This window comes from Hordeum vulgare, chromosome 5H (assembly GCF_904849725.1).
Source record: "Hordeum vulgare subsp. vulgare chromosome 5H, MorexV3_pseudomolecules_assembly, whole genome shotgun sequence".
NCBI lineage: Eukaryota > Viridiplantae > Streptophyta > Magnoliopsida > Poales > Poaceae > Hordeum > Hordeum vulgare.
This window is the reverse complement of record NC_058522.1, coordinates 172,604,671-172,676,759: the sequence shown is the minus strand read 5'-3', so window position 1 is coordinate 172,676,759 and position 72,089 is coordinate 172,604,671.

Sequence of the window (72,089 nt, the reverse complement as noted above, 5' to 3'; positions counted from 1 at the left end):
CTGTAGACAGTTGTTTGTGGCTACCCCAACAACCATCGAGTAAGTTAACCCTTTTGTGTACAGTCCGAATAGTTTATTTAGTGCCTGCAATATTTTTGCTATCAATTTATGCTGCTGAGTCTGTTTGAAACTCCTGATGGACTTCTAATAATGCTACACTTGGTGGGCGATGCAGTATGGTAAACAGAAAAAGTGATGTAGGAAGCTTATGACTCTTTGCGTGATTCATGTTATGTTGTCCAATAAATTCTAAAGACCATTTTACAATCGTTAAGTTGTATTGTAATATTATTTACATCCAATGACATAGAAAGTGGAAGTGGCAATGCTAGGATATTGAAAAGCCAGCTACTTATATATTATTTCCGTTTAATTTTTAATTTAAAGTGTTATTATTTTGAATTTTCTCGCGGGCAAAATGGATTTCTGGTCTACGTAGATTTTTTCCAGCAAATGGTGTTTTCATGCTTTGACAGCACTCCTGGCCCTAAAAAATGGTTTGCTAGCACATGGGACATCTTTATATCTCTTGAATTTTTGAACAATATTTTGCAGGTGCGTTTTTGTTGATGCTAGAGTTGCTGCCATTGATATTGAGACAAAAAAGATGAAAGAAGAAATGAAAGCAAGATAAGCTCACGGTCGAGTAGTTGCAGACCATGGAGATTTGGATCTTATCACAGTTGAAGGTCCCCAGGTCACAACAAGTGAAAGTATCACTATGACCTCCTATGTTGCAGGTCCGTATTTGCGTATGGTGAATCGTGTTAGTAATTGTTTTTTTACTCTATTACCTTGTTTCCTTCCGTGTTCACTAAGGGTGTGTTTGGTAGCCTGCATGACCCTAGCATGCTATACTTAATTCAGAACTTTGCATGGTAGTAACTGAGTTTCAGTTATTAATCATATATAGCTGCATCGGCTCATATATATAATATATTTGGTGTCTATGTAGCACCTAATATATATGAGATATGCACTCAAGTATCAGCATTTTAACTTTTTATTTGGCATCTAGCACCTAATATCTCAAGCCAGTTTCCGCATTTGTGAATCTGACTTTGGTTTATTTTGAAAAGAAGGTGCCTCTTACTTATCACCTCATGATTTCTACATCTTAGGTAACAAGGGGAGAGCAGTCGCGCATGGAGCCTTTGGTCTTCCCCTTGTATGCCTATGGAAAACAAAGTCGAGGACTGGACACGGGATGCCTCTGTCATCATCATTTCCCAGCAAAAAGACAAGGAAGGTAAATATATTGGGTTTCGAGCAGCCCCTCTTGTGGAAATTATGAGGTCCCTCACTGTTTATTTCTCCATTGGTATAACTACATTTGGTTTAGTGAAGGAAATGCTTACCTATTGGTGCAGTGTTTGTTGTGATGTGTATAGGTAGAACAAGTGATAATTAGTTGTAGATATTTTCCATGAGGGGTCCTGGCTGTGAAACTATTTCTTTTTCCCCATCAGTCTTGAATAAATCCAAATTGTTGTACGTATCAACGCAGATTACTTTTTTGTTGTTGTATGAATTGCCAGCCTTCATTTGATTGATGCAATTGACGTGATAGCTTCTTTGACTTTTGTTTTAAGTAAATAATAGATAGCCATCATGTGATTAATATTAGAAATATTCATTTTGAGTTTTAGCATAATCTTTATGAAGATTATTTAAGGAACATCAAGTAAGGTTCTGTCTATCAGTTTAAATAATATGCTTGCTTTCATGACCATAAATTGTTATCCATGTATGTACTCCATGATAATATGATTAATAACATATTAACTTTCAACTTTATGTACCCTTACTATTTACCCTTGGAATAGAATTTAATATGTTTAGATGCATCATATATGTTAGTATTCTTTTCTTCTTCTTCTAAATTCCTTAATTACTCCCAATTTTGCAGATTTAATTCATTTCATGGAACCTGGCATTGATGGACTGTTAGAGTTTAGTTTTTATTCATTTATATTGACGAACAATGTAAAATTTATGTATGTATATATGGATGAACTATGTGAAACTATGTATTGTGCTAGCCTTGGTGTTCTCTAGCTTGTTAAATATTTCATGATGATATTGGAAATATATATGATGTGAAATATGTGTTGAAGATGTCTCAAACTATATATATGTGTCTGTTTGTGTGTGTGCGCGCTATGCAAATGCATGGAAATAAAAGAAAACAGATAAAAAGGGAGAAAATAAAAGAAAACAGATAAAAAAGGAGCAATACGAGCAAATGCATGGAAATAAAAGAAAATAGATAAAAAAGGAGCAAATAAAAGAAAACAGATAAAAAAGGAGCAATATGGGCTCTTTTCCATCTGCCAGCAGATGGCAAAGCTCTTTGCCATCAGCGAACAGACGGCAAAGGGTCATCACCCTTTGCCATCAGACAGCAGACGGCAAAGAAGAGGGGGAGGCAGACGACAAAGAAGGGGGGGGGGGGGCAGACGACAAAGAAGAGGGGGGAGGCAGATGGCAAAGCCTCCGTTAGCCCCTAATGGAGGCAACACCAGCGGGCTGCTGTCTCGACATATTTGCCGACTGCTCTTATGAAAAGCTGACGGCAAAGCTCTTTGCCGTCCGCTTCGGTGAGGCAGACGGCAAAGAAGCTACAATGCCGTCATTGCCTGACGCAGAAATTTTGCCGACAGTGGGATTCTTTGCCGTCTGTGATATACTCTTTGCTGTCTGTGATGGTAGACGGCAAAGAAGCTAATTCCTGTAGTGAAGGGCTGACTAAACATTGTAATTCATAGCAATGAAGATCCAGTCATAGTCATACTCAATATCAATCAAAAGCAAAGCATAAAAATGACAGAGGTGCTCTCTAATTGGTGCTTATATAAGAGGAGGATGACTCAACATGAAAATAATTAGACATGCCCTTCGCAGAGGAAAACATTGATTTGCAGAGGTGCCAGAGCTCAAGCTTTGAAAACAGAGATAATAATTTTGGGTGGCATGCTTTCATTGTCAATGCAATGACCAACAGTTCTCAATATCTTCCATGCTACTCATGCTATAGGCGGTTCCCAAACAAAAAAGTAAAGTTTTAACTCCCCCACCACCAATCAATCACACTCCACGGCTAGCCGAATCCTCGGTTACCGTCCATACTAACATCAGTCCGGGGGGAGTCTTGTTTTACAGTTATGTTTTCGATTTAAGTGTGGAACTGGGCATTCCAGTTACTGGCCCCTTTCTCTTGAATGACAGTGAATAAACACATGTCGAGGATAACACTCCTACATGGAAGATACCAATAGCCCTCTGTCACCACATGAGCGGTTCGGGCATGCAAAATATATTATTTCTTGAAGGTTTAGAGAATGGCACATGCAAATTTACTTGGAACGGCAGGAAGATACGGCAAATAGGTAGGTATGGTGGACTCTCATGGAATTTTTTTTGAGTTTATGGAAGTGGATGCACAAGCAGTATTCCACTTAGTAAAAGTGAAGGCTAGCAAAAGAGTGGGAAGCGACCAACTGGAGAGCGACAACAGTCATCAAGATGCAATGAGTTTGACTAACATTGAATGCAAGCATGAACAGGATATAAATCACCATGAACACGAACATCATAGAGGCTACGTTGATTTTGTTTCAACTACATGCATGAACATGCGCCAAGTCAAGCCACTTGAAACATTCAAAGGAGAATACCATCCTATCATAATACATCATAGTCATCTTAAAATCTATGTTGGCATTCAAGACAAACCATTATAAGCTCTCAGCTAAATAAGCATGGCATCAGAAACTATGATCTCTAAGTTGTCATTGCAAACATGGTTCTCTCACAACAAAGCTAAATCTGGGTCGACAAGCTAGTCATATTTACAAAAACAAAATAGATAGAGTTCATACCACCTTTCCAGTCTCAGTCACTTCATCATATATCATCATTGTTGCCTTTCATTTGCACGATCGAACGATGAAAACGATAATAAGCGCATTGGACTAAGCTGAATCTGCAGGCAAACACAAAGGAGAAGACAAAATAATATGGCTCTTCGAAAGCTAAACATGTAAGCATGCAAGAACTAATAAACATTGTAACCAATATCTTCTACCTTGACACAAAGAAAAAGTAAACTATTTACATGGGAAAGCTCCCAACAAGCAAAAGAAGAAAGAAAAATCTTTTTGGGTTTTGTCAAAAGGACACAAAACAAGAAAACAAGAAAACAAAAAGAAACTAGCATGGACAATACAGTGGCAAAGTGTAAACACCGGCTAACAAAGTGAAAGCATAAGCATGAATGTAAAGTCGGTGAGAACACATACTCCCCCAAGCTTAGGCTTTTGCCCTAGCTTGATCTACTCCCATGGATGATCCTGGCGAAACCCAAAGTCATAATGGGTGTTATAGGGAGTGCTGCAGCCACTGCCTGAATAGCTGCCTCACGAAGTCGAGCAGCCGTCGCCTCCCTCTCATACTCCTCTGGCTCTCCTATGGTTATGTAGTATCTTCGTTTTACCTGAAAGTCAAAGAAAGCAGGAGCAGGAAGGGTAATATGGAAAACACGCTGCCAGTTAAATATCAAGCGGTAGAGGAGGGATCCATGATATCTCTCAAGGAACTGGTAGCGTGTCAGAGCGACACGATCAAGGTAGGCTGTAAGGAGAGGAGGGTCTTCTGGACGGATGCATACTCCAAGAAAATTTGCTAAGTGTGTAGCATAAACTCCACCAAAGAAATCCCCCTCGCTAGCATTTTTATTCAGCCTCCTTGCTATTATAGCTCCCATATTGAAGCTCCTGTCGCCTGTTACAGCGCTCTTAAGGATACTAAGGTCGGAAGCGCATAGGTGACAATGTGCACCCTTACCGTTAATGCACCTACCTATGAAGAGGGCAAGGTAGTGCAAGGTAGGGAAATATATGCTTCCTATGGTGGCTTGCGTGATATCTCTGGTTTCTCCAACCGTTATACTGGAGACAAAGTCTCTGACCGAGGAATTAGGAGGGTCATTAAAATCTACGGTATATGATTTATCATACAGATCAAACATTATGGATGAGTCACGACCAACTGAGAATTTAAATCTACGCACGAAAGAGGCAGTGAGCAAAGCATACTGTTCACATTTATCTGAGAGGAATTCTTCTAACCTGACATTGCGGACAAGTGCATCAAACTCATCCTTGAAACCTGCTTCGATCATGAACTCATCGGAAGGCACATGGTTGCGCCGGTGCGTCCCTTAGTTGAAAAGGTTCGGGCTCCCGAAAGGAGAGACGAGGACCCTTCTTACTTGAGGAACCACCATGAAACTTCCTCCTAAATATAATTTCCTTTTGCTGAATAAAGACCCACCACACCTTGTAGCAACTACTGCTACTAGTGCCTAGAGACCGTATCATGCGCTAAAACTACTTGGAACCAGCTAAAATCAACATTTCTAGCTCAAGAACAGGGTCACCAAGGTAGCAAGAATACGCGAAGGATAAAGCACTAGAGCAAAAACTAATTGGACCAATGGAGGAGTACCTTACCAAGGAGTAATTTCCCCAAAATAGTTCGGAGAATGGTGCTTTGAGCAAGGAGATCGAAAATCTCAGCCAAATGAGCAAGAACACGGGTTTGAGCTGCGAAACAATTTTTTCTGGAGGTGGAAGAAGAGGCTCGGAGCTGGAATGAGTGGAGGGGTGCCTGTGGGCCCCACAAGCTTGCACCCCGCCACCAGGGGGGTTGGTGGCGGTGGCAGGGCTTGTTGCCCACTAGTGTGGCCCCCAAGCCAGCTCTGAGGCCGAGAAATTTTAAAAAAATCCAGAAAAAATCATACTAAATTTTCAGGACCATCGGAGAACTTTTATTTTCGAGGTATTTTTCTCCGGGACGCTAAAACAGAAATACGGAAAAACTATACTAATTTTATCATTTTTCTTCTAAGCAAAAGAAAATGCAAGATCAAAACAGAGGTATGTGACTCCTTGATTCATCCGTTTCATGGTCATCGAAAGAAATCCGTCAATGGGATTGATCAAGTCCTTATGACAAAACCTTCTCCAATCGCAAGAGAGAATGGAGAATTTTCAAATAGCCACTAAGTAACATCAATGGGGATACGTATCTCCCCAACAAGCAAATCATACTTCATCTTGACACGAGGAATAGGGCATTCAAAGATCCCAATAAGAATCGATGAAGTCTTTTCGATAGCATTGATGCAATGTACTTGATATCGTTTCTTTGGAAAGTGCACTGTGTGCTCATTACCGTTGACATGGAAAGTAACATTGCCTTTGTTACAATCTATAACAGCCCCTGCCGTGTTTAAAAAGGGTCTTCCGAGGATGATAGCCATGACATCATCCTCGGGAATATCCAAGATAACAAAGTCTGTTAAGATAGTGGTATTAGCAACCACAACACGCACATCCTCCAAACGCCGATAGGGAAAGAAGTTGATTTGTCGGCCATTTGCAGAGAAATATCAGTGGGTGTCAACTTATCCAATTCAAGTCTACGTTAAAGAGAAAGCGGCATAACACTAAGACCGGCTCCAAGGTCACATAAGGTAGTTCTTACGTAGTTTCCTTTAATTGAGCAAGGTATAGTGGGCACTCCGGGATGACCAAGTTTCTTAGGAGTTCCACCTTTAAAAGTGTAGTTGGCAAGCATGGTGGAGATCTCAAGATCTGGTATCTTCCATTTATTAGTCACGATATCTTTCATGTACTTGGCATACAGAGACATCTTGAGCATATCAGTTAACCTCATCTGTAGAAAGACGGGTCTTATCATATCAACGAAGCGCTCAAAACCCTCATCATCCTTTTTCTTGGATGGCTTAGTTGGAAAGGGCATAGGTCTCTGAACCCATGGCTCTCTTTCTTTACCATGCTTCCTAGCAGTGAAGTCATTCTTGTCGTATCTCTTAGGTTGTGGATTATCAGGATTAACCGTAGGTTCAATCTCCACATCCTCGTCATGGCTAGGTTGAGCATTATTACGAACATCACTGTCCATATTGTCACCAGGTTCATGTTCATCACCTGATTGTGTTTCTGCATCAGACGCGGAAATATAATTAGGTTCTTCAGGTGTGACAATATTTGGTGAACTGGCATGCAGGTTTCTATCATCCTTCTTCTTCTCCTTAGGATGACTGGGTGTATCAGCATTGATTCCTTGAGAATCTTGATCAATTCTCTTAGGATGACCTTCAGGATACAAAGGTTCCTGAGTCATTTTGCCTCCTATAGTAATGACTCTGACAAAGTTGTCATTTAATTCATTGAGCAGGTCATTCTGAGCTTTAAGTACTTGTTCTACCTGAGTAGTAATCATAGAAGCATGTTTACTCAGAAGCTTCAGATCATTGACATTTCTGTCTACACAAGCACTTAAATGGCTAAGCATATGAGTACTTAAGTGCATCTAGTGCCCCTTAGTGATTTTGGTGGTTTGAAGACTTATAGGTTAAGTATCTAATGTGTTTATGAGTGTACACAGGATCTATAAGTCATTGAGGAGTTTGAGATATTTGAAGAATATCGACCCCTAAAAATGTATGTCTTGAGTTGAAGAAATTGGTGTGAAGCTGAAGAAATGAATCGCGAGGAATCTGCGATGAAATTAATATTCCTCATGAAGATACTGATATTGAGAAGTCCGGTGGTTCTTGAAGAAATTCATTCTGAAGAATTTGAAGCGTGAAGATTTACACTTTCTGTTTTACTTTCTTCGCATTTGAGTAATAGGAACACCGTACTGTTAAAGGGGGTCGAAGTTACACTATGGAATGGATTTCCTCATGATGCTCAACCCAAGCCTAATCCTACCAAAAGCCTCAAGTGAGGAATATGAGTGACATGCAGACTCTCAAAGTTGAGGGTTCCGACCATTTCGATAAACACGCCAAGTCACTGGTCTTATCCACTCCAACGGTCATATTATTTAAGGGCATTAGGGTCAAATCATGTCAGGATGCTCCTAGGCTATAAATAGCCACCACCACAACCACTAGCTGGTTGGCTGCTCCCTTAGAAACTGACACTTGTCATAAGAGCAACTTAAATTCCTCAGAGTCTTCAAGAGTAATTCATCAGTGAGGAAATACACCACCCACCGAAACCACAAACCAAACCTAGTGATTGAGCATCACTGAAGAAGTTGTTCCTGTGTGGGGCTGAAGCCTTTTACCTTTGAGGATTGTGCGTCCTCCAGACAGTTAGGCGTCATGATCTAGAACATTCCAGCAGTTAATTGTGGATCCTCGAGTGACCAAGTTTGTGAGGGTTTGGAAGTCTGCCCTGAAGACTTACCACGAGTGTTGGGCGAGGATTGTGTGTCCTTAGCTCAAGGAGAATACGGTAGGGACTGTGTGTCCCGGGACTGGGTGTCCTTTGGCTTCAATACCAAGCTGCTCCAAACCAGATGTACAACTATCGCAGCAGTTGGAACTGGGTCATCAACGAATGTCTTCACTGAGAAACGGGTTCTAATTCCTCAACACTTTACTTTCCCTGTATTATGTGTTGATGACTTCCACTGTGACTGTTTAAAGAATTTGCTGAAGACTTTCTCTGAATTTCCTCAACCCCAAATTCTTCACAATAGTTAATCATCATCTGTATTCTTTGTGCCTGCTTACTGTGCAATCTGTTTTCACATTCTTCACCCTGAAATACTGCTGGTGTGAACTCTTGCACGTTTGATCCTTTACTATTTCCGCTGTAAGTTAGTCATCAGTGAGGAATTTCCTCAAAAGGAATTTCCTCAGTGATGAAATTCTAAAAATTCCTATTCACCCCCCTCTAGTCGATATAACGCACTTTTAATTGGTATCAGAGCAAGGTACTCCCTTGTTCTGTGTGATTTTGGTTTAACCACCTGGAGATTTAGTTATGTCGACTGCAGGCATGTTTAAGGTGACTGGAGCATGTCCTACCTACGAAGGAAAGAACTTTCCCTTCTGGAAGAACAAAATGCAAATGCATCTACAAGCTATTGATAATGATCTCTGGTATATTGTGGAAAATGGCGTCCCCATCATCTCTGCCAGTGCCACTGCAGCTGATGTGAAGAAATTCAAGCAACTCGATTTTCAAGCGAAGAACATCATCTGTGGCCATCTGAGCCCTGGCCAGTTTGGAAGAGTAAGTGCTTTGGGATCTGCAACACTGATCTGGGAGAGACTGTGCAAGGTAAATGAAGGAGTATCAACCCAACGTGACTCTCGTGTTGATATTCTTTGCAATCTCTTCAATCGCTTCAAGAGACATGACAATGAAAGCTGCCAAGACACCTTTGATCGCGTCACTGACATATCAAATGAACTGCAAGCACTGGGAGCTCGAGACATCACTGATCACGAAGTTGTAAAGAAACTGCTGAGATCTTTGGATTCTTCATTTGACACTTTAGTTCTGATGATTCAAGAAAGACCAGACTACAAGATGCTGGATCCAGCTGATATACTTGAAAGGCTAAATACTCATGAATTCCAGCTAGAAGAAAAGAGAGATCTATATGGACAAAGCTATTCCATACCACGTGCACTGCAGGCTAGAGCAATTTCCTCATCTGAAGAAGAAGACACAGATGACAGCATTTGTGACCCTGAAGAATTTGGACAGGAGCTTGCAATGCTTGTGAGGAAATTCTATAGATTTACACGACGTGGCCAGTTCGATAAATCTTCAAGAAGAGACATGAAGAAATCAGAATCTGCATCTGAGGACTACAAGAAACGAACCTGTCACAAGTGCAAGAAATCAGGTCATTACATTGTTGATTGTCCCCGTTGGGGAAAGGAATCAAAGAAGAAGAAATACAAGGATGACAGTTCTGATGACTCGAAGAAGAAGAAGAAATCTTCAAAATCCTCATCTTCAAAGCCCTCATCACACAAGAAGACTAGTTTCAGAAAGGCTCGGGCACTTATTGGCAAGGAAATGGACTCCGAGGCAGAATCTGAGGAATGTGATGAAGAAGAGGGTTCTGGAGAAGACTCAGAATCTGGACAGGCTAGTCTTGCACTAGCAACCACTTTCGTCAGCAAGTCAATCTTCAATCTTGAAGAAAATGATTGCACCATCCAGACTGATGACTATGCTGATGACTTCGCTCCAACCTATTGCTTCATGGCAAAAGGATCAAAGGTATCAAGTAATGCCTCCTCCTCTGATTCAAGTGACTGTGAATCTAATGATTATAAGAAACCCAGTTTTAGTAAACTTGCTATCATTGCCACTAAACAACAAACTGCTCTTGAAAAGCTTCAGAAACTGCTAGACAAAAGTGATGATCTGTTGAATGATGAAATGAACCTTACCCAAATCCTCACTGATGACACGAAAAGTCTTCATTCTAGATTTGATAATCTTCAGGATCGTTATGATACACTCCTCACTGATCATGAGAAGCTTTCCTATGAATTTCTTCAAAGGAAGCTTGATCTTGAAAAGCTGAGGATGTCTCATGATGATCTTCGTATGGAAAATGATTCATTACTAGCTCAACAGATCAACGCTAGTCAAGTTGAATTTATTCCTCCATATCTTAAATGCATTGAACGCGAAACTGCTAATTGCTCACCAGAATCATCAACTGCTACCATTGCTACAAATTCTTCAACTGCTCCTGTTGTGTCTATTTCCTCTCTTGAGGAAAACACAAATGTTACTGATGAAAATGCAGGGTTGAAGGAATTGTACGTGACAGGCATGTACAAAAGCCTCAAATGACATCAAACCCTTTGTGATGTGCTCAAAAAGCAGATCTTGAACAGGAACCCGAGGAAAGAAGGAATTGCCTTTGAGAGGAAATTAAATGCTGATGGATCTTATTGGAAACCCGAGCAGTATCCCAGAACCTCATGTGTTGCTGCTACTGGGCCTCCTTTTGATCCATCTAATCTAACTGGCTTTTCTTGTGAATTATCCTATTCCTCGGATGAGTCATTTGATTCCAACTATAAACTGTTCAAAAATCAATCTGGTGAAGTATTTGCTCGATATGTTGGAACTAACTGCAGGAATGGCCCTCCTGTGAGGAAAATCTGGGTTCCCAAAAGTTGTCTTGAAAATCTTCATGTGAATGTCCTCATGACAACACCACTGAAGAATCTGAACCCCAGATCAAATTCCTCAGGAGGACCAAAGTCTTCAAGAGGATCAAAATCCTCAACTGGTCAAAACTATGCTCGTACCCGTGCTTATGCGTCTAACATGCAGGGAAACTACAAGGAATATGAATATGAGCGTTACTCCTCAAATTATTATGTTCATAAATCCTCAAACCAGTTCTCTGCATATTCATATGAGTACTTTAATCCCCCTACTGTTAAGAGAAGTGCATTAGCTTCAATGCCACCTTTTTCATATGGTGCTCGCAAGATGATGAACGCTTTGCCACCCCTTCAGATGTGGGTGGTGAAGAAATCAAACTAATCACTTCTGCAGGTCAGGTCTCCAGATGAAAACCATCATCTGAAGAATTTGCTGGAGACCTGAGGAAATGCTTGATAGGACGCAAGCTAATGATTGATGAAATAGAAATATTTCACACGTCCTTACTCTTCTGTTATGATGAAATTACTGAATTGATGAAATTAGTATCATATTCTTCAAATCTGAAGCATACGAGATGGTAAGCTGTACTAATTCATCTGCAGGATGACAAACCCAAAAATACTGAGTGGGTTCTCGATAGTGGCTGCACACATCACATGACTGGTGATAAAAGCTTACTGATGAATATGCCACTAACTCCATCACCTCTGAAGCAAATCACATATGCTGACAAAGGTAAAAGCAAGGTATTGGGACTTGGCAAAGTAGCTATTTCCAAGGATAAGCATATGGACAAAGTGATGCTTGTTGAATCCCTTGGTTTTAACCTTATGTCAGTCTCGATGCTTTGTGATCTTGATATGATTGTTATCTTTGGTAGATATAGATGTGTAGTCATCATGGAATCTGACAGATCCAAAGTCTCCGAAGGTGTAAGAAGAGGGGATTTGTACATTGTTGATTTCTCTAGAGGTCCTCAACCAGCCACTTGCTTACTAGCAAAAACCTCAAAAGGATAGCTGTGGCACCGAAGACTAGGTCATGCAAGCATAAGGAATTTGCATACGCTTGCAAAGAAGAAGCATGTCATCGGCATCGAATTAGTCAAATTCCTCAAGGATCATCTCTGCGGTGCTTGTGAATCTGGGAAAATGACCAGATCCAAGCATCCCTCTAAAACCATCATGACCACTACACGTCCATTTGAATTGCTTCATATGGATTTATTTGGACCTACTCACTATGCCACACTAACCAATGCAGCATCCTTATATGGCTTCGTCATAGTTGATGATTATTCCAGATATACTTGGGTGCATGTCATAGTGTATAAAACTGAATTGCAGGAAATCTTCAAATGATTTTCTTCAAGGGCCTCGATGAACTTTGGCATCAAGATCAAACACATCAGGAGTGATAATGGAACCGAGTTCAAAAACACTGGTCTTGATGATTATCTTGATGAACTTGGTATTACTCACGAATTGTCTGCTCCTTATACTCCTGAGCAGAATGGTGTCGTCGAAAGGAAGAACAGGACTCTGGTTGAAATGGCTAGAACTATGCTTGAAGAATATCAGACTCCTCGTCGCTTTTGGCCTGAAGCAATCAACACTGCATGTCATATCATCAATAGGGTATATCTTCACAAATTCCTCAAGAAAACCTCATATGAACTCCTCACTGACAAGAAACCCAATCTAAGTTATTTCAAAGTCTTCGGTGCAAAATGTTGGATTAGAGATCCTCACCATAGCTCAAAATTTGCACCTAAGGCACATGAAGGTTTTATGCTCGGTTAAGGAAAGGACTCGCACACTTACAGAGTCTTCAACAACTATCACAACAATGTTGTTGAGACTGTAGATGTGCGGTTCGATGAAACTAATGGCTCGCAAAGAGAGCAGTTGCCTTCTGATCCAGATAAGCTGTCTCCTGAGGAAGCAATAAAGCTTAAGACTACTGAAGACATTGTTCCCACTGAGGAAATTGGTGAAGAAACGATCCCCATCGCTGATAAAAACCAAGAAGATGCTCCTGAGGAAATTGCGACAGCACCACTTCCTCAGCCCAGACAAAATCCTCAACCAGCTCATCCGAGGATTGCAAACGAAGTAGAAGTTGACAAAATCCTCAACGACATCAACGCGCCAGGTCTTCTCACTCGCTCAAAAGCTTCACACTTAGTTAACTTTTGTGGGCACTTTTCTTTTGTATCCACCACAGAACTCTCAAAAATTGCTGAGACTTTTCTGGAACCGGAGTGGATCCAAGCTATGCGAGACGAACTTCTTCAATTCAAGCTGAAGGACGTATGGGAGCTCATCAAATGACTAGATCCTCGCAAGCACAACATCATCGGCACCATGTGGATTTTCCGAAACAAGCAAGATGACGACGGTCAAGTGGTGAGGAACAAGGCACGACTTGTAGCCCAAGGCTACACCCAGGTTGAAGGAATAGATTTCGATGAAACTTTTGCACCTGTTGATAGACTTGAAGCTATTCGAATACTACTTGTTTATGCTAACCATCATAACATCACCTTATATCAAATGGATGTGAAAAGTGCATTCCTCAATGGTAAGCTTGAGGAAGAAGTATATGTTGCTCAGCCTCCAGGTTTTGAGGATCCAAAGAATCCAGACAAAGTCTTCAGACTCAAAAAGTGTCTGTATGGCCTCAAGAAAGCCCCTCGGGCATGGTATGATACATTGAAGGAATTCCTCATGAAGAAAGGCTTCAAACCTGGTTCACTCGATCCAACTCTTTTCACAAAATCCTATGATAATGAGATGTTTGTATGTCAAATATATGTTGATGATATCATATTTGGCTGTACTGACGAAAGATACAGTGATGAATTTGCCTACATGATGAGTGAAGAATATCAGATGTCCATGATGGGGGACCTGAAATTCTTCTTAGGTCTCCAAATTCGTCAACAAAGCAATGGAATCTTCATATCACAGGAGAAATACCTCAAGGATGTTCTGAGGAAATTCGACATGCACGAATGCAAAGGTGCCAAGACTCCGATGCCTACCAACGGCCACCTTGGCACTGATGAAAATGGTAAAGATTTCGATCAGCGGGTATACCATTCTATGATTGGCTCCTTATTGTATCTATGTGCATAGAGGCGAGATATAATGCTTAGTGTTTGCATGTGTGCATGTTTTCAAGCAAAACCGAAGGTATCACACCATAAGGCTGTGAAACATATTCTTCGATACTTAGCTCACACACCAACACTAGGATTATGGTATCCCAAGGGATCCAATCTTCATCTGGTAGAGTATTCTGATTCAGACTATGCTGGTGACCGTGTGGACCGCAAGTCAACTTCTGGCACATGCCATTTCCTCGGAAGATCACTAGTTTGCTGGTCCTCAAAGAAGCAGAACTGCGTATCACTCTCCACTGCCGAAGTTGAGTACATTGCTGCTGGTTCTTGCTGTGCTAATTGCTATGGATGAAGCAAACCCTCAAGGACTACGGCATCAACATGAAGAATGTACCTCCCTACTGTGACAATGAGAGTGCTATCAAGATTGCATACAACCCAGTACAGCACTCGAAGACCAAGCACATCCAGATTCGTCATCATTTTCTTCGGGACCATGTCCTCAAGGGCAATATCCTCATCGACCATGTGAAGACTGATGATCAACTGGCCTATATCTTCACTAAGTCCTTGGATGAGAAAAGGTTTTGCAAGTTGCGATGTGAGCTAAATATCTTAGAGTCTTCAAATGTTTTGTAAAAACATGCACACATCCTAACACTTATGCAAAGTTGAAGACTTAGATGTGCAACACATGATGAAACGATTTTCTTCAACTGATGAAGAAAGTCACTCTGAATGTGAAGAATTAACGGAGAAATTGATTCTCAGGGCCCTACGACAATTGTACGCGGAGTCTGTAATCAACATTCTTATATGGTGGGTAACGCCACCGCCCAATGTGAAATTCCTCAAGTTGATTTTCTTCAAATGATCAATTTCCTCACAATGCATTTTTCTTCAAAACAGTTGTTCTTCATTGTGATGATTTATTACAAAATCTTCAAAAACACTTGATGACTTTCATTTGACTAGATAGACTGTGATTTCTGGTCCTCAACAGCATTCACTTATTGCTATTTCTTCAAGTTGATGTTTCTTCTAAGTGAATGTGATCGGACCCTACTTTCCCTCTATGCTATACTTATCCAGTCTATTCAATTCTTCATATGCGTTCTACTTGAAACTTTGTTCAAAATCCTCACTGCATCCTTGTCAGCTGATGATTTTGTAACGAAAATCCTCAAATATTCAAAAATTGTTTTCTTTAACGACACAGTAACTCAACCCCCACTTCCCACGATCGGATAACCACGATCTCCACTATCTCCACCGCATCGTACGGGAGCTACACGTGTCCTGCGGAGACGTAGAGGCTGGGGCTATTTGGTCCGACATTTTCCCGCCAACAGTAACTTTTGGCTATAAATATGTCCTTATCCCCCTCGGCATCCTCTTCTTCGCCTCATCGCTCTCCTGCCACAGCACACTCCACCGAACCCTAGCGCCACCGCTGGTAGTCTCGTCGCTGATGAGGAAGAGCTTCACTGCCTCGACTTCTCCGTCGTCGGAACCACGCCGGAGTCGGACCATCTTCGTCCGCCGCCGCCGTAGACGTCCTCTGTCGCCGAGTTAGGGTGCATTGGACACTCGAACGAAGAGCCTCTCCAACACAACTTTCTGTGTTCTTCGTACGCACCTTCCAGGGTAAATATATTCCATTTTTACAACCGATTAGATCTGAAATTTTACATCTTCTGTGTGAAATCTGTTTTTCCTCAAGATACGATGCGCACATGATTCCTCAAACACTACCTATCACCACAATCATTGATGAACTATGCTAAGCATCTAAGATTTTCACGAGATTCCTCAATTGTGCGAATTTTCGGATCTGTACAACTCTGGAACCCAAGAACAATATGCATAGGCAAATTCCTCAACCACTGGTTATATTCCTCAAACTGTCAAACTTTTTTATTTTCTTCAAATCTGAGAACGCATATGACCTCTCCAAATTCCTCGCAACTATACTCTGTTCACAGGTACACACATGTCAGTTGATGAATCTCTCGGTTCTCATCACATTAACTCATTTGCAGCGTTTCTGGAAGAAACTCTTCAAGGCTCATCAGAATCCTCAAGAGTTCAAAATCATCAGCAAAGTCCTCAACTGAAGAAAATGTTGGAAGAAAGAAGACAGAAGGGAGTTAAGAAACTTGAGCAACACACAACTGCTGATATCCCTGAGGACATTTACTTGGACTATTGTACGCCTGATGAACATGAGACAATGGCCAAGAGAAAGATACGGCTGCAGAAGATTGAATGCCGATGGGCAAATGAATGGAAGGAGTACATGTTTGTGACTCCCAAATATGCGAAGAAATTAGCTTTGAAGCCTCCTGGCAGAAGGGCCCCACTTGAGGATCATCAAGTAGCACATCCCTCAAGTCTCATGACATTTGATGACTACCCAGATGAGACAGAAAAACATTTGGCCAAGCTCAAGGAGCAAGCAGAAGCTGCAGTGAGGAAATTTAATGAATCCTCAGCTGCTGCCTCCGGTGCTGCTAATTCCTCAGCTGCAGAAACCTCAGGCTCAGAAATTCCTCACATGCAGTCTGTGCCATGAAAGCAAAGGGCTCGAAAGCGTCAAGAGAAGTCTGCTCAGGCTTTTGTCACAAAACCCTCAGCACCAAAACCCTCATTACCAAAACCTTCAACACCAAAACCATCAGCGCCAAAACCCTCAGTACCAATCTCCTCAGCACCAAAATCCTCAGCTCCACCTCCAAAGCCTCAAGAGAAACCAGTACAGAAGCATGTCGTGAAACCTACGACCGCCAGCTCCAGCTCCTCACTCCCAACTGCAACTAGCTCGGAGACAAAGTCTTCAACACCTCTTGTGAAGACTTTGGCAACTGCTGAACGTGCACCTCTGCCCAGCCCGAGCAAAATCATCGCAGTCCCGTCTGCATCAGAGGGAAATGATCAATATGATGATGAAACCCTGCAAGCCATCATCAGAAACAAGCAAGAAAGGGTAGCTCAAGCATCAGGCAGTCCTATTCCTGTGGCCATGGACCAAAAGGTATGAGGACCCAAACACTCCCATTGATGATTTGAAACTTCCTCCTGGCATCAGCCACATGGTGGCCACCTTCATAAATGAAGCCAAGTGGAAAGAACAGCAGGCCAGGCAGGCAAAGGTCAAAAAGGAGAAATTCCTCAGGCAGAATCTCCTCAAACTGACTCCTGATGCACTGGTGTCAACACAGGCAGAGCTGCAAATATTGACTGACAAGTACGCCAAGCTGTCAGATCGCAAAAGCATCAAGAGCAATTTCATCAAGCTAGCCACTAGTGATGTTGATGACTACAACAAGAGAACTGCACCCCCAACACCAACTCCTCAGCCCTTGGTTGAGGAGCCAGTAGATGCATCTCCTCATGAGGAAGAAACTCCTCAAGCTGAGGAAGAACACCAAGAGCGCCGTGTTGATGAACCGGCCATTGAAGAAATCATCACGGAAACTGCAACTGATGAAATTGCTGCCACTGATGAGACTGCTCCTGATCCAGCTGCTTCATCAAAGCAGGCTGATGACTCTGTTCCTGCTGGTTCCTCACTACCAGCTGAAGAATCTGAAGAAAGAACACCTTCACCAAAAGCTTCAAAGGTGAAGAAGATAATTCCGTCTGCATCAGATGTGAAGAAAACAAGGCTGCTGAAAAGGAAGCCAAGAAGAGAAAAGCCTCCTCAGCAGTAGAAGAGACAGAGGCAAAGCGCCTCAAAGAAATTGAAGAAACTGCTCCTCTGGACCCAGTGCCTGTCAATGTCGCCCCTTACTATGAGATGGTCGTCATTGATGACCCATCTACAAGGGCAGATGAGGAAATGAAGGATGTCGCCTCTGAGGAACACACTGATGAGGAAATTCAGATTGACGATAATCCTCAACCTCTTATTCCTCAGAGAGAGACTGCTCAAGCGTCAGCTGCACCAGCTGATGAAACTGCTTCTGCCACAAAGCCAACTGAGGAAAAAGAAGCTGAAAATCCTCATGCTGATGAAATTGTACATTCTGAGAAGACTCCTCAAGATGAGGAACAGGCTGACCCAACTCCTCCAAATGAGAAAGAAGCCGAAATTCCTCAGCCTGAAGCTCAGCCAGAGCAAGCATCATCTCCTCAGCATGAAGTACCAGCTGATGAAATTCCTCACCCTGAGGAAAATGCTGAAGAAAATGTACCCGCCCAAAACAATGAATTCATTGTGCTCAACCCAAAGACTGCTATTGTTGTCTCCACCCCTATTCCTTAGCAAAATCTTCAGCCTGTTCAGCGTCAGCCATTCTCCAAGCGTCCACAGTTTCAGAAAGAAAATTTCTTTGAAGAACGCATGTACTTCATCGGAGAGAACCATTATGACAAGCCTCAAATGAGGCATCTGAAGTTTTGGACAAGGACTCAGATGAACTACTATTCCTCTGTGCTCTGTGGACGCAACAAGATATTCGAGCACAGGCATATTCCTCATGTTGAGCTTGAAGCAATACCTTGCCTGGAGCCAGTCCTCAGTGTACTCCATGATGCAGGTTTGCTCCCAATGTGCTCAGACATATCAGACTGGAACAGCGACCTTATTCTTCAGTCCTATGCCACTCTTCACATATCTGGCAACGCTGAAGACATCAACACTTGGGTGTTTGACTGGATGTCCCAAAACACTCACTACAAGGCTCCTCCTTCTGAACTCCTTAGAGAACTGCCCGTACCAATTCCCTCAGATGGGGCAGTGAAGCTTTATGGTGAGTGTGAGCTGCCAAATGGTATGATGGAAGTCTTCATGAAGCCTTTGGCTGCTGGCAAACCCTCAAGAACAACCTTCCTCGTCCACGAGCTCAAGTACACACCCCGGCCTGTCTACAGAATCCTCTGAAGTGTGCTCACGCCAATCAAAGGCCATGACGATGAAGAAGATGTTGTAGGCCTCATGAAGAATATCCTCTTCAACATCATTCATGATATTCCTATCAATATCCATGATTTCTTCTTGAGGACTTTGGCCGACAATGCCATGTGCCCCTATGATCACAAGATATATGCCACGTGGATCATGAGATTCATCAGGACAAGGACAAGCATCAACTTTCACGCTGATTGTCAAAACCATGTTGGTTAAATGCCTCCTATTCGGGTCAATAAGAAGACTTTTGAACCCATTGAAGGAAAAGGAAAATCTGTGATTGAAGAAGGCAACAGGCCCCTTGATGGCCAGTTCAGAGAGCCAGAAGCATATTCTTCATGGGACGATACTGAGACTCGTCCAGCAAGCTCCGTTCCTCCTCGCGTGGTGAACACCAGAGAGCTCCTCCTCAGTCTTCACCAGAAGGTGGATAGCAACCACAAATGGGTCAAACGACAGTTTGGTGCCATTGTGAAAACCCTCACTGAAACACAGAACTCTGCGAAGATTAACCATCACTATCTGCGTGAGGTTTTCGATCGCACCTGGGCTACACTTGCACATTTGAAGACTCAGACTGAGCTTGAAGAAATGGACTTTGAGGGAGACTTTGACTGGTCGTGGCCTCTCAAGAGGAAGTTCAGGCCCATTCCAGTGCCATACCTTGAAGACAGCTCCTTTTCTTCATTCCGCACTGCCGAATCTGATGAGGAACAACTCGACAAAGCAACCGGCCCAAGGAAGAAGACTACTCCCAAGAAGCATCGCGGCTCTTCCTCAACCGCCAAGAAATGAAGGCTTCACGGCCGTTAGTCCTCAGTTTGTCCCTTTTTGTCAACTTGATGACAAAGGGGGAGAAACTCGAGAGTTAGTCTTCAAGCGGGATATTTTTGGGGCTTATAAACTATATTTAAGTTACAAACTCTTGGCTCCTCTGAAGTTTTTATGTAATGAGTGGTAACTTAAGCCCGATGGTACTCTCACGCTTTTGAAAGTTTTTCTGAGTTGTAGCTTATTCCTCAAGTTTTAATGCACGCATGCTGGAATTCGTCAGATACCATTTGCCATCATGCATCTTCAGTTTCTTCATATGATATGTTATACGTATGCATGAGTTACAAGACTTAGGGGGAGATCTCCATGATATAAATCATCAATGTGCATCTGCTATAAAAGAAAAATCCTCAAGGGATGCACATCTTCAGGGGGGGTCTCTCTGAATTTGTTTTCAAAATCCTCAAATGAGTATTTACACTTCATATTTTTGATCCCTATTGAAGACTTAACCTAATTGTCATCAACCACCAAAAAGGGGGAGATTGTAAGTGCATCTAGTGCCCCTCAGTGATTTTGGTGGTTTGAAGACTTATAGGTTAAGTATCTAATGTGTTTATGTCTGTACACAGGATCTATAAGTCATTGAGGAGTTTGGGATATTTGAAGAATATCGACCCCTAAAAATGTATGTCTTCAGTTGAAGAAATTGGTCTGAAGCTGAAGAAATGAATCGCGAGGAATCTGCGATGAAATTAATATTCCTCATGAAGATACTGATATTGAGAAGTCCGGTGGTACGTGAAGAAATTCATTCTGAAGAATTTGAAGCGTGAAGATTTACACTTTCTGTTTTACTTTCTTCGCATTTGAGTAATAGGAACACCATGCTGTTAAAGGGGGTTGAAGTTACACTATGGAATGGATTTCCTCATGTTGCTCAACCCAAGCCTAATCCTACCAAAAGCCTCAAGTGAGGAATATGATTGACATGAGGACTCTCACAGTTGAGGGTTCCGACCGTTTCGATAAACATGCCAAGTCACTGGTCTTATCCACTCCAACGGTCATATTATTTAAGGGCACTAGTGTCAAATCATATCGGGATGCTCCCAGGCTACAAAAAGCCACCCCCACAACCACTAGCTGGTTGGCTGCTCCATTAGAAACTGACACTTGTCATAATAGCAACCCAAATTCCTCAGTCTTTGAGAGTAATTCATCAGTGAGGAAATACACCACCCACCGAAACCACAAACCAAACCTAGTGATTGAGCATCACTGAAGAAGTTGTTCCTGTGTGGGACTGAAGAATTTACCTTTGAGGACTGTGCATCCTCCAGACGGTTAGGCGTCATGGTCTAGAATGTTCTAGCAGTTAATTGTGGATCGTTGAGTGACCAAGTTTGTGAGGGTTTGGAAGTCTGCCTTGAAGACTTACCATGAGTTTTGGGCGAGGACTGTGTGTCCTTAGCTCAAGGAGAATACGGTAGGGACTGTGTGTCCCGAGACTGGGTGTCCTTTGGTTTCAACACCAAGCCGCTCCAAACCAGATGTACAACTGTCACAGCAGTTGGAACTAGGTCATCAACTACTGTCTTCACTGAGAAATGGGTTCTAATTCCTCAACTCTTTACTTTCCCTATATTATGTGTTGATGACTTTCACTGTGACTGTTTGAAGAATTTGCTGAAGACTTTCTCTGAATTTCCTCAACCCCAAATTCTTCACAATAGTTAAACACCATCTGTATTCTGCGTGCCTTCTTACTGTGCAATCTGTTTTCACATTCTTCACCCTGAAATACTGCTGGTGTGAACGCTTGCACGTCTGATCCTTTACTGTTTCCGCTGTAAGTTAGTCATCAGTGAGGAATTTCCTCAAAAGGAATTTCCTCAGTGACGAAATTCAAAAAATCTCCTATTCACCCCCCCTCTAGTCGATATAACGCAATTTCAAGTACTTTGTTCCAATTGTCTGCTAACATAATCATTGAAACTCTGTTGTTTGGCAACAAAGTTGTCAAATTCATCAAAGCATAGGCTAGCAGGTTTATCAAAAGGAATATCACTTCATCAAACCTATGCAGAGAATTCACTTCCACTACCTGTATCGGGTTATCGAGACCATGGATCTCTTCGATAGGTGGTAGATTTTTGACATCTTCAGATCTAATGCCTTTCTCTTCCATAGATTTCTTGGATTCTTCCATATCTTCGAAACTGAGGAATAGAATACCTCTTTTCTTAGGACTTGGCTTAGAAGGTGGTTCGGGAATTGTCCAAGCATTATCGTTGATCAAGAGGTTATTCAGTAGGGTCCCAGCTTGATCTACAGTTCGTTCCCTAAAAACACAACCGGCACAACTATATAGGTGGTCTCTATAAACATCGGTAAGCCGTTATAGAGGATATCATGTATCTCGTTCTCTTAAGAGGGTGATTAGGCAAAGCATTCTGTAGGTTGACGAGCCTCCCCCAAGCCTGTGGAAGACTCTCTTCTTGGAGTTGAGCAAAGTTGTATATTTCCTGCAAGGCAGCTTGCTTCTTCTGGGCAGGGAAATATTTCTCACACAAGTAATAGACCATCTCCTGGGGACTACGCACACATCCAGGAGCAAGAGAGGTGAACCATACTTTAGCGTCATCCTTTAGAGAGAAAGGAAACATCTTAAGGATATAGCAGTGGCGGATCTTCTCCTCATTAGTGAAAAGGTTGGCTATTTCGGATAGTTTGGCAAGATGGACTATGACGGTCTCAGACTCATAACAGTGAAAAGGATCAGATTCGACTAGAGAGATTATCTCAGGGTCGACAGAGAATTCATAATCCTTATCGGTGACAAAGATAGGCGAAGTGGCAAACTTCGGGTCATTTTTCATCCTAGCTTCCCGAGATTTTTCCTTCCACTTGAGAAGTAATTTCTTAGCGTCATAGGCATCCTTACACGCAAGAAAATACTCAGCTATCTCTCCCTCCATAATGTAACCCTCAGGTATATCAGGCAATTCATATCTAGGAGAGCTAGATCTAGCAGGAGCAAAAGCAGGTTCTATCTCAATAGTATCGGCAGTTTCAGAAACATCACGAGCATTGGCAGTAATTCTAGCAATATGAGCATCAAGGAACACTCCTAGTGGAACATCACGCAAAGGAGTATCTCTAGCAGTATCAAGCATAGCATCATCAGGCAAAATAGCATGTCTAGCATCATCAGGCAAAGCAGTATCAAGCATAGCATCTCTAGCAGTATCAGGCATAGTATCAATCATAGTATCAAGCATAGCATCTCTATCAGTATCAGGCATAGTATCAAGCATAGCATCTCTAGCACTAGTATCACAAACATCATCAAGCACACACGACATATCAAGATTTCTAGCAGGAGGTGATGTCGCAAACTTACTCATAACTGAAGGTGAATCAAGTGCAGAGCTAGATGGCAATTCCTTACCTCCCCTCGTAGTTGAGGACAAGACTTTGGTCTTCGGATCCTTCAGATTCTTCATAGTGATCAGCAGATATAAATCCCAAGTGACTCAGAGAATATAGCAATACCTCCCCGGCAACGGCGCCAGAAAAATGCTGATTGCAATCTCTGGCAATGGCTAGACGAATGCTAATGACAACAAACCTTCCCCTGCAACAGCACCAGAAGAATGCTGCTAGCACTCCCCGACAACGGAACTAGAAGAATGTTGTTGATGGCCCACCAGCGCGTGGGTTCGCAGCAGTTTTCAAGGGTAGAGTATTCGACCCAAATTTGTTGGTACGCCAGGCAGGAGGTGAGAGAATACGCTCGAGTATTAGCAGCTGAATTTGTCAGCTTCAACCACACCTGAAAGATTAGTATCTGCAAGCAAAGTAGTATGATAACAACGGTGTCAGAAATGATCTGTTGACGACAGACTATTCCTAACGATTGTATCAATGCCGCCAAGTTGCCTCGTTGACGGAAATTGTCAGTTCCCGTCAAGGATCAGCGAACCAAGATTGTAGCATGTAGCAGCAGTGTAACGAGCAATAGCAGCGGCAAGGAACAACAGTAGTGACAACAGTAGCAAGTAGCAATAGTAGCAAGCGACAGTAGTAGCAACAGTAGCAGCAGCAGCAGAGAAAAACAAGTAACAACAGTAGCAACATTAGTTGCAGCAGCAGCAGAGCAAGACAAGTAACAGCAGTAGGACAAACTCTTCGGAAATGGGTCGGTGATTTGTTTGGATGATATTCTTCATGCAACTGCTACAACATAGAGAGATATGTGGCTAGTTCCCGCTCGTCAATGTGATGTAGGCATGCATTCCGTGTGTCTTCATACATGCTTCGGGAAAAGAACTTGCATGACATCTATTGTCCATCCCTCCCGTGGCAGCGGGGTCCAAAAGGAAACTACGGGATATTAAGGTTCTCCTTTTAATAAAGAGCTGGACCAACCCATTAGCACTTGGTGAACACATGAACTCCTCAAACTATGGCCATCACCGAGAGTGGTTCCTGTTATTGTCACTCCGGGGTTGCCGGATCATAACACATAGTAGGTAACTACAACTTGCAAGATCGGATCTAAAACACACATATATTGGTGACAACATAATAATTTCAGATCTGAAATCATGGCACTCGGGCCCAAGTGACAAGCATTAAGCATGGCAAAGTAGTAGCAACATCAATCTCAGAACATACTGGATACTAGGGATCAATTCCCATCAAAACTAACTCGACTACATGATAGATCTCATCCTACTCATCACCGCCCAGCGAGCCTACGAATAGACTACTCATGAACGACGAAGAGCTTCATCGAATATGAGAGGGAAGAAGGTTGATGATGACGATGACGAGATCTGCCCTCCAGATGAAGAATAGGGGGTGGCGGCGCCTCCGTATCGAAAACTTCTCTTTTTATTTTTTCTGGGACGAAAGGGATCTTATAGAGTTGGAATTGGGGGTGACAGAGCCGTGTGGGCCCCACAAGCCTGCCCTCTGCCACTAGGGGGTGGTGGAGGAGCCAGGGCTTGTGGCCCACTGGCCCACCCCCTGAGGTGGAACTTGGAGCAGATATTTTTCTTATTTTCCAAAACTGCTCCCCGTAAATTTTCAGGACGTTTGGAGAACTTTGATTTCTGCACAAAAATAACACCAAGGAAATTCTGCTGAAAACAGTGTCAGTCCAGGTTAGTTCCATTCAAATCATGCAAACTACAGTCCAAAACAAGGGCAAAAGAGTTTGGAAAAGTAGATACGATGGAGACGTATCAAGGGGCCTCGAGGGCTAGAATACGAAAGCTCGGTAAACACACGAGTCAGCGGAAGCAACAATATCTGAGTACAGACATAACTCATTGGGTGCCTTAGACAAGGCTAGCACAAAAGATACAACGATCGAATGAGGCGAGGCCTCCTGCCTGGGAACCTTCTAACACCGTCGGGGTAGTAGTCGTCGTCGGCGGGAACCTCCATCTCCTGGGCTCCATCATCTGGTCAGAGCAACGTATCAAGGGGACAAAGGGGGAGCAAAGCAACGGTGAGTAATCATCCAAAGTACTCGCAAGTCTTACATCAGAACTACTCTAACTATGCATCAGTATCAAAGAAGGGGGTTGGTTATATGTGGACTAACTGCAGCAATGCAAGAAAAGAGAGAGAAGGCCTAGTCCTATCGAAGACTAGCATCTTGAGGGTCTTGCAGCAAAAGATGAGAGTAGAACAGGTGTAACACATTTAATAGTCATATTGTTGCAGCAGTATAAAAGTGAGGTCACGCCCACAGATCCTCCCTCGACTTCGTGCAAGGAAGCAATCCCGAGGCAACTAATTCCAGCTAAGTAAAAATTGTAGTTGTATAAGATTGGGGCACAACTCCAAGTTGCTCTGTAACCGTGGACACGGCTATTCGAATAGATCAGTTCTTCCCTGCAGGGGTGCACAACATATTCCCCAACACGCTCGATAACACTCTGGCCGGACACACTTTTATGGGTCCTACCCAGCCTCGGAATATCAACACGTCGCAGCCCCACCTAAGCTCAGCACAGAGGGTTCATGGGCCCACTTCCCCTCCGAGCTCCTGCACGATGCGAGTGCGGCCTACGTCAGTCCTAGCACCCCTTAATACAAGAGCGATGCATCTCGGGACCACTCGGGCGCGCGCCACTACATCGCTGACGTCTGAAGAGCTTCGGCTGATACCGCGATGCCGAGTACCCATAATTCTTCCTACGCAGACGGTTCGTGCATAATAAGTCCATCCGACCAACCCAGATCAAATACTCAAGTCCATTATCATTTTAATCAGGCCAATGACACAATCTCGCGGGAATCTACCCGTCTTAACAACTAATCACCAATGATCCCAGTAACATGGTCGAGTAACTGTGTGGTTGTAACATCGAGGGTAATCCATGGTATCTGTTGGAAATATGCCCTAGAGGCAATAATAAATTAGTTATTATTATATTTCTTAGTTCATGATAATCGTTTATTATCCATGTTATAATTGTATTGATTGGAAACACAATACTTGTGTGGATACATAGACAAAACACTGTCCCTAGTAAGCCTCTAGTTGACTAGCTCGTTGATCAAAGATGGTCAAGGTTTCCTGGCCATAGGCACGTGTTGTCACTTGATAACGGGATCACATCATTAGGAGAATCATGTGATGGACTAGACCCAAACTAATAGACGTAGCATGTTGATCGTGTCATTTTGTTGCTACTGTTTTCTGCGTGTCAAGTATTTGTTCCTATGACCATGAGATCATATGACTCACGGACACCGGAGGAATGCTTTGTGTGTATCAAACGTCGCAACATAACTGGGTGACTATAAAGATGCTCTACAGGTATCTCCGAAGGTGTTCGTTGAGTTAGTATGGATCAAGACTGGGATTTCTCACTCCGTGTGACGGAGAGGTATCTCGGGGCCCACTCGGTAATACAACATGAACACTCGAGATTGAAATAGTTATGCGGATACTAACGATCGAATCTCGGGCAAGTAACATACCGAAGGACAAAGGGAATGACATACAGGATTATATGAATCCTTGGCACTGAGGTTCAAACGATAAGATCTTCGTAGAATATGTAGGATCCAATATGGGCATTCAGTTCCCGCTATTGGATACTGACCGAGGAGTCTCTCAGGTCATGTCTACATAGTTCTCGAACCCGCGGGGTCTGCACACTTAAGGTTCGACGTTGTTTTATGCGTATTTGAGTTATATGGTTGGTTACCGAATGTTGTTCAGAGTCCCGGATGAGATCACGGACGTCACGAGGGTTTCCGAAATGGTCCGGAAACGAAGATTGATATATAGGATGACCTCATTTGATTACCGGAAGGTTTTCGGAGTTACCGGGAATGTACGGGGAATGACGAATGGGTTCCGGGAGTTCACCGGGGGGGGGGGGCAACCCACCCCGGGGAAGCCCATAGGCCATGAGGGTGGCGCACCAGCCCTTAGTGGGCTGGTGGGACAGCCCAAAATGGCCCTATGTTCCATACAAAGGAAAATCAAAGAGAAAGAAAAAAAAGGGAGGTGGGAAGGAAGGGAAGGACTCCCACCCACCAAACCAAGTCCAACTCGGTTTGAGGGGGGGAGCCTCCCCCCCCTTGGACTCGGCCGACCCCCTTGGGGCTCCTTGAGCCCCAAGGCAAGGTTCCCTCCCTCCTACCTATATATACGGAGGTATTGGGGCTGATTTGAGACGACTTTTCCACGGCAGCCCGACCACATACCTCCACGGTTTTTCCTCTAGATCGCGTTTCTGCGGAGCTCGGGCGGAGCCCTGCTGAGACAAGGTCATCACCAACCTCCGGAGTGCCATCACACTACCGGAGAACTCTTCTACCTCTCCGTCTCTCTTGCTGGATCAAAAAGGCCGAGAACATCGTCGAGCTGTACGTGTGCTGAACGCGGAGGTGCCGTCCGTTCGGTACTAGATCGTGGGACTGATCGCGGGACTGTTCGCGGGGCGGATCGAGGGACGTGAGCGTTCACTAACGCTTCTGCTGTACGATCTTCAAGGGTACGTAGATCACTCATCCCCTCTCGTAGATGGACATCACCATGATAGGTCTTCGTGCGCGTAGGAAAATTTTTGTTTCCCATGCGACGTTCCCCAACAGTGGCATCATGAGCTAGGTTCATGCGTAGATGTCTTCTTGAGTAGAACACAAAAGTTTTTGTGGGCAGTGATGTGCGTTTTGCTGCCCTCCTTAGTCTTTTCTTGACACCGCGGTATTGTTGGATCGAAGCGGCTCGGACCGACATTACTCGTATGCTTACGAGAGACTGGTTTCATCGCTACGAGTAACTCCGTTCCTCAAAGATGACTGGCGGGTGTCAGTTTCTCCAACTTTAGTTGAATCGGATTTGACCGAGGAGGTCCTGGGATGAGGTTAAATAGCAACTCATATATCTCCGTTGTGGTGCTTGCGTAAGTAAGATGCGATCCTACTAGATACCCATGGTCACCACGTAAAACATGCAACAACAAAATTAGAGGACGTCTAACTTGTTTTTGTAGGGTATGCTTGTGATGTGATATGGCCAACGATGTGATGTGATATATTGGATGTATGAGATGATCATGTTGTAATAGAAAATATCGACTTGCACGTCGATGGTACGGCAACCGGCAGGAGCCATAGGGTTGTCTTTATACTAACGTTTGTGCTTGCAGATGCGTTTACTATTTTGCTAGGATGTAGCTTTAGTAGTAATAGCATGAGTAGCACGACAACCCCGATGGCAAACGTTGATGGAGATACATGGTGTGGCGCCGGTGACAAGAAGATCGTGCCGGTGCTTTGGTGATGGAGATCAAGAAGCACGTGATGATGGCCATATCATGTCACTTATGAATTGCATGTGATGTTAATCCTTTTATGCACCTTATTTTGCTTAGAACGACGGTAGCATTATGAGGTGATCTCTCACTAAAATTTCAAGACGAAATTGTGTTCTCCCCGACTGTGCACCGTTGCTACAGTTCGTCGTTTCGAGATACCACGTGATGATCGGGTGTGATAGACTCAACGTTCACATACAACGGGTGCAAAACAGTTGCGCACACGGAACACTCAGGTTAAGCTTGACGAGCCTAGCATGTGCAGACATGGCCTCGGAACACATGAGACCGAAAGGTCGATCATGAATCATATAGATGATATCATTAGCATAGGGATGCTTACCACTGAAACTATACTCAACTCACGTGATGATCGGACTTGAGCTAGTGTAAGTGGATCATGAACCACTCAAATGACTAGAGAGATGTACTTTTCGAGTGGGAGTTCTTAAGTAATATGATTAATTGAACTAATTGTCATGAACATAGTCAAATGGTCTTTACGAATTACGATGTAGCTTGCGCTATAGCTCTACTGTTTTTATATATGTTCCTAGAGAAAATTTAGTTGAAAGTTGATAGTAGAAAACTTTGCAGACTGAGTCTGTAAAGCCGAGGATTGTCCTCGTTGCTGCGCAGAAGGCTTATGTCCTTAATGCACCACTCGGTGTGCTGCACCTCGAGCGTCGTCTGTAGATGTTGTGAACATCCGACATACACGTTTGTGATGACTACACGATAGTTCAGTACAAAATACTTAATGGCTTAGAAGCAAGGCGCCGAAGACGTTTTGAAACGTCACGGAACATAAGAGATGTTCTAAAGAGATGAAATTGTGATTTCATGCTTGTGCCCTTGTTAATAGGTATGAGACCTCCGACAAGATTCTTTGTCCACGAAGTAAAGGAGAAAAGCTCAATCGTTGAGCGTGTGCTCAGATTGTCTGAGTACGACAATCGCTTGAATCAAGTGGGAGTTAATCTTCCAGATGAGATAGTGATGGTTCTCCAAAGTCACTGCCACCAAGCTGTGTGCGCTTCGTGATGAACTATAACATATGAAGGATAGATACAATGATCCTTGAGCGATTCGCGATGTTTGACACTGCGAAAGTAGAAATCAAGAAGGAGCATCAATAGTTGATGGTTAGTAAAACCACTAAGTTTCCAGAAAGGCAAGGGCTAGAAGGGATACTTCGTGAAACGGCAAAGCAGTTGCTGCACTAATGAAGAGACCCCAGATTAAACCCAAGCCCGGGACTAAGTGCTTCTGTTATGAGGGGAACGATCACTGAGGCGGAGCAACTCTAGATACTTGGTAGATAAGAAGGCTGGCAAAAGTCGAAAGAAGTATATTTGATATAGATGATGTTGATGTGTACTTTACTAGTACTCCTAGTAGCGTGAGGGTATTGGATACCGGTTCGGTTGCTAAGTGATTAGTAACACGAAATGAAAGCTACGGCATAAACGGAGACTAGCTAAAGGCGAGGTGACGATACGTGTTGGAAGTGTTTCCAAGGTTGATATGATCAAAACGTCGCACGCTCCCTCTACCATCGGGATTGGTCTTAAACCTAAATAATTGTTATTTGGTGCTTGAGTTAAGCATGAACATGATTGGATCGTGTTTATTGCAATACGATTATTCATTTAAAGAGAATAATGGTTACTCTATTTGCTTGAATAATCACCTTCAATGGTTTATTGACCTTAAGTGTGCAGACCCTGCGGGTTCGACAACTATGTAGACATGACCCGAGAGACTCCTCGGTCAATATCCAATATCGGGACCTGGATGCCCATATTGGATCCTACATATTCCACGAAGATCTTATCGTTTGAACCTCAGTGCCAAGGATTCATATAATCCCGTATGTGATTCCCTTTGTCCTTCGGTATGTCACTTGCCCGAGATTCGATCGTCAGTATCCGCATACCTATTTCAATCTCGTTTACCGGCAAGTCTCTTTACTCGTTCCGTAATACAAGATCCCGTAACTTACACTAAGTCACATTGCTTGCAAGGCTTGTGTGTGATGTTGTATTACCGAGTGGGCCCTAAGATACCTCTCCGTCACATGGAGTGACAAATCCCAGTCTCGATCCATACTAACTTAACGAACACCTTCGGAGATACCTGTAGAGAATCTTTATAGTCACCAGTTACGTTGCGACGTTTGATACACACAAAGTATTCCTCCGGTGTTAGTAAGTTATATGATCTCATGGTCATAGGAATAAATACTTGACACGCAGAAAACAGTAGCAATCAAATGACACGATCAACATGCTACGTCTATTAGTTTGGGTCTAGTCCATCACGTGATTCTTCTAATGACGTGATCCAGTTATCAAGCAACAACACCTTGTTCATAATCAGACGACACTGACTATCGTTGATCAACTGGCTAGTCAACTAGAGGCTTGCTAGGGACAGTGTTTTGTCTATGTATCCACACATGTAAATGAGTCTTCATTCAATACAATTATAGCATGGATAATAAACGATTATCTTGATACAGGAATTATAATAATAACTATATTTATTATTGCCTCTAGGGCATAATTCCAATAACTCGGGGGTCCCACACTTGAGGGGTTGCACGATAGAGGCATCGTCGCGAATGGTGAAGGAGGAATCACCCTCGATAACCACGACCGACTAGCTGTACTACGGAGATATCATCAGGAGTACATACCAAGGTGTCACCCTCGGTACCCGATAGTATCCCTGTAGCATCGTGCAACTAAGGGGGGTGTATGTGATGTGTCGGGTCTGGCTCGTCGAACAGGGATCGAGATTCGAAAGCAAAGTGGGGCAACTGCACTACGGGGTCAGAGGGGAAGACTGCTCCACCTATACTAAGCAGTTTAAAGTACAACACTGAAAGTACTAGTTCATCAAAAACAGGCTATGCATCAGATATAGGAGCTAACTACAACAGTAGCAAAATACTAATGCAAGCAGAAGGAAGAATGACATAGGCGATATAGGGATGATCAAGGGGGGTTTGCTTGCCTTGCTGCTCTGTGGCAAAAGGCTGGTCGGCAGGGTCATAAATGTACCCGGCAGCAGCGTCAGTCTCGGGGTCTACCGGTAAGAAGAGGGGGAAGAAACAATAAATAATAGCAACGGTGCAACACAATGGCAAGATGAAGGCTAGACATGAGCTAACACAGCAACATCCGTCGTAGACGGGTCGGAAGAATATCTGACGATGTTTTCCGGGTGTGTGGCTACTACCGGTCAGATGGAAAACGATGGAAAAGTTCCGTGTTTGCTATGCTAGGGACGCGTGACACATGAATGGACCGTGTATCCGGGTTCGTGTCGTTCTGCTCATCAACTTTCATGTTGAACATATTTTGACCTCACTTACGGATTATTTTATATTAATTTTTAAAGCTTTATTAATTATTTAGGAATTAAAAACAGATTTAATTAATTTAATTAAATGCTATTATGACATCAGCATGATGCCATGCTGACATCAGCAGTTGACTCGTCAACTGACGAGTGGGTCCCATGCGTCATAGACATGAGTTTTTAATTAGGTTTAATATTAATTAATCATATTAATTTAGTGGGGGACCCGTGTGTCATACTCTAATTATTCTAATTACTTAATTATTCATTTAATTAATTAACTAATTAATTAAATAATATATCTATTTATTTAATAAAAAAATATTTTATTTTTTAAATGTTCATTTTTATTTTTCTTAAAAGCTTGTGGGGCCTCCCTGTAAGTGGGTGTGGAGGTTTGGCCCCACCGGTATGTGGCTTAGGCCACATACACACGAAACACCCATACATATATTCATACAAATAACGTATTCTCATTTCTATTTCTCATACACACATATATACACATATACACCTTTTTTTTCTTTTTCTCACATCTCATCTCCAACCTGTGTGGCATTTCTGTGTTCATCTCTCTGACCTCAACAGAGAGAGAGAGGGGGCTATCTAGCCCTACACCTACTTGATCTCAACGACGCCGGAACGGAGCGCCGATTGCTGGAATGGAACCGGGAGAGGAAGGAGGAGAGAATGGCCGGGCCCCGGGGCTCACCGGCGTTGACGAGAGGGCCCGGTCTAGCCGGAGTTCTCGGCAGGTGCGTAGGAGACGGTGGTGGTGGTGGTGGCGGTCACGCGGTGAAGATGGCGCCGGTGAGGGTTGCCGGAGGGCCTCGGCCGGCGGGGGTGAGGCAGGGCCGCCGATTGGGGAAAGCCGGTGTAGAGGACCCTCGCAACGGGATCCCAGGGGGATCGAGCGCCAGGGGAGGCGCTGGGTCGGGCGTGGCTCTGCGAGGGAGGAAGAGGCGACGGGAGGTGGGGCGCGTGAGGGAGATGGTGAGATGGAGGTTGGGCGAGGTGGTCCTAGGGGCGAGCAACGGTGGGGGTTTCCTGGCGGTACGGGAGTGGGGAGCGGCAGGGAGACCTGGTCGCTCTCCGTGCGGATGGGGTTGCCGGTCTGGGAGGAGGAGGGAGACCGAAAGAGGGGGTTCGGTCTCGGTGGTGTGGTGAGACCGAGAAAGGGGGAGGGAGACGCGGAGCTGGTCGTGCGTGAGGGACGGTGTGGCGGCGGGGAGGGAGCCACGGGAGTGCATGGGCAGATTTAGGCTTGCCCGGTGGGGGGGGGGGTTTATACCCCCACGTGATGGGCTGGATGGGGGGCAGCTGGGCCAATTTTGGCCCAGTTGGGCCAGGGGGTTGTCTGTTTTTTAATATTATTTTAGTATTATCTTTGATTACTTTCTTTCCTTTGTTTATTTTACACAAAGCTTCTCTTTTAAATATATAGGGATTACCTAATAATTTCAAAAGTACCCAATTGACATTTATAATTCGTTAAAGAATTTTTATAACTCCCCCACGTTTTTATTCTAACAACATAAAACCTTTCTCATTCGACTTTAATTTTAAGTTTCAAATTTTGATTCGGTTTGAATTAACACGAGATCATTGATACAATTAACGGTGATGTGGCATCATTAGCGCGGGATCACTGTCGCTTAATGATACGTCCATTTTGCATCATGCTTTCATGTTGATATTTATCGCTTCTTGGGATGTTATTTCACTTCATGGTACAATACTTGTGCCTTTTCTCTCTTATTTTGCAAAGTTTACATGAAGAGGGAGAATGCCGCCAGCTGGAATTCTGGCCTGAAAAAGGAGCAAGTTTGAGATGCCTATTCTGCGCAACTCCAAAAGCCGTGAAAATCAACGTGGATTTTTTTTGGGATTTATAAAAAATACTGGGCCGAAGAAGTGCGAGAGGGGCGCCAGCAGGTGGCCACAAGCCTCATAGGTGCGACCACCCCCTGGCCGCGCTTAGGGGGCTTGTGGGCACCCTGCTGGCCCACAGGCCGCCCTCTTTTGCTACAAGAAGGGTTTTGGTCTGGAAAAAATTAAGAGGAGGCTTTTCACAGGATTCGCCGCCCCCACGAGGCGGAACCTGAGAAGAACCAATCTCGAGCTCCGGCAGGACGATCCTGTCAGGGAAACTTCCCTCCCGGAGGGGGAAATCGTCGCCATCGTCATCGCCAACACTCCTCTCATCGGAGGGGACTCATCACCATCAACATCTTCATCAACACCATCTCATCGCCAAACCCTAGTTCATCTCTTGTAACCAATCTCCGTCTCGCGACTCTGATTGGTACTTGTAAGGTTGCTAGTAGTGTTAATTACTCTTTGTAGTTGATGCTAGTTGGATTACTTGGTGGAAGAGTTTATGTTCAGATCTTTGATGTTACTCTTTACCTCTCTGGTCATGAATATGGTTATGCTTTGTGAGTAGTTACTTTTGTTCCTGAGGACATGGGATAAGTCATGCTATAAATAGTCATGTGAATTTGGTATTCGTTCGGTAATTTGATGTGTTGTATGTTGTTTTTCCTATAGTGACGTTATGTGAACGTCGACTACATAACACTTCACCATTATTTGGGCCTAGAGGAAGGCATTGGGAAGTAGAAAGTAGATGATGGGTTGCTAGAGTCACAGAAGCGTAAACCCTAGTTTATGCATTGCTTCGTAAGGGGCTGATTTGGATCCACTAGGTTAATGCTATGGTTAGACTTTGTCTTAATTCTTCTTTCATAGTTGCGGATGCTTGCAAGAGGGGTTAATCATAAGTGGGATGCTTGTCCAAGTAAGGGCAGTATCCAAGTGCCGGTCCACCCACATATCAAACTATCAAAGTAAAGAACGCGAATCATATGAACATGATGAAAAGTAGTATGACAGAAATTCCCGTGTGTCCTCGGGAGCGTTTTTCCTCCTATAAGACTTTGTCAAGGCTTGTCCCTTGCTACAAAAGGGATTGATCCACTTTTTTGCACCGTTGTTACTTTTGTTACTTGTTTCTCGCTACGAATCATCTCACCACACAACTACTTGTTACCGATAATTTCAGTGCTTGCAAATATTACCTTGCTGGAAACCACTTGTCACATCCTTCTCCTCCTCATTGGGTTCGACACTCTTACTTCTCGAAAGGACTACGATAGATCCCCTATACTTGTGGGTCATCAATTAATTACAATCATCACTGTAGCAAAAGTCGAGGATGTCACATCATAATAACTTCATTTGTTGCTTGAATATCTCCTTCCAGGTTTGAGATACTTTTGAACTTTGAACTAACTAGCGTTGCACTATCTGTTTCTGGAAATAGCTGACTCCAAATATTGGATATTGTCTGTTTGAAATAACTTTGGTATAACAAGAAATTTTCAAATCTAAACGAAGGAGATTTTGGAATGTGCTTGCCAATAGAAATGACATAGAGAACATGATCTGACATAGGCTTGTATAAGGGAGTGAATAGAGTGTTTGGGTAGGTAATGGACCAATTTTGTAATTTGAAAACCAATCAATCATTTCTATTAGTAGGGCTTGTTGCATATTACTCCAGGTCAAGCTTCTCCCTTTTAGAGGGACCTCAACTAAAGCTAGGGAGCTGATTGCTTCATTGAATTGTATCATTGATTGCTAGCAGAGAAAAGTTGTAAGTAATCCACTTGCTAGCAGATAACCAAGGAAGACATATGTTCCAAATGCATAACAAAATTAAGTAGTCCATAGTCCTGTTAATATCATTACAAAAGTAATAAAAGTTCTTTGGTGTAGTGCTACTTTTTTGACCAAAATACTTCTTTACAAGGAGCATATATCCTTTCAATCTTTCCATGATCGTTGTTTCCCTCCTTTCTTGACTTTTTTCTTGAGGAGAAGTCTAACGCCGAAGATGCGATCCTATCCTCAATTACTCAAAAGATGAGATATATGGAATTCGCTTTCCCTCGCCACAAGCTACATAAGAGTCACATCAGTACAATACATAATCACGATGAAGAAGAGCAGGGTCCGACTATGGATGAAAACAAATGACAAAAGAAGAACGACGTCCATCCTTGCTATCCCAGGCTGCCGGCACTATTGGAATTCCTTTATTTTACGTCTGCCAAATCTTTGCCATCAGCCAGCGGACGTCGAAGAACCTCTTTACCGTGTGTTGGCAAAAAACAGACGGTAAAGAGGAGGCTGATGGCAAAATAAATATTTGCCATCAGCCACCTCTTTGCCGTCTGCTGACAGACGGCAAAGGTAGGGATGGCCGACGGCAAAGCTGTCCCACCCCACCCCTCCTCTCTCCCCATCCCACCCCGGCCCCACCCACCCCTTTGCCGTCTGCCTGAGTAGCTTTGCCGTCCGTGGCGGACGGCAAAGGGGATCAATGGCAGACGGCAAAGGAGATGGACCCCCGAAAAGTTAAAGGCACCTACCTCTCTCCTCTCTCCCACGCACTCTCTCTCTCCCACACGCTCTCTCTCTCTCTCCCACGCACGCCCTGCGCCCCACCTGCGGGCCTCCTCCTCCTCCATGCGCCCCCAGCGCCAGCGGCGCCCCACCGCCGCCGCCGCCCCACCGCCGCCGCCTCCCCCCCACCTCCCCACCGCCGCCCTGCGACCCCCCCCTGCGGGCCTCCTCCTCCTCCCTGCGCCCCCAGCGCCACCGTCGCCCTAGCGCCGCCGCCGACGCACCGCCGCCGCCTCCCCCCCCCACCTCCCCATCTACACACCCCACCTCCGCCCTGCGCCCCCCCCTCCTGCGGCCCTCCTCCTCCTCGGTGAGTCCTTTTTTCCTTTTTTCGTTTAATTCATTAATTAGGTTAGTTAGGTTAGTTGTTAATTACCTATTGTTAGTTAGGTTAGTTAGGTTAGTTGTTAGTGGTTACGTACTGTTAATTAGGTTAGTTAGGTTAATTGTTAGTTGTTAGTGGTAATTAGGTTAGTTGTTAGTGGTATTACCCCTCGAGCAAGGTTAGTTGTTAGGTTAGTTGTTAATTACCTACTTTGTGTTAGGTTAGTTGTTAGGTTTGTAGTTGACCGTGTAGAGCCCTCCGGTCGCCGCCTATGCTTGCACTTGCCACAACGTTGAGGATATTACAACAGCTCGCAATAGTAGTTGTCGCACCGACACGACATCTCGACGACACCCCTGACACCCGTCACGATGCCCCGAAACCCCGACACGACGCCCCGACACGACATCTCGACGACACCCCTGACACCCGACACGATGCCCCGAAACCCCGACACGACGCCCCGACACGACATCTCGACTACACCCTGGCATGAAATATTTTTTTATGGAACCTGGAAAGTTTTATAAAGTAGTATAGGTAACCTGGAAAGTTTTATAGGTAACCTAGAAAATTTTATAGGTAACCTAGAAAGTTTTATAGGTAACCTCGACCCCCGACCCCCGACCCCCGACAACACTCACCCTCGACCCCCGACCCCCTACCCCGACCCCCGACGCCTGCGCCGTGGTGGCCGGTAGCGACTGTTGGGGCAGCCCCCCTAGCGGCGCGGTGGTGGCCGGCCACACCGGCCAGGGAGTGCCCGCGGCGTGGTAGTGCTGCAGCAGCAGCTGGGGCGGCAGTGGCGGCGCCCCTCCGTGGAGTGGCTGGAAGGCCGGGGTGGCCCACGGCAGCGACGGCGGCCCGTAGGTAGTGGGGCGACGCTCGGCGGCGGGGGTTGGGTCCCAGCGGGGCGGTGGTGGTGGTTTGCGGCAGTGGGGCGGTGGTGGTGTTGAGCGGCGGCGGTGGTGGAGGGAGCGACATGATCAGCCTGGAATCTCTGGATACCAAATTGGTAGGACTAGGGTTCCTACCGGGCCTCCGGCGTAGGTTGTAAGGGCAGGGAGGAGGGGAGCGAGGGCTGGAGCGGACGCGCCGGTGAGATGGCGCCGTCGCGGCTAGGGTTAGGTGCGGCGGAGGCTAGGGTTCCGACAATCCTTGGAGAGCCGGGCAACAGAAGATAATATCTATATATTTTAATATTTATTATTCATGTACATATTATTATTCATGTCAGTCATTCAATTTTTTTATCTTGTACTAATTTCTTTTAATCTTTCTCATGGCAGGTGTTGAAAGATGGTGGGCGCGGGTCCAGAGCGCTCGACGGGTTCTTCCCAGGCGCCCCGCACGAGGGGTGGTACTTCCCATCCACCCCTATCTCTCCGTAGAGCCTTGGCAGACAGTTTTTCGACACCAGCCGGGGGTTCTTCTTCGTCGGCGGCATTGCCCGCTGGTAGAGGTGCTGGTCGGGTGGGGAAGAAGGGGAAGGGTACAGGGAGAGGTGGTGGCCGCGGAAGATCCAGGAGGACTGTTGAGCCGTCCTCGCCACCACCACCAGCTCATTCACCCGAGCATAGGACTAGTATGGTCGACCCGTTTGCGGAGGAGGCTACGGGGACTCCGGTCCAGGAGCCTGGTGTTCACGGGCATTCGTCCCATGAGACTCCGGTCCAGGAGCAGCCTCGAGTCGAGGTGCATTCGGCCCAGGAGCAGCCGGAGGAGACTACGGTTCCGGAGGCTTCACCCGACGTGGAGAGGTCCGGATGGGAGCCTTGGCCGGATCGTACCGAGTTGCCGGATTGGACCGAGGGCCCGCGTGGCTCAGGGTGCGGGGATGGCGGGGATGAGCTTACGGATAGTGAGGGCGATGTGCAGGTGGACGGGGCCCTGGCTACCGTGTACAAGCGTGGTAGTACACGTCTCCCGGTCGCCCCGGCTACCCGCGAGCAGAGGCCGGTGATAAAACCTGAAGGAGATAGGTAACTACATTTACCCTTTTTTTAGCTTTTGCCTTCAAGTTTGTTCAAATATCTAATGCGCTGACCTTATCATACTGCAGGGGATGGGTACACCCTCTTGGAGTCCGCAGGCCGAACTCCGTCCTTGGTGTGCTTTGCCGGACAAATTTCCCGGGGTTTGTCACGTTGCCTGGTGAGGGTCAGGTTCCTACACTAGGATTTACCTAGGAGCACTACCAGGCTGCGCAGGCCCCGCCGGAGGAGATTATAGATGGTGTCTTGTGCCACACGAGGGCCGAGACGGTGATTAGGAGCTTTTGGGTAAATTATCCTTTTACAGAATGTAAAATTAAGCATATACCTCATTATTGTACTAATCGGTGTTTTCACGTTTGATTGCAGACATTCTATAGGTGTGAGGATGGATATGAGGAGGCGGCGGCCAGGGTTCTCGAGGTCGAGTGTAGGCGGTTACTACAGAACTTGCGCCACGAGGCTCGGCCCCAGGCTATTCGAGATTACTACGCCACGCGTGGTATTAAGAAGTAGAAGAAGGATTGCCGCGGAAAGTTTCTGAAGAAGGAGCAATACATGAAGGTAATTACCTATTCTTAAGTCCTTCTACGTAGTTTTCTTGATTTCATTCATAGGCGTAGCGCTGAAAATTCTTTCTAATAACTTACAGGTGCCCCCGAGATGGTGTGCGGATAAGATGGATTGTTGGGAGGCGTTGGTTGATGAGTGGTGCACAGGCAGCTGGCAAGCCGTCCACGATAATGCGAAGGATCGGCGTAGCCAAATGGTTGGTGTGCCACACCATCAAGGCAGCGCCAACTTACTTCAGTTTGGACGAAACTGGGTATGTGATTTGCTTCATGATTCATGCAATTCATTCTTATGCTAATATTTTGTTCCTCTCTTTTAGGTGCATCACAATGAGACTGAGATGCCACACTTGTACGACGTTTATGGCATGGCCCATACTGCCTCGTACAAGAAGGCGAAGGCATTCTCTGAGTCTGACCTGGATGGTCCCAGTAACTTCACCAACATATCATCCCACCAGAAGCTCGTGGCATACAGGGACGCGGGGAAGGCTACGAAAGGGGATGACTTTAACCCTAGCCAGGAACCTTTGGAACCAGAGCTGGTGATGATATCTGGTGGCGGGAGGCCCCATGGCTCGATAGCCATTGGAGATGGGATAATACGTTGTCCACTAACTCTTCCGGAGATCCAGGCATGCCAGTCGAGCAACTGTCCTGAGATAACGCGTCGTCCACGGCCAGTCGAACTTGCCATCGAGGTTAGTTGTACGGACTAAGAACACTTTCATCCATTTCATTATGTGTGTCACCATAGATCATTACTGTGGTAACGAGGAATGGTTTTTCAGGCTGCTCTTCAGAAAGAGAGAGCGGCAAACCAGGCTGCTCTTGAGAAAGAGAGATTGGCAAGCCAGGCTGCTCTTCAGGCTGCTCTTGATGAGAGGGACCAGAGCACGGCACGATTGCTTGAGGAGGAGAGGGCCCGGAATGAGGCGGGTCAACGGGCCCTGTACGAGCTTTTTGTGGTATGTTTTTTTTTCACATTAGCCAAATCATGTGTGTAATGTCTGTTTCAATACTAACTAATACGACCCACTCTTCAGGGTCTGTGCGAGAAGAGCGGTCAAGTCCCTCCGCCGATGCCCGTCTTCTCTTCGATTGGCACGGTGAGTTTCATTATAAACTAGTATTAATAATTGAGTGTCATCATGCTAACTGAGACATTGCAAAATATCTTTTCTGCAGAATAACTCCCGAGCGGCATCGCACGACCCTTCTCGAGGGCAACCGTCTCCAAACGAAGCCGGCGCGAGCAACCGTGGTGTTTCTCCTCCTTGATGACCACTACGGTAAGTTTCTCCTCCAAACTTAGCTTTCCTTCAACCACTTATTATACTTTTCTCCTGGAAGAGTCAAGCGAAAGCAATTAGTTTAGAAGGAAGAGGAAGACCTAGGGGGCTTACGTCCTCATTTCACTATTATTGCTCCTGCAAGACACGAATCAACTACTTTTTACAATTGACATGGTAGCCCGGAGGTCACTATTATCACAATATCCCTCCTTGTAGGCTTAATGCTATCAATGGTGAATCGATCATTCTCTATCCTTTTTTTGTGAAGAGCTTTTTTGAATGGAAGAAAAGTAATGAAACCCACGATGGCTACTGAATAACCTCCTTTGATTTTTTTATACTAAACCCTTTGACATTTTTCTTCGTTCGCCAAATCTTCTTTAGTTCTATCCAAGCTCGGTTTTGTCTGAATCTTTGTGGAAGAAGACGTGGTTCACCAGCCGCTACATCCAGGGTCCACAAAATCATTAAACATGGCGGCTGCTCGCTCTTTGATAAGTGATTCATTGGCCACTAGATTGATAAAGAACCTCTCATAAATCCGCTTTTTGATGAGTCATTCACCAGCCACTAATTCTTTGATACCACCTTATTCTCAAGCCTGGTGGCTCCCTTGATTGGCACTCATGTAAGCTCATGTTGCATGCAAATTTTTGTAGTACTAGGTCCTGCATCCACCAAGAACATTTCATCCCTTAAGCGTAAGCGTAAAACTGAAGATTGTGAGGTGTTTCAACTACATAATAAGAAACTAGAATTAGATCTTGGAAATGATCGACTCCAATAGATGCTCATCAATAGCTTTTTTTCCTCCTATTCCTATTGAACAAAAGTATCCAGCAGCGCCACGCCAAAGTGACGTCTGAAGTGCTATGGACGGGACGAAATCAGGCCTTACTCACCAAGTGGTGGTATAAGCTTCATTGCGGATGAAAAGAAGTCCTTTTGTGCGGAGCTACAAAAGGAAGTTCAAGCTCAAGAAATCCTCTCAATAGGGATTGGGCAAGCAAGTTGTTTGTTTATTAGATCTTACAAGGTTGTGAGACGGGACGTCAAGTCAACCAAGTACGTGTGTGTTCATAGTGTCCCCGGCACCTTCCTCATAGCTGAGTATGGATGCTGAAGTTAGCTGGAGTGTGGGTCGAGTGCGTGGTAGATGGAACTCCTATTTACCGCATTTCTTCTTACACTTCCAACTTGAAGAGGAAGAAGCATCTCTCTATGCATTTTCAATAGATAGGAAAAAGGATCTTGACCTGAGGCCTTCGACCAAAGAAAGGGAGACTTGGCGAAGTCACAGGTGGTTTTCCATCCCTAGATTCATGGAAGGAATTTTTCAAGTTTGAATGAAGCATGTTAGGGAATATCTAGATTAGTCTTCAACTAGAGAAAGGATAGGAATATCCTTTGCTGAGTTTTCTTCTCCAGCGGATGTAGCGGTAAAAGATTATATTATTTTCACGGTCTAGTTACGTCTTTCCTCTCCCTATCTAAAGAGCACTATTAACATAGACCCTCTCCTGACTCTCTATCATTTTCAGAAAGTAGAAGATCCTTCTCTCTATTCTACTATCCGATCTCGTCTGTTGAATTGATCAGAAATATGTTCATATCTTCGTTATCCCAATAGTAAACCTTCTTACTTCTCTTCGCATATCGAAAGACGCAAAAGATCTATTATTAGCTTATATATAAGTTGTCGAAGGTCCGTAAAAGCCTTGATGAGGAGAAGATGATATTGGAGTTGGATGTTGCCGAGGTGCGTGACGATCACAAGATCAAGATGAATTCAATGCACTTGAAGATTAGAAACATTAGAAAATATGCCATAATAAGCTCCTCCTCTTTCTTCTTGATTTCTTCTTCTTCTCCTCTTCCTCCTCTTTCTTCTTCTTCTCCTCCTCTTTCTTCTTCTTCTTCTACCATAATAAGCTCAAAATGAAAAGAAAGAAGAAGAAGAGATGAAGAAGAAGAGAAGAAGGAGAAGGAGGAGGAGGAGGAGGAGGAGGAGGAGAAGGCCAAGGACCTTCTATCCTTCTCCTCCTCCTCCTTCTCCTTCTCCTCCTCCTTCTTCTTGATTTCTTCTTCTTCTCCTCCTCCTCCTCTTTATTCTCCTCTTTCATATTATCCTTGCTTTAATTAACCCAACAATGACATAGTTAGCCCATTTAGCTCCAAAATACCGTAATAAGCTCAAAATGGCATAAGAACCTTGGTTAGCTCATGAATATTATATACTTAGCTTCTTTTCCTCTAAAAGGACATAATTGGAATATTTAGCTCAAAAAGAAGGAGAAGGAAGAAGAAGAGGAAGAAGAGAAGAAGAATAGAAGGAGAAGGAGAAGGAGAAGGAGGAGGAGGAGAAGAAGAAGGAGGAGGAGAAGAAGAGAAGAAGGAGAAGGAAGGAAGAGAAGAAGAAGGAGAAGGAGAAGGAGAAGGAGCCCTCCTTCTTCTCCTTCTTCTTCTCTCCTTCTTCTCCTCCTTCTTCTCCTTCTTCTTCTCTTATTTTTTCTTCCTCTCCTCCTCCTTCTCCTTCTCCTTCCCCTTCCCCTCCTCCTCCTCCTCCTCCTCCTTCTTGTTTTTCTTCTCCTTGTTCTCTTATTGCTTCTTCTCTTTCTTCTTCAATTTAGCTTATTTGTCATATATGTTGTTGTTCTTCTTGTACTTACTTTCTTATTCCCATTTTGCAGATTGGATGTACTACATGCATGGAAGCTGGCGTTGGAGTGCTTTAGTTTCCTTTTTTATTTGAGTTGATGAACAATGTGTTGGTTCTTTGTATGTGTTGATGAACAATGTGTTGATGAACAATATATGTGGAACTATATGTATATATATATGGATGAAACTTTGTATATGTTGGTTTCTTTCGATATATGGATGTCCATTGATGAACAAATGACATTGGTTAACTTTATATGTATATCATATATGTGTTGTGAACTATATATCATATATGTGCTATGAATTATATATATTATTGCTGTGAAATAACATAAAATAAACAAAACAGTGACAATATGGGATCTTTGCCGTCTGCTGGCTGATGGCAAAGGCCTTTGCCATCAGCCAGCAGACGGCAAAGGTGCCACATGGCACCCAGCTGTGCTTCCTGGGCAGTAGCAGCTGGCCATATAGGCTCTTTGCCGTCTGCCTGCTGGGGGGGGGGGGCAGACGGCAAAGAAGAGGGCACAGAGGAGGGGCAGCAGTGGAGAGAGGGGCAGGGGAGGACACGGCAGACGGCAAAGATATGCAATATGGCAGACGGCAAAGATTGACCAGCAGGCAGACGGCAAAGAGCCTCCGTTAACCCTTAACGGAGCCAACGCCTCTCGGCTGTCGTCTCAAGCTCTTTGCCGACTGCTCCTCAGGGAAGCTGACGGCAAAGAGCTTTGCCGTCCGCTTCGGGGGGGGGGGGGGGGCGGACGGCAAAGAATGTCCTATGCCGTCGTAGGCTGACGTAGAAAATTTGCCGGCCGTACCAATCTTTGCCGTCTGTGGTTCGTTCTTTGCCGTCCGGGTCTTTGTCTTTGCCGTCGGTGATGGCAGACGGAAAAGTAGGTGATTCCTGTAGTGCGGCCTAGAACCCATCCTAGATCGATGAAGAAGAAGAAGAAGATGCAACTCCAAATGAACAATCAACGCGCTCGCGTCATATAACCTTTACCTGTACCTGCAACTGGTGTTGTAGTAATCTGTGAGCCATAGGGGACTCAACAATCTCATTTCCAAAGGTATCAATACTAGCAAAGCCCAATGGGTGAGGTATGGTTAAGTGGTGAGGCTGCAGCACGCGACTAAGCATTTATTTAGTGGCTAACTTACGAGTACAAGAATATAGAGGGGGATGATCTATGCACAGCGGATGTAAACTAGTGATGATCAAAGGAATGATCCTGAACACCTACTTACGTCAAACATAACCCTACCGTGTCCTCGGTCGGAGTAGGAACTCGCGAAAGAGACAGTCACGGTTACGCACTCAGTTGGCATATTTTAATTAATTAACTTCAAGTTATCTAGAACCAATCTTAAACAAAGTTTCCACATTGCCACATAACCGCGGGCACGGCTTTCTGAAAGATTTAATCCTGCAGGGGTGCTCCAACTAGTGCATCACAAATTACCACAAGCCGCATACAAATCCTCGATCACGAAGCTCGCAATCTCGTCGGACTTCTTAGTGGAAAACCTCAACTCTGAGATTACCCAAAGCATCACCAGAATCCCGATGCACAAGACATTCGTCAAAGGTAAAACTAATCCAGCAAGGGCGCCCGGTGTGTCGACGATCTTGATAGGAGCCGCGTATCTCGTTCTCAGGACACGACGGATGAGCGATGCGTACGGTGGCTCGATAGAAATCTCCCAAGTTGTCCTGGATTGGCCCCGCACAGTGCTCTGTTTTGGACTAGCACCATCAGCATTGGCCCCCCTGTATTATGTAAAATTACTCCTCGGGTTCATGACGCCCTATGCTTTTCAGTATTAACAAAATTATTATTTTTGGCAAATGTAGAACCAATGTTGGGCCTTGCCAGACCAGCTTTAATCTAAAACGAATTATCAAGGCACTCAAATATGGAACATAACACCAGTAGCCGAAACTAAGGGGGCAAAGATTGAACAAAACACTAGGCTAGAAAGGTCGGGCCTTCCACCTTTTACCAAGTATATAGGTGCATTAAATTAAATTGTATTTAATATGGTGATATAACAAGGAACCCATGTTATCACATGGAAACAACTACAGGTGCAACTAGCAACGCTAACCAAGGTTAAGCAAGCGGTAACATAGCCAATCAGTGTTTTGCTAGGTTGTGAACAGGTTGAAGGTTTCATGGCATTGTTGAGAGGCTGATATTTAACAGGTGGTACACAACGAGACATAACAATAGAAACGGTAAAACTAGCATGGCAATGATAGTAATGGTATCTGGGGAAATGGTCATCTTACCTGAGATCCCGCTTGGAAGAAGAGCGACTCCGTGAAGCAGACGAACCGACGTAGTCGAACGGGCCCTCACCATCCGACACGCTTGCGGAACTCTATTCGAGACGAAGGAAACCAGAAACGAGCATCAATTCACGATATTCACCACACGATGCACAACACATGTGATGCATGAACAACAGTATATGCAAGACATGGCATGGCAACTCACAACAATCAAACACTACACATTAGGTGAAGTTCAATATGCAACGAGTTGCATATTGACGAAACCCCACATACGGATTTATTTAGTTCTATCCCAATTAAGTACACGACAATATTAAATGTGGTTACAAATGGCAAGAGGTGAAGCATAATTAAACTACCTATCTAGGCATTGTAAATGAGGTCGGAAATGACATATAGCACCTCCGAAGCGACCTCACATGTTAATATACAATTCTGTCCAGATCTGAACTAACACATTTAAACGTTTGGTAAACAGCAAAATAAATAGGTTCACGTGATTCTACGCGTCGTTATAAGCAATTTACATATAGAGAACATCTCCAACGGAGCTACGGTTCAAAAGATACAAACCCCGCAAGATATGATGGCATGAATGCAAAATGTGTGCGACGACAGTCACGGGCATTTCAAAACACACAACCAACAAGATATGAAACTACATGGGATTCTAAGCAAGTTTCATACAGGACGCAATCAAAATGGAGCAACGGTTCAACAACTACGAGCAAAACAAGATATCACTACAATCTGCCAAAATCAACCACATAGCATTTTCTACACCCCACAACTACGAGCTACATAAATCCAAAATGCTCAACCAAGGAATGAGACGATAGAGGGCAAGATGCACTACCACATACAACTAATAAAATCTAGCATAGAAGCATGGATCACTAGGAAAAGAAGTCACAAAATGGCTTCTCACACACAGTTTCAGACTTTGAGAAAATAACAGTTTATGAAACTGCAGTTTTCGATCTGAAGGCATATTTACAGCAGCAAAACATAAGCTACAGGACTCCAAATGACATGAAAATTTACAGCATGCTAGAGAACCCTATAGTCTATAACTAACTCCATTGCACCAACCTCAAAAGAGCTACATATCACCATATAAACTCATGCAAAGACATCCACAAAATATAACAGATTCTAGACTTAGAAATATTTCAACATCTCCAAATCAACACTATTTTCTAGCAACTTTAGACCAAGCAAACCACACCTAAACATGGATTTCTATTGCAACCAAAATTACTAGGGGCTAGAGTAAACATCCAAGAGAAACTCTCTAGTTGACAACTTAATCATATCAAGCACGGAATAAATCCCACAAAATAAACAAAAGGGCAACATGGCAAAATATCACGCAAACTAACTAGCTCAAAATCTAAAACTAAATGCATAGTTAAATTTTATGAGTTTTTCTACCTCGAAAACATATATAACATGTGGGGTTGCAAGCTCAAAACAACGCCACAGGTATATGCGGGAATATGTCCCTAACATAGTATAGCAAACTAGCTACGGAATCCTACATGCAAAAATACAACCAACTACTCTAACATACATGGCAATAGGTACCTAAAAACATGAGCATTTTATCTACGAAGTTCGAGCAATCCGGACACTCACGCAAAATAAATACGGAACAATTCCTATTGGGACAACACGCAAAACTAGGCATTTGACAGGTCAAACTACTTCAAACATTTATGCAAGTTTCAAATTCGTAATCTACAGGAAATTCTACATGAGTTACGTATACAATACGTCGCGATCCGACATACAGATTAAAAGTTACGGGCATTTGAAATATAGCCTATTCTGTGAAAAAGAATTAAATCACCGGAATTGTAAAAACCCTACACGGGCCGAATTCGTATCGGGGCCCAAACAGGGCATGAGCGCACAATAGAAAATTAGCACTGGTGCGGGGGATACACGCTCGGGGGAGGCTCACCTAGTCGGGTCTGGCCCATGTTGGCGGGGAGGAGGCCGAGGCCTAGTCGGCGGCACTCCTGGGCCAGGGAGACAGCGGGGAGGCCGAGGGGACCTGGGCCGACTTGGGATCTCGCTGGGCTGGGGCGAGGCAAGGCGGGCTAGCTGGGCGCGGCCCTGGCCACGGGCTGGCGGGCCGTCCCACGGGGGTTCCTCCCGAGGCGAGCGGCGGGTCAGTGCGGCGGCGGTTGGCGGCTCTCCGGATCTCGCGTGGATCGAGGAAGCAGGGTCGGCGGCGGCGCAGGCCGGCGACCTCCGGCGAGGGTTGTGGCAGGGGAGGACTAACGCTGGCGGCGCAAGCTAGAGACCGAGGCAGCTAGGGCGGCGACCTCGGCAGGAAGGGCTCGGGCGAGCAGGACGAAGCAGCGGCCGACAGTTGCTGGGGCGGAGCGGCGGAGGAAGGCGGGTCCAGGGTGGCGACTGTGCACCGGTGGCAGGGCACAGGCTCCCGACGACAAAGGGGCGAGGCTCCAGTGGGGCTCGGGCTGGTGGTGGGCTTCTTGGGGAGAGGAGAGCTACGGGAGACTGGCTGCCATTGGCAGAGCTCGGGAGGAACGGCGACGGTGCCATCCAGGCCGGGCGGGCTCCGGATGGGCTTCGCAGGCCCGACGGCTGTAGGGGGAGAGAGAGAGGTGGGAGGCTGCAGCGATTAGGGTTTGAGGGGCGCAGCAGCGATTAGGGTTCGAAAACGGAATAAAGGGGGAATCTTCTGGAACGTCGGTCTCGTGCTGTCACAAGAAGTTTTCCAGTGCACGTCTTGGGGACCACCTTGCAATGAAAAGTGTTAAATTCTTAGTCACTTTACTGTTGCACACATGGGGTTGAGGAGTGCAAGCCATGAATTTATTGTGTTGACATTGTTGGAAATATGCCCTAGAGGCGATGATAAAATAGTTATTATTATATTTCCTATTTTAAGATAATCGTGTATTGTCCATGCTATAATTGTATTGAATGAAAGCATAGATACATGTGTGGATATATATAGACAAAACAATGTCCCTAGCGAGCTGATACGTCTCCGTCGTATCTACCTTTTGGAACTCTTTTGCCCTTGTTTTGGACTCTAACTTGCATGATTTGAATGGAACTAACCCGGATTGACGATATTTTTAGCAGAACTGCCATGGTGTTGTTTTTGTGCAGAAATGAAAGTTCTCGGAACGACTTGAAAATTACGGAGATTTTTTCTGGAATAAAAGAAAAATACCTGCGGGAAGATCCACTGGAGGGGGCGTGCCAGTGGGCCACAAGCCCCTGGGCCGCGGCCACCCCCTATGGCCACGCCATGAGGGCTTGTGGGGCCCACGTGGTACCACCGCCCCCAATCTCAGCTCTATATCTTCTGTTTCGCGTGGAAAAAAATCAGAGAGAAGGTTTCATCGCGTTTTGTGATACGGAGGCGCCGCCACATCCTGTTCTTCATCTGGAGGGCAGATCTGGAGTCGGTTTCGGGCTGCGGAGAGGGGAAATCATCGCCATCGTCATCATCAGCCTTTCTCCATCGACAATTCCATGATGCTCTTCATCGTTCGTGAGTAATCTCATCGTAGGCTTGCTGGACGGTGATGAGTTGGATGAGATCTATCATGTAATCGGGTTAGTTCTTGAGGGGTTTGATCCCTAGTATCCACTATGTTCTAGATTGATGTTGCTACTACTTGGCTATGCGTAATGCTTGTCACTAGGACCCGAGTGCCATGATTTCAAATCTGAACCTATTATGTTGTCGCCAATATATGTGTGTTTGAGATCCTATGTTGCAAGTTGTAGTCACCTACTACGTGTTATGACCTGGCAACCCCGGAGTGACAATAGCCAGAACTACTCCCGGAGATGACCATAGTATGAGGAGTTCATGTATTCACTGCGTGTTAATGTGTTAGTACGGTTCTTTATTGAAAGGAGAACCTTAATATCCCGTAGTTTGCATTAGGACCCCGCTGCCACGGGAGGGATGGACAATAGATGTCATGCAAGTTCTTTTCCCTAAGCACGTATGACTACATACGGAATACATGCCTACATTAGATCGACGAACGGGACCTAGTTACTTATCTCTACGTATTATTGCTGTTACCTGATGAATCACATCCGTCATACTCATCCATCACCTATCCACTGCCTACGAGTCTTTTACTACTAGTCCTCGCTACATTACTTTGCCTAAGCTTGTCCCTTGCTACAAGAGGGATTGGGTCACCTTGGTGCTGTCACTTTGCTGCTATTGTTGCTACTGCTGTTACTTACTACTTTGTTGTTTCTGCTACTACTATTCCTTGCTAGCCTGCTGTTACTTGTTGCAAAACTTTGTTGGCGCCGTTGCCGGGCCTTGGTAAGCGGTAATGACAATCCCGTCAACCAAGGCTTTTTCTGGCACCGTTGCTATCATACTACCTTGCTACTTATACTTTGCTTGCACACACTAATCTTTCAGGTGTGGTTGAATTGACAACTCAACTACTAATACTTGAGAATACTCTTTTGCTTCCCCTTGAGTCGAATCAATAAATTTGGGTTGAATACTGTACACTCGAAAACTGTTGCGATCCCATACGCTTGTGGGACAGCACAAGCCCTAGTTAGCTAGCTAGTTGATCAAGGATGGTTAAGGTTTTCTGACCATACGCAAGTATTGTCACTTGATAACTAGATCACATCATTAGGAGAATCATGTGATGGACTAGACCCAAACTATGAACGTAGCATGTGATCGTGTCATTTTATTGCTATTGTTTTCTGCGTGTCAAGTATTCATTCCAATGACCATGAGATCATATAACTCACTGACACCAGAGAAATACCTTGTGTGTATCAAATGTCACAACGTAACTGGGTGACTATAAAGGTGCTCTATAGGTATCTCCGAAGGTGTCCGTTGAGTTAGTATGGATCAAGACTGGGATTTGTCACTTCGTGTGACGGAGAGGTATCTCGGGGCCCACTTGGTAATACAACATCACAAACAAGCCTTGCAAGCAATGTGACTCAAGTGTACGTCACGGGATCTTGTATTACAGAACGAGTAAACATACTTGCCGGTAATGAGATTGAAATAGGTATACGGATACCGACGATCGAATCTCGGGCAAGTAACATACCGAGGGACAAAGGGAATGACATACGGGATTATATGAATCCTTGGCACAACAGTTCAACCGATAAGATCTTCGTAGAAGACGTAGGATCCAATATGGACATCCATGTCCCGCTATTGGATATTGACCGAGGAATGTCTCGGGTCATGTCTACATAGTTCTCGAACCCGCAGGGTCTGCACACTTAAGGATCGATGATGTTTTAGTATAGTTGAATTATATGTGTGGTTACCGAAGATTGTTCGGAGTCCCGGATGAAATCACAGACATCACGAGTGTTTCCACAATGGTCCGGAAACGAATATTGATTTATAGGATGGTTTCATTTGGTCACCGGAAAGTTTCGAGCATTACCGGCAATGTACCAGGAGTGACGAATAGGTTCCGGGTATTCACCGGGAGGGCCCCACCCACCCAGGAGTGAGCCTAGTGACCCTAGGGCCAACCTAATAGGGCCATGGCGCCACAAGTGGAAAATACCAAAAGAAAAGAAAAAACAAGGAAAGAGGGAGGTGGGAAGTAAGGAGGGGACTCCTTCTCCCAAACCGAATTGGGGTGGGAGTCCACCTCCTCCCACTCGGCCGACGCCCTTGAGCCCCAAGACAAGCCCTCCCCTCCTCCTATATATATTGGTGGTTTGCGGCTTTCTGAGACACAACTTTGCCACGTGCAACTCAAACCTATACCACGTAGTTCTTCCTCTAGATCGGATTTCGGTGGAGCTCGGGCGGAGACCTGTAGGTGTAGATTATCACCACCACCGGAGGGCCGTCACACTACCGGATAACTCATCTACTTCTCCGTCTCTATTTATGGATCAAGAAGGCCGAGATCGTCATCGAGCTGTACGAGTGCTAAACGCGGAGGTGTCGCCTGTTCGGCGCTAGATAGGAACGGATCGTGGGACGACGGTGATTTGAATCACGAAGTTGTACCACTAAATCTACCGCGTTTCTTAATGCTTCCCGCTTAGCGATCTACAAGGGTATGTAGATCTAATCTCCTCTCATAGATCAACATCACCATGATAGGTCTTCGTGTGCGTAGGAATTATTTTGTTTCCCATGCAACATTCCCCAATAGTGGCATCATGAGCTAGGTTCATGCGTAGATGTTATCTCGAGTAGAACACAAAAGGTTTTGTGGGCGTTGCTATTTGATTTGCTGCCCTCCTTAGTCTTTTCTCGATTCGGCGGTATTGTTGGATTGAAGCTGCCTGGACCGACATTACTCGTACGCTTACGAGAGACTGGTTTCATCAACCGATATGCAACTCGTTGCATAAAGATGACTTGCGGGTGTCGATTTCTTCAACTTTAATTGAATTGGTTTTGACCGAGGCGGTCCTTGGAGAGAGGTTAAATAGAAATTTGCACATCTCCGTTGTGGTTTTTTGCATAAGTAAGATGCAATCATACTAGATACCCATAGCAACCACGTAAAACATGCAACAACAAATTAGATGATGTCTAACTTGTTTTTGCAGGGTATGCTTGTGATGTGATATGGCCAAAGATATGATGTGATATATTGGATGTATGAGATGATCATGTTGTTATAGTTAATATCGACTTGCACGTCGATGCTACGGCAACCGGCATGAGCCATAAGGTTGTCTTTAAACTAAAGTTTGTGTTTGCAGATGCGTTTACCATATTGCTAGGTCATAGCTTAAGTAGTAATATCATAGATAGCACGAAAACCTCGATGGCGGCACGATGATGGAGATCATGGTGTGGCGCCGGTGACAAGAAGATCATGCTGGTGCTTTGGTGATGGAGATCAAGAAGCACAAGATCATGGCCATATCATGTCACTTATGAACTGCATGTGATGTTAATCCTTTTGCTTAGAACGACGGTAGCATTATAAGGCGATCTCTCACTAAAATTTCAAGATGAAATTGTGTTCTCACCGACTGTGCACCGTTGTGACAGTTCGTCGTTTCAATACACCACGTGATGATCGGTCGTTTCAATAAACTTGACGAGCCTAGCATGTGCAGACATGGCCTCGGAACACAAGAGACCGAAAGGTCGAGCATGAATCGTATAGTTGATATGATTAGCATAGAGATGCTTACCACTGAAGATATACTCAACTCACGTGATGATCAGACTTGAGCTAGTTGATTTGGATGATGTACCACTCAAATGACTAGAGGGATGTACTTTTTGAGTGGGAGTTTATTAAGTAATTTGATTAGTTAAACTCTAATTAACGTGAACCTAGTCTAAGTCCACTTTGCAATATTTTATGTTGTAGATCAATGGCTCACAAAGTAGCAACCCTGAATTCAATACGTTCCTAGAGAAAGCTAAGTTGAAAGATGATGGAAGAAACTTTGTAGACTGGGCACGTAATCTTAGGCTCATCCTACAAGCTGGGAATAAGAATTATGTCCTTGATGCTGCGCTAGGAGATGAACCACCCGCTACGTCTCACCAAGATGTTTAGAACGCTTGTCAATCGTGTAAGGAGGACTACTCAGTAGTTTAATGTGCAGTCTTGTATGGCTTAGAACCGGGACTTCAACGTTGCTTTGAGCGTCATGGAGCATATGAGATGTTCCAGGAGTTTAAGTTCATCTTTCAGAAGAACGCCCGGATCAATAGGTATGAGACCTCCGATAAATTCTATGCTTGCAAGATGGAGGAGAATTCGTCTATCGGTGAACATGTGCTCAAAATGTCTAGGTACTCAAACAGTCTAGCTAAGCTGGGGATTTAACTCCCGCAAGAGGCTATCACTGATAGAATTCTTCGAGCACTGCCACCTAGCTATAAGAGCTTCGTGTTGAACTATAATATGCAAGGGATGAACAAGTCACCCGACGAGTTATTTGCGATGCTGAAAGTCGCAGAATCAGAACTCCAAAAAGAGCATCAAGTTTTGATGGTCAATAAGACCAGTTGTTTCAAGAGAAACAGCAAAGGCAAGAAGGATAACTCCAAGAAGAGCGGCAAGCCTGTTGCCAATCCGACGAAGAAACCCAAGGCTAGACCTAAGCCGGAAACATAGTGTTATTATTGCAAGGGAATGGGTCACTGGAATTGCAACTCCCCCAAGTATTTGGCTGATAAGAAGGCGGCCAAAGAAAAATCAGGTATATTTGATATATATGTTATTGATGTGTACTTCAGCAACTCTCGTAGTAGTGCCTAGGTATTTGATACCGGTTCTGTTGCTCATATTTGCAACTCAAAGCAGAAACTGCAGAATAAGCTAAGGGTGGCGAAGGATGAAGTGATGATGCGCGTGGGAAATGGTTCCAAGGTTGATGCAATCGCCGTCGGCACAGTCTCACTTCAGTTAGCATCAGGATTAGTTATGAACTTGAGACAATGTGGAATCGTTTCACAGTTAACACCGCCTGTAACACCACATCGTAATGGTGTGTCCGAATGTCGTAATCATACTTTGTTAGAAATGGTGCGATTTATGATGTCTCTTACCAATTTGTCGTTATCATTTTGGGGTTATGCATTAGAGACAGCTGCATTCACTTTAAATAGGGCACCATCAAAATCCGTTGAGCCGACACCATACGAGTTCTGGTATGGCAAGATGCCAAAGTTGTCGTTTCTTAAAGTTTGGGTATGTGATGCTTATGTCAAAAAGCTTCAGCCTGAAAAGCTGGAACCTAAAGAGGAAAAGTGTGTCTTCATAAGTTACCCAAAGGAGAAAGTTGGGTACACCTTCTATATCAAATCCGAGGGCAAAGTATTTGTTGCTAAGAACAGAGCTTTTCTTGAGAAGGAGTCTCTCTCGAAAGAATTGAGTGGGAGGAAGACAGAACTTGATGAGGTTGTCGAACCTCTAATCCCTCTAGATGTTGCCGCAGGGCAGGGGAAACCTGTGTCGAAGCAACGTCGGTTGAGGAGGAAGTTAATGATGATGATCATGAAACTTCGGATCAAGTTCCTATCGGACCTTGCAGGTCGACAAGATCACCTACTACTCCTGAGTGGTACGGTAATCCTGTCTTATCAATTATGTTGTTAGACAACAATGAACCTGCGAATTATGAAGAAGCAATGGTGGGCCCGGATTCCAACAAATGGCTAGAGGACATGAAGTCTTAGATAGGATCTATGTATGAAAACAAAGTGTGGACTTTGGAAGTATTACCTGAAGGCCGCCGGGCTATTCAGAACAAATGGATCTTTAAGAAGAAGACGTACGCGGACGGTAATGTGACCGTTTATAAAGCTCGACTTGTCGCAAAGGGTTTTTCACAAGTTCAAGGAGTAGACTACGATGAGACATTCTCACCGGTAGCAATATCTACATTTTTCGATTATGAAATCTGGCAGATGGATGTCAAAACGGCTTTCCTTAACAGTTTTCTTAAGGAAGTGTTGTATATGCTGCAACCCGAAGGTTTTGTCAATCCAGAGAATGCTAACAAAGTATGCAAGCTCCAGCGATCCATTTATGGACTAGTGCAAGCATATCGGAGTTGGAATAAGCGCTTTAATGAAGTAATCAAAGCGTTTGGGTTTATACAAGTAGTTGGAGAATTTTGTATTTACAAGAAAGTGAGTGGGAGCTATGTGGCGTTTCTAATATTATATGTGGATGACATATTTCTGATTGGAAACAATGTGGAGTTTTTAGAGAGCGTAAAATATTACTTAAACAAGTGTTTCTCTATGAAGGACCTAGGAGAAGCTGCTTACATTCTATGCATTAAGATCTATAGGGATAGATCGAGACGCCTGATAGGACTTTCACAAAGCACATACCTTGATAAAGTTTTGAAGAAGCTCAAAATGGAACAGTCCAAAAAGGGGTTCTTGCCAGTATTACAAGGTATAAAACTGAGTAAGACTCAGTGCCCAGTAAGCGCGGAAGATAGAGAAAAGATGAGTACCATCCCCTATGCTTCAGCCATAGGGTCTATCACGTATGCAATGTTGTGCACTAGACCCGACGTCAGCTTGGCCAGAAGTATGGCAGGTAGGTTTCAATGTAATCCAGGACTGGATCACTGGACGGAGGTCAAGAATATTATGAAGTACCTGAAAAGGACTAACGAAATGATTCTCGTTTATGGAGGTGGTGAAGAGCTCGTCGTAAAGGGTTACGTCGACGCAAGCTTTGAGACTGATCCAGATGACCCTATGTCCCAAACCGGATACGTATTTATTCTTAATGGGGGTGCGATAAGATGGTGCAGCTCCAAGCCAAGCGTCGTAGCAGATTCTACATATGAAGAGGAGTACATGGCTGCCTAGGAGGCACCTAAGGAGGGTGTCTGGATGAAGCAGTTCATGACGGATCTTGGAGTTGTGCCGAGTGCACTAAATCCAATAACTCTATTGTGTGACAACACTGGTGCAATTGCTTTGGCAAAGGAACCAAGGTTTCACAAGAAGACGAGACACATCAAATAACGCTTCAACCTCATGCGCGACTACGTCGAAGGAGAGGATGAAAATATTTGCAAAGTGCCCACGGATCTGAATGTAGCAGATCCGCTGACTAATCCTCTTCCACGGGAAAAACAAGATCAACACCAGAACTGTATGGGTGTTAGATTCATTACAATGTAAATCACATAGCGATGTGAGGAATAGATTATTTTCTCTAGTGCAACTGGGAGACTGTTGGAAATATGCCCTAGAGGCAATGATAAAATAGTTATTATTATATTTCCTGTTTCAAGATAATCGTTTATTATCCATGCTATAATTGTATTGAATGAAAGCGTAGATACATGTGTGGATATATAGACAAAACAATGTCCCTAGCAAGCCTCTAGTTGGCTAGCCAGTTGATCCAAGATGGTTAAGGTTTTCTGACTATATGCAAGTGTTGTCACTTAATAACTGGATCACATCATTAGGGGAATCATGTGATGGACTAAACCCAAACTATGAACGTAGCATGTGATCGTGTCATTTTATTGCTATTGTTTACTGCGTGTCAAGTATTCATTCCTATGACCATGAGATCATATAACTCACTCAGACCGGAGGAATACCTTGTGTGTATCAAACGTCACAACATAATTGACTGACTATAAAGGTGCTCTACAGGTATCTCCGAAGGTGTCCTTGAGTTAGTATGGATCAAGACTAGGATTTGTCACTCCGTGTGACGGAGAGGTATCTCGGGGCCCACACGGTAATACAACATCACAAACAAGCCTTGTAAGCAATGTGACTCAAGTGTAGGTCAGAGGATCTTGTATTACAGAATGAGTAAAGGGACTTGCCGGCAACGAGATTGAAAGAGGTATACGGATACCGACGATCGAACCTCGGGCAAGTAACATACCGAAGGACAAAGGGAATGACATACATGATTATATGAATCCTTGGCACAAAGGTTCAACCGATAAGATCTTCGTAGAATATTTAGGATCCAATATGGACATCCAGGTCCCGCTATTGGACATTGACCGAGGAGTGTCTCGGGTCATGTCTACATAGTTCTCGAACCCGTAGGGACTGCACACTTAAGGTTGGATGATGTTTTAGTATAGTTGAGTTATATGTGTGGTTACCGAAAAACTTTCGGAGTCCCGGATGAGATCATGAATGTCACGAGGGTTTCCAGAGTGGTCGGGAAACGAAGATCGATATATATGATGGTTTCATTTCGTCACCGGAAAGTTTCGGGCATTACCGGAAGTGTACCGGGAGTGACGAATGGGTTCCGGGTATTCACCGAGAGGGGCACACCCACCCGGAGTGAGCCCAGTGACCCTAGGGTGGCGCAACAGCCCTTAGTGGGCTGGTGAGGCCAGCCCAATAGGGCCATGGCGCCACAAGTGGAAAATACCAAAAGAAAAGAAAAAACAAGGAAAGAGGGAGGTGGGAAGGAAGGAGGAGACTCCTTCCCCCAAACCGAATTGGGGTGGCAGTCCACCTTCTCCCACTCGGACAGCGCCCTTGGGGCTCCCTTGAGCCCCAAGGCTAGAGCCTCCCCTCCTCCTCTATATATTGGTGGTTTATGGATTTTTGAGACACAACTTTGCCACGTGCAACTCAATCCTATACCACGTAGTTATTCCTCATCACCACCACCGGAGCGCCGTCACGCTATCGGAGAACTCATCTACTTCTCCGTCTGTCTTGCTGGATCAAGAAGGCCGAGATCATCATCGAGCTGTACGTGTGCTGAACGCGGAGGTGCCGTCCGTCCGGCGCTAGATCGGAACGGATCGTGGGACAACGGTGATTTGAATCACGAAGCTGTACCACTACATCAACCGCGTTTCTTAATGCCTCCCGCTTAGCGATCTACAAGGGTATGTAGATCTAATCTCCTCTCGTAGATGGACATCACCATGATAGGTCTTCGTGTGCATATGAATTTTTTTGTTTCCCATGCAACGTTCCCCAACACACATGTCTTTTTTATAACATTTATTTAGATGTAACACACTTTCACTTCTTCTTACCTCAGATTATACCACTGGACATCTTTCTTTCCTTTTTCCCTTGTGCTATGTGGAACCTAAGTATTTGTCCTTGTGGTCTTGTCCTTGTACCACAGTTGCAACAAAATGTGGAGGCCTACATGGACGACGTCTTTGTCAAGACCAAGAACAAGGCCACAGTAGTCCAAGACCTGGAGGAGAACTTTGTGAAGCTGCGCAAGATCAACTTGAATCTCAACCCCGAGAAGTGCTTGATCGGGGTCCCGTCTAGTGAGCTCCTTGGTTTATTCATACCTCAGTGTGGGATAGAAGCCAACCCCGCCAAGATTAAAACCATCAAGCAACTAGGGGCCCATAAGTGCGTCAAGGATATTCGTCGGCTGGCGGGATGTGTCACCGATCTCAGTCAATTCATCTCCAAGTCCGCGGAACAGGCCATGCCATTTTTCAAAATCTTATAGAAGGCCAGACCCGTTATATGGACTCCAAAAGCGGAAGCAGCACTACATGACCCGAAGAAGTACCTATCCTTACCCTCGGTCCTAATCGTGCCCAAACCTGAGGAGCATCTATACTGTTGTACTAGGCAGCGACTAATCAGGTGGTTAGTGTCTTGCTAGTGGAGGAAAGGGAGGTCGAGGGGAAACAATGACCTCTGGCCCGGCAAGCGATAATCCCAATTGAACATAAAGAATCTAAAAGCCGGACTCAAAAGAAGCATAGGAAGCGGAATAACGGGTGGCATGGAGGAAGAAGATGGTGCAATCGCTAGTGTACTTTGTTAGCTCCCTCCCACAGGGGGCTCGGGCGGGATATTTTGGGGTTCAGAAATTGCCTTTCGACCTCCTCGTGGCCTCCCGTAAGATGCATCACAACTTCCAAGCGCACTGCATCATCGTTGTCACTCTTTTCCCATTGCAGCAGATCCTGAGGAACCCGGAGGCAACCGGGCGGATCGTCGAGTGGGACTTGGAACTTGCCAGCCTCGACTTGAACTACGAGATCACATCAATCATCAAGAGTAGAGTACTCACAGAGTTCATTGCCGAATGGAGGCCAACACCAGACGAAGAGATCCCAGAGACGGCCCTTCATGGCATGGAAACCCACAGGCATGGGTCATGTACTTTGACAGAGCTTTTTTGCTTCAAGGCGCCGGTGTCGGAGTGCTACTCATAGCACCCACCGGAGAGCACCTCAAGTATGTGATCCAGATGCATTCCCCGGGAAGTATCAACCAACAACATGATATAATATGGAGGTTTGCTTGCCGGGCTACAAGTAACGGCAGAGTTAGGTATCAGAAAGCTGATAGTACGAGTGGACTCACAACTGATAGTGTGTCAAGTTAACAAGGAGTATCAAAGCCCCCTGATGGAGCAGATGTCGATGAGGTGATGAAGTTGGAGGAACTCTTCGATGGTCTATAGATGGAACACATTGCAAGGATGGAGAACAACATCGCTTATGACTTTTCGAAATGAGCAGCTCAGAAGTCGTGTGTCGAACCAGGCACATTCGTGCTCCGACTCACTCAGCCGTCAGTTACACCATCGGGGTGGCAAGCTAAGAAGAGCAAGATCAGCACCGGCGACAATTTCCCAGTAGAGATGCCCGCGGCCACCAACAAAGTTTTTGGGGAGGCTAAAATGCTCGACGGGGAGCGCCAAGATCCCTCCCGACAAACAACCCTTGTCGTTGAAGCTAGTGCTCCTCTGGCGGAAGAGACGCCTTTAGTCCTTCTCGTCGAGCCCAGGGCTTCGTCATGGGCACAATTAATTGTCCAATACCTCCCGACAGGAGACATCCCTCAAGAGCAAGAGGAAGCCGGAAGAGAAGCCTGGCGGTCATGCATGTACCAGTTCATGGAAAACGACCTGAATAGGGGGAGGCCTAACAGGGTGAAATTGAGGTACATCACCCGGGAGGAAGGACAATGGCGGCTGTTGGGATAGATACATGAAGGGATTAGTGGGTCTGCTGCGGCAACAAAAGTCCTTCCCTGGCGCGTAGGAATTCTTCTTGTTACTTCCCTGGTTTGCGTCGGTTTTTCCCTTGAAGAAGAAAGGGTGATGCAGCACAGGAGCAGTAAGTATTTCCCTCAGTTTGAGAACCAAGGTATCGATCCAGAAGGAGGGCCTCGTCAAGTCCAAAGTACCTGCGCAAACACAAACAAGCTTGCACCCAACGCTTCAAAGGGGTTGTCAATCGCTTCAAGATTGTTTGCAAAGTGAGATCTGAAGGCGGAAAGTGAAACGAAGTAAAAAGTGTAAGGCTAAAAATATGGTGTGGAGTAGACCCTGGGGGCCATAGTGTTCACTAGAGGCTTCTCTCATAATAGCAAATATCACAGTGGGTGAACAAATTACTGTCGAGCAATTGATAGAACCGCGGAAAGTCATGACGATATCTAAGGCAATGATCTAGCATATAGGGATCACGTCCGAGACAAGTAGACCGATACTTTCTGCATCTACTACTATTACTCCACACATCGACCGCTATCCAGCATGCATCTAGTGTAGTGTATTAAGCAAGATGACATGATGTAGAGGGATAATCTCAAACCAATGATGAAAACCCCATCTTTTTACCCTTGATGGCAACAACACGATACGTGCCTCGCTACCCCTTCTATCACTGGGTGAGGTCACCGCATGGTATGAACCCAGAACCAAGCACTTCTCCCATAGCAAGAATCATAGATCTAGTTGGCCAAACAAAACCCACAACACAAAGAGAATTACAAGGATATGAAATCATGCATAGGAGAGATCAAAAGAAACTCAAATAAGATTACATCGGATAGATCTCCATTAAGATCATGGAGAACTTTGTATTGAAGATCCAAGAGAGAGAAGAAGCCATCTAGTTACTAGCTATGGACCCGTAGGTCTATGGTGAACTACTCACGCATCATCGGAGAGGTCATGGTGTTGATGAAGAAGCTCTCCGTATCCGAATCCCCCCTCCGGCAGGGCACCAGGACGTGCCCAGATGGGATCTTGCGGAGACAGAAGCTTGCGGCGGCGGAAAAGTAATTGCGATCGTCTCTTGATTTGTTTTGGGAATATTTGGGAATATATAGGCGCTAAATCTAGGTCAGGGGACCTCCAGGGGGCCCACAAGCCTGGATGGCGAGCCCCCCCTGGCTGCAGGGTGGGGCCTTGTGGGGCCCCTGGGGCTCTTCTGGCTTGGCTCGCAAGTCCTCCGATCTTCTTCTGTTCCAGAAAAAGTCTTTTCGGGGATTTTCTTCCGTTTGGACTCCGTTTGAAAATGTCCTCTGAAAGGGCTCAAAAACATGGAAAAAATAGGAACTAGCACTTGGCACTGAGTTAATAAGTTAGTCCCAGAAAATAAATAAAAGGCATGCAAAACATCCAAAGTTTGACAAGATAATAGCATGAAACCATCAAAAATTATAGATACGTTGGAGATGTATCAAGCATCCCCAAGCTTAACTCATGCTCGTCCTGGAGTAGGCAAGTGATAAAGAATGAATTTTTGATGTGGAATGCTACCTAGCATAGTTGTCCTTTGCAACTTCTTTCACGTGGCATGAACATTCAGATCCGTAAGATTCAAAACAATAGTTTGCTATTGACATGCAAACAATAATACTTCAAGCAAACTAGCAAGGTAATCATGAACTTTCAAAATAACAAGGCCAAAGAAAGTTATCCCTACAAAATCATATAGTCTCGCTATGCTCCATCATCCTCACACAACTAATGTAAAGCATGCACAACCCCAGAATTGGCCAAGTAATTGGTTTCACACTCTTACTTTCTCAAACTTTTTATAACTATCACGCAATACATGAGCGCGAGCCATGGATATAGCACTATAGGTGGAATAGAGTGTGGTGGTGGTTGTGAGACAAAAAGGATGAGATGGTCACACTGACTCGGCGTATCAATAGGCTATGGAGATGCCCATTAATAGATATCAATGTGAATGAGTAGGGATTGCCATACAAGAGATGCACTAGCGCTATAAGTATCTGAAAGCTCAAGAGGAAAACTAGTGGGTGTGCATCCAACTTGCTTTCTCACGAAGACCTAGGGCAATTTTGAGGAACCCATCATTGGAATATACAAGCCAAGTTATAAAACGAAGATTCCCACTAGCATAAGGTAGTGACAGAGCAAGAAGCTCTCAATCATGAAGAACATGGTGCTAACATGAAGCACAAGTGTGGAAAAAGATAGTAGCATTGTCCCTTCTCTCTTTTTCTCTCATTTATTTTTTTTATTTGGGCTCTTAGGCCTCTTTTTTTCTTTTCTCTTTTTTTTCTTTTTGGTCTCTTTGGCCTCTTTTTTTTATTTCATCACATGGGACAATTCTCTAATAATGATGATCATCACACTTTTATTTACTCACGGCTCAAAGATCACAATGATGATGACTCCATAGGAAATGCCTCCGCCAGTGTACCAGGATGTGCAACGATCTAGTATGATCATGCATTGGCAATATGAGACTGACGACACAAGTCATGAGATGGAACGGTGGGAGTTGCATGGCAATATATCTCGGAATGGCTATGAAAATGCCATAGTAGGCAGGTATGGTGGCTGTTTTGAGGAAGGAATTTGGTGGATTTGTGCACCGGCGAGAGTTGCGCGGCACTAGAGAGGCTAGCAATGGTGGAAGGTGAAAGTACATCTATACCATGGGATCACATTAGTCATGAAGAACTCATATACTTATTGCGAAAGTTTTTATTAGTAATCAAAACAAAGTGCTAAACGCATACTCCGAGGGGAAGGGTTGGTAGGTGTAAACCATCACGCGATCCCGACCTCAACACAAAGGATGACAATCAATAGATAAATTGTGCTCCGACTTCCTAACATAGCGGTTCACCATACGTGCATGCTACGGGAATAACTAACTCCAACACAAGTATCTCTTGATTTACAACACCCTACTAACATAACTCTCAATACTACCGAATCCACGTCTCAAAACTAATTGAGAGGAATCGAAACTTCTCTTTCTATTCAATGCACATGAAGATGGAGGTTTTTGCATCCTTTTTGGGTACCTAGCACATTTTGGACTACTTTCATAGCATAAGCCAACTACCACATCACGCACCACCGTGCTCTAAAGATATAAGTGAAGCACAAGAGCAAAAAGTATCTAGCTCAAAAGATATAAGTGAAGCACTATGAACATTCTAGCAAAATCATGATGAGTGCATGTCTCTCTCTCTCAAAAAGGTGTGTAGAAAGGATGATTGTGACACACTCAAACACTCCAAGCAAAACACATATCATGTGGTGAATGAAAATATAGCTCCAAGTAATGTTACCGATGGATTGAAGACGAAAGAGGGGATGCCTTCCCGGGGCATCCCCAAGCTTAGGATTTTTTGGTGTCCTTGAATTTGGCTTGTGGTGCCTTGGGCATACCCAAGCTTGAGATCTTTCCACTCCATATCTCTTTGCCCATGAGAACGTCACCCAAAACTTGAAAACTTCACAACACAAAACTTAAACCGAAACTTGTGATAACATTAGTACAAGAAAACAAACTACCACTTCTTTTGATACTGTATCAAACTTGAATTCCAACTATATTGATGATGGGCTACTGTATTCTCACTTTTCCATGGCTAGTAACCCCCGATACTAACCATAGTTTCATCAAAACAAGCAACCAACTCAACAAAAATAGAATTTGTCAAAAACAAACCAGTCTGTAGCAATCTGTATATTTCATATAGTTCTGGTACCTCAAAAAATCTGAAACATTATGAAAGTCTGCGGAAAAAGCATATGAATCGGCAGCAAAAATAATCAACTCAAAATCTCTTTCTGAATAAAAATAAAAAATCATCTCGTGGGTGAATTTTTTTTGTCTTTTTCCAGCAGGATCAAACAACCATTACCAAGACTAGTCGTAAAGGTATTGCTTGGCTCAAACACAAAAAAACACAATCACAACATAATTATGAAAGTGTGGACGCAACAAAACAGAAAGAAAAAGGTAAATTCATTGGGTTTCCTCCCAACAAGCGCTATTGTTTAATGCCCTTAGCAAGGCATAGGAGCGATAGAATCACATATCGTCGTCTTTGGTGCTCAAACCATAAGTAGCCCTCATCATTCATTCATAAGGCAATCTTATTTTCTTTCTAGGAAAGTGTTCCATGCCCTTCCTTAAAGGAAATTAAAATCTAATATTCACTTCCTTCATATCGATGATAGCACCGATAGTCCTTAGGAAAGGTCTACCAAGAATAATAGGGCATGTAGGATTGCAATCAATGTCAAGCACAATGAAATCCACGGGTACATAGTTCCTATTTTAAGTAATAAGAACATCATTGATCCTTCCCATGGGTTTCTTGATAGTAGAATCAGCAAGATCCAAATTAAGAGAACACTCTTCAATCTCACTAAAACCCAGAATATCACATAAAGACTTTGGAATCGCAGAAACACTAGCACCCAAATCACACAAAGCATTGCACTCATAGTTTTTGATTTTGATTTTGATGGTAGGTCCCCACTCATCATGAAGCTTTCTAGGGATAGAGACTTCCAATTCAAGTTTCTCTTCAAGAGCTTTTATCATAGCTTCGACAATATGATCGGTAAAGGCTTTGTTTTGGCTATAAGCGTGTGGAGAGTTCAACATGGATTGCATCAAAGAAATGCATTCAATCAAGGAGCAACTATCATAATTGAATTCCTTGAAATCCACGGTAGTAATTTCATTACTACTCAAACTTTTAACGTCTTCTACTCCACTTTTAATGCTTTTAGCATCAAGATAGATGGACTCAGAATCATTGGGGCACTTTTCAACCAAAGTGGATTCATATCCAGCCCCATAATAATTAGGTTTGACACAAGAAAACAAAGATTCAATGGGAGTCACACCAAACACTTTAAGATCTTCGTGATTCTCATCACGAGAACACGCCTTTTTAAGTCATTCATGTCTAGCACGAATTTGGGTGGTTCTTTCTTGGCTCTCAATCATGGAAACATGCATAGCTTTCATAGTTTCATCCATGTTGATATTGGGAGGAGCACATCTAACTTTCAAAGCATCAACATCACAAGAAATCCTATCAACGCTCTTAGCCAAATCGTCAATTTTGAGTAGTTTTTCCTCTATGGACGCATTGAAAATCTTTTGAGAGTTGATGAACTCTTTGATATTACTCTCTAGATCAGAGGGTAATCTGTTATAATTTCCATGGGTATTGTTGTAGGAGTTGCCAAAGTAATTAGAGGAGTTACTAGGAAAAGGCCTAGGAATATAGTTTCCTCTAAAACCGTTGTTATTGCCAAAGTTATTCCTACCAACAAAATTAACGTCCAAAGAAGCGTTGCTACTCTCAATCAAAGAAGACAAAGACATATCATTAGGATCCGAAGGAACACTTCTACTAGCAACCAAATTCATTAACTCATCCATCTTAGCACTCAACGAGTTAATTTCTTCTATAGCGTGTACCTTCTTACTAGTAGGTGACCTTTCAGTGTGCCACTAAGAGTAGTTCGTCATGATGTTGTCTAAGAGCTTTGTGGCTTCTCCTAACGTGATTTCCATGAACGTTCCACCTGAGGCGGAGTCCAAGATATTTCTTGAAGCGAAATTCAAGCCAACGTAAATGATTTGAATAATCATCCAAAGACTCAAGCCATGAGCGGGACAATTTCTAATCATTAATTTCATTCTCTCCCAAGCTTGTGCAACATGTTCATGATCAAGTTGCTTGAAATTCATGATATCATTACGGAGAGAGATGACCTTAGCCGGTGGAAAATACTTGGATATATAAGCATCTTTGCATTTATCCCAAGAATCGATACTATTTTCGGGCAAAGAAGAAAACCAAGTTTTTGCGTGATCTCGCAACGAGAAAGGAAAAAATCTTCAATTCAATCACGCACTACTGGAATTGAGAAATTTGCCAAGTGCCATGCCTTTGCCGTCTGCTGACGCATGGCAAAGATCCTCTTTGCTGTCAGCTGGCACAAAGCAGACGGCAAAGAGGTTGCTGATGGCAATGGTTTTATTTTCCGTCGGCCACCTCTTTGTCGTCTGCTGACGCATGGCAAAGGCCCCAGAGGCAGACGGCAAAGAGCACGCAGACGGCAAAGGGGCGCCACCCTAACGGCCGAAGCCCGCCCCACCCCACCCACCCCTTTGCCGTCTGCCTCCCAGCTTCTGCAGACGGCAAAGGGGCGCTCCCCCTAACGGCACCCAGCCCCCACCCCCACTCCCCTAACGGCACGCTCCACCCCCGCTCCCCTCGATTTCCTGCCTCTCTCTCACGCGCCCCTGCCCACTCCAGTGCCGCCGCCACCACCACCTGAGCTGCTCCGGCCCACCGCCGCCGCCCACGACCGGAGCTCCCCGCTCCCCTTCTCCCCGCGTCCCTCCTCCTCGCGCTCTACCCACCCAAGCGTCGCCACCACAACCATCGGAACCGCTCCGGCCCACCACCACCGCCCACGGCCGGAGCTCGCCCTCCCCTCCTCCCCGTGCACCTCCTCCCCACGCCCCTCCTCCCCGCCGCCCAGGGCCGGAGCTCGCCCTCCCCTCCTCCCACTGCCCTCCTCCCACTGCAGGTAATTTATTTTTCTTTTTGTCTTTATTTCCTGTTTTTTACATACACAATAGGTAGTATATAGTATAGACATATAGTGTGTCATTTATTTTTAGTTTGGCTAATCTGTAAGCACCTGGCATGAACACCAAGGGAAACACCGCATTGTAGCCACGGACTAATGGTTGAACATTACACCTTCATAACCATGTCATGTTTAGGCTTCACATGATTCTTTTTCTTTTCAAAAATATGCCTGAATGACTATGAACAGACAATGATCGAGCCGCCGTACTCGTAAACCAGCGCTAATCATCATGGAGAGAAAAGTACAGGCAGTAATATGACTAAAAAATCGAAACCAAGGTGACCAAAACATTTGGTAATGTGGTGTTCCAATTGTCAGGAGAGAATCTTTGGTGTACTTTTATGTTCAAAAGAATCATTTTCATCATCTACCATCTTAACCTTGTAGACCAAGCACACGGGTTAGCTCATCTCGCGTCAAACAGAATAAACCATTATCATCGTCTAGCATCACAGATGGTAGTTCCAATATATATTTTCCAATGAACTCTAGCCTGGAAACGATCAACTACATCAGAATATCCTACTCTTACTAACCAAGATCAGAATATCGTCCAAACCAACATCTTAACTTCTCAATGGTGAAAATAAAAGAGAAATATGGACAAATTCAAGCATGAAGAAACTGGACTATATAATAAAGACATCCAAGTTAGTAGTACCTATGAAGAGATGGCTGAAAATATTATGAGGTTGTCACAATGAAAAATATGAAAGATAATAAATAAAAAAGAAAGGTTGCAGCAACAGCATTAGTATATAATTACAGTGGTCAATTGTCCATCAGTAGATATGTGGATACCGTATATATAAAAAAGAAAGCTTGCAACAGGACCATTAGTTTCTTAATCTCATCTCAGCCCGTTCTCATCTCGTTTTCACGCGAGTTTCTTCAGCTCTTCACGCTTGTTTTGAAATCTTGGAGCAAAAAAATTGACCACAAACAGAGTGAGATGTATGATAGATCGCACCTCCACACCACTACAATCGTCCGCCTTGCTGATGCCACTGGCTTGGACAGGAGGTTTATCCTGCTCGGCCGACGCTGGCCTAACCGAGTAGGACGTCTGCAACAATGTAATGGCTCCTGGCTGAAGATGGCTCACAATATAACTCTTTTGCTACCCACCATGGTATACGAAGTATTGTTAGTTTATTTTCTATTTTGTTTGTTAAATTGGATAGTTAGTTTTTTTCCGTTTTTTATGTGAAATTAGATAGTTAGTTTATTAGGTAGAAAAAGTAGATAGAGAAGAAAACAATAGATAGAAAAAAACTTAGAAGAAAATAAGAGAATAATAAACTAGAAGAAAAAGGAAGAAGAAGAAGAAGAAGAAGAAGAAAGAGGAAAGGAGGAGAAAGATAAAAGAAAGAAGAAGAAGAGGAGGAGGTGGAGGAGGAGGAGGAGGAGAAAGAAGAAGAAGAATAATAATGCGATGATCAAGAAGAAGAAGAAGAAGAAGAGGAGACAGGAGAAGAAGAAAGAAAAGGACCCCAACCTCCGACCCCCGACCCATGACCCTCGACGCCCGATGCCACCAACCCCCGACCCTCGACCCCTGACCTCCGACGCCACTGAGACCCGACTCCCGACCCCCAACGCCCGACACCACTGACCCCCGACCCCTGACTCCCGACCCCCGACTCCACTAACCCCCGACCCCTGATGCCCGACGCCATTGACCCTCGACTACAGAAGCCACTGACCCTCGACCCTCGACCCCCGACGCCCGACGCCACTGACCCTCGACTCCCGACGCCACTGACCCTCGACCCCCGACCCCCGACGCCCCTGACCCTCGACCCCCGACCCCCGACACCATTGACCCCCAACCCCCGACCCCCGACACCTCTTCGGCCTCTTGTTGACCAAAGAGACCCCAACCCCTGACGCTATTGATCCTCGACCCCCGACAACACTAACCCCCGACCACTGACACAACTAACCCCCGACCGCCGACGCCACCGACACCCAACACCACCGACCATCGACGCCACCGACACCCGACACCACCGACCATCGACGCCACTAAGCCGAAGGGGTCATAATTTTGTAAATTATCAGTTAGGTCACATATTTTCCGATTATGTTAATTATAAAAACATCATATTTGTGTTGATCGGGTGAATTTCAATGAGCACTTGTTCAACGACCTCCACGTGCGTTGGACGAGCTCCGCCCTTGCGTTTGTTGGTGAGCACAAGTGACTTCTCCTCCTACCCCCTTAATTTGCTCTGTCCCGGTCTTCGTGCCGATGAAACTTGCTAGCTATGGGTTTCTTCAATCATGAGTATGCGTGACCAGTATGCGTCTCCCGTTCGAAAGGGCGACATCTAGAAATATGCATTTCTTTGCATATTTATAACCGCCATCCTTTCGAATTGTCCAACATTATCCATGGACAACCCGAGTATGTGTAGATTGGGTTTGTTTTCCCGGATGCTGTGCTCCGGATCCGATGCGGAATTTCGTCAGTGCGTCCACTGTTGTTCTCTGGGTACACATCCTCTCTGCTTATTGCCGAGACGTTTATCAGGAGAATAGCGGGGAGGTGCTGCCGAAATTCTGCGTCGCATCTGGAGCAGAGCATGGGAAAACTAACCCAGTCTACACATACTCGGGTGGGATTATGACCTATCTTTACCTATTAGCGTGTAGGTTGCATGGACGTAATAAAACTGACAAACTTGATTAGCATATGAATATAGATGATGAATTATATATTTATTTCTTGTCCCCCATAGGTAGCTAGGCAACATGAGTGATCGTGCTTGGATGTACACTGGTCACCCTAGTCAGAAAGACATGACCCATGAATGGTTAACAAAAACCAGGGGCTTTGTGAGAGCCGCATTTGCAAATGGCCAGCATAAAACATGGTGCCACTGTCCCAACTGCGAAAACTGGAAAAAGCAGACAGAGTTTGAAATGGGTAAACACCTGCAGAAGTGGGGTTTTACGCCTAATTATACGGTGTGGACTTTTCATGGTGAGTCTGAGCAATGTGCAAGAGCTTAGGTGATTCGTCGTCGCACCGACGAGCATGGTACCGGGATTGAAGACATGGTGCAAGACTTTGATGATGCTCGTGATTCGGACGATGAGATGGAGGAATCTGCAAAGGATTTCTATGAAATGCTGGAGTCTTCAAAACATCCTCTCCAAGAGCAGACTGAGCTTTGTCAGTTGGATGCCATCGCGCAAGTAATGGCTCTAAAGGCTCAATTCAACCTAGGCAGAGAATGCTACGACGCGATGATGACGATATTTGGACGCTTGCTACCCAAAGGCCATGTACTCCCTGCAAACCTGTACCAGTCAGAGAAAATCCTCCGTGTACTTAAGATGCCCTGTGAGAAGATACATGCCTGTGAGAATGGATGTGCCTTATTTAGGCTTGAGTATGCGGCCTTGAACTATTTCCCCATTTGCAATTCTTCCAGGTATATTGTGGTAGACAACAGCATGGGTGAGAAGAATATGCCAATCGTACCAAGACTTCAACGTCTTTTCATGGTCGAAGAGACGGCCAGACAGATGACATGGCACAAATTGGGCAAAAGAACCGAACTAGATGCGGATGGGAACAAGATGCTGGTACACACTTCAGTTGGTTTTGCGTGGAGGCGCTTCGATGCATTACATAAGGATAAATCGGAAGATCCAAGGCAACCTAGAGTTGCCATGAGCACGGATGGGTTCAATGTGTATGGTATGACGGCAACACAATGCAGTTGTTGGCCTGTATTTGTCATTCCACTAAATTTGCCACCCGGAGAGATTATGAAAATAAAGAACATTTTCCTGACATTGCTAATTCCAGGGCCCAACTATCCAGGGAAGAATATGAATGTGTACATGCAGCCGCTTAAGGATGAGTTGCAAGAAGCCTGGGATAATGGGATCAAGACCTACGACGCGGCTACCAAAACAAATTTCAAAATGCAAGTGTGGTACGTGTACTCGACGCATGATTATCCGGCGTTTGCGCTATTCGCTGGCTGGTGTGTGCATGGAAGGTTCCCGTGCACCGCATGCAAGGCAGCTCTTCCGTTCCGTGGGCTACAGGCTGGTCGCAAGTATTCTTGCTTCGACATGCATAGACAATTCCTGGATCCTGACCATAAGTTCAGAAAAGACAAGAAGAATTTCATCAAAGGTAGAGTTGTCAAAAACACTGCACCAGCTGCGTTGACAGGCCAACAGATCCTTGATCAGTAAAACGCTCTCGAGCCTGATCCTTTGCGTCCAGGATACTTCAAACGGTATAATATGGAACACGCCTGGACTCACAAGTCGTGCTTATGGGATCTCTCTTACTTCAAAGACCTCCTTTGCCCACACAAAATTGACGTGATGCACACTGAAAAGAATATTACGGAGGCCATTTTTGGTACATTGTTCGGCATAGAGGGGAAGTCAAAACTTGCGAAACTTGATAGACCTGGAGGCTCTATGTGATAGACCGTTGCAAAACTTGCGACAACGGAAAGGAAAGGAAAGCTTAGCGAAGCCAAAGGCATGGTTCATTCTTAAAAGGCCAGCTATGAGGGAAATGCTATTGTGGGTGAAAATGCGGTTGATGTTCCCCGATGGGTATGCTGCGAATCTAAAGAGGGGAGCGAGTCTTGAGAAATTGAAAATATTTGGGCTCAAGAGTCATGATTGGCACATATGGATTGAGCGGGTAATGTCGGTGATGTTGCGTGGCTTTATCCCTGAGGATGAATGGCTAGTACTGGCAGAGCTGAGCTATTTCTTCCGTTCTCTTTGTGCGAAAGAACTATCGCCTCGAGTGCTAGATGAAATGGAAGAGTTGGCGCCGGAGTTGATCTGCAAATTAGAAAAGAGCTTTCCACTAGGCTTTTTTAATCCAATGCAACATTTGATTTTGCATCTCCCGACCGAGGCAAGAATGGGGGGGGCCCGTTCAAAATCGATGGTGCTACTCAACTGAGAGGATGCAGAAGACGCTTCGAGCTAAGTGTAAAAAGAAACGTAGAATTGAAGCATCGATGGCCGAGGCATTCATTACCGAGGAGGCGGCAAACTTCGTGACAGCACACTACAAACACAAAAATCATCATTTGCATAACCCGAAACCTCGGTAAAATGATGGCGATCGAGAAAAAGTTCGATCCAACCTCAACCTATTCAAAGGTAAGCTCGCACCATCCGGTGCTTCGAAAGGGAAATCGTTGGATGTCGAAGAATGGCGGTCCATTTCATT